The following is a 72,089-nucleotide window of genomic DNA, read 5'->3' as shown; positions in this document are numbered from 1 at the left end:
TTCAAAAACAACCACAGGGCCCTGAACACTAGATTGAATCTGCCATTTACCCAGAGGCCCTGATAGCCCTCATCTCAGGAAGGCCCAATGGTCACTGCACAACATTCTGAAGATGTTAAAATCCAACCATAAACACTCCAGCCGACAGGGCTCCAAAAGAGTTAAATGCATAGTTAGTAAGTATCAAAATTACTCTATTTATCCTCAAGCTTCCTCCCATATTAAAGTTCATATGCCAAAGTCCCAGTATAATAAAATCTGGATTAAGCTGTTATAGAGCTTAATGGGGCCAAGTCCCTATGCCAAGTCTCAGCTAATACATTTTAAATGAAAACACACCAGCAAGATTTAGAACAAGGGTCAGGAATCATAAAATAAATACCACAAAATAATTCCCCATTGTGAAATGGCGGGTGTCTTGCCCCTGGGAGGCTGAAATCTCTCCTGAATTAAACCATCTTTTCACTTGGACACAATTAGCAAGCAGTTTGCAGGCTGTTCTCTTACCTTTAGAGAGGGAAAAGAAGAAGAAAACTCAGAAAGAGAAGCCAGGACTTTGTCTACCTCCATATCTAAGCTTGGCTCTAAGCATTGTCTAAATATTATTGCTCTGGTTTGAGGGAAGAAACAGATCAACCTATGACCAGGAAGGAGTAGAGGCTTAGTGTCAGGGAATGAAGAGCGTGCCCGGCCAAGCAAAATCCAGAACCTTCTAGAAATGCAGATCTCTGGGGATGCCCTTATTCTCTGAGGGCCACAGGAGTAGATTAAGTTCCTTTCCCATCCATGTCCCCTAAAAACAGACTCATTATGAATCCTGCCAGAGAACTTGGTTCTCCTCTCAGGAAAGGCAGCCTCTGCTACAGATGTTTTTTGCTATGGTGAGAGTTAAGGCTGGTCCTGTTGTCACCTGTGGAGCTTGCCCTCTCTGCCCCCCTCGTCTTTTTCCAATCTCCACAGGCACTTGTATTCCTAGCTAATGCTAAGAGAGCACTAGCTCTAGAAAGGCTAAGCGTCTTGGTCTTCAGCTGCAGAGAGGCACTGCCCTGCAGCCAAGCACAGACAGGGGCAGGGGGCCATGATTAAACTCCAGAAGAGGACCTCGTTCAGAGTCTGTCCAGACTGGACAGGAGCCTCCTCAGGAAGGCCTTGAGTTCCATGTATTTCTCAAAGGGAGGAAGATGGGCATCAGGCAGGATAAGTCCTTGTTGAGAATGACTGTCCTGGATCTTGCCAACTTTTAGCCTCCCTGCTCAGCCCCCTCATGCTCGTCCCAGCAGTATGGTGACTAATGAAAATGCTGCCCTTACATTTCCAAAGACTCCCCTAAAGGGGATGGTACCACCCCCTGATGAAAACCACTACTTGGGCAATCTCCAAGATGGAAGGAGTTAGGAACCTGGGACTGTATCCATTCTCTACCTGAGTTATACCCAGACCTTGGACAATCAACACAAAGTGATGCTCTGCTGCATTACTAGCAATGTCATCTGGAAGCTATTTCCAGCCTCACTGGTCCCCAAATTAAACCAAGATGTTGTCTCCCATGGGTCATCTGGATCTCTTACAGCCCTCAAAGCTGACTCCCATGTTGTGCTTCCTACTCAGCTGTCTTTGGGGCTGGCCTGTGTTCCCAGGTGGACAGAGAAGAGGCCAGCAGTGTTGCCACCTTCATCCACTTCTTTGGACAGCACTTGTCACCCTCCCCCATGTTGAGGTTCCTTCTCCCCCTCCCAAAATGTTTGGTGGCACCAGTTTCTTTACACTGGGACCCAGGAAGAACCATTACCAATCAGTGCTCCAATGGCCTTTAATGTGTTTTGACTGTGGGAACATGTCAATGTGCAAACCATTTAATTCTGTCAGCAAAGCATCCAAGAATGTTTGTCGGGTTACACAGCTGGTGGCTCAACTAATTGTGACAGATATTTCGCTGCCGCTAGACTCAGGCTGGAATAAATGTGGCCACACATCTGAACTGAATGTTCCTGAGACCATGTTTCCCGACTCTTCTATGTCAAAAGCAGCATTATCTACCACGAAATGGGGGTTTTGACCTTGATAAACAGTGATGTCAAAGAGCGAAGTGATGGCTCAGCTTAAAAATATTGGTCTTAAAACCATAGGTGACCCCAAACAGTCAAGGCAGATGAGGAAAGAGAACACTTTCTTGAAGGTTTACCCACTGAAGCATTTATGAAATTCAAAGTTAACTGTAGGGGCACAAGAGCTGCAAGAGCACACTCATGGCCCAGCATGGGTGCCTCCCAACCTCGAAGTCAGGCAAATGGACCATCGCAGCCCCAGGCCAAAACATTAGTATCACTTACCCTAATTAAATCCACTCCAAAGGGGGGCCTGGGGCACAGCTGTAATGACTTGCAAGAACCTTTGGAAAGCCTGCCAGCTTGTAGCCACCATGTCTGGCTCAGAGAAAATAAACAGCAATCGACTTCTTGGCCCAGAATATAAACCTAAACGTTTAAGGGAGCTGTTTTCCAAGGTTGGATCTGTGTTTTTCTTCATTATAATATATAAAAATTTTTTTTCATTTTCATGCACATTGCTACTACTGGCCTCCAGGCAGCTCTGCTCTGCCAAGAGGAGGGAAACTATGAGAAAAGCTTTTTTTTAACAATTCCAAACTAACTTGAAACAGAAAGTACTAGAAATCTAGACAGTAGTTGGCCAAAAGAAAAGAAAAAGGGAGATGCGGGCTTTGGGAGCCTGAGTAGAGAGACACTGCAGAAGAAGAATATCTAGCACTCAAAAATTTAATCATAATGGGATGGGGATTAGGGAAATAGAAGCAACAGTAAAGGACAAGACCACATTTCAAGGTTGAGGTCTGGAAGAATGCTAGAACCTTCTATGGATTTGGGGTGTCTACACAGGCCGGCGCTTTTTAATGACCCCTTCCCTGCCCATGTCCAAGTTCAAAAGAGCATGATTTAATGTGTCACTTGGCTAAGTTATGTGTCCAGTTGTTGGGTTAAACACTTGCCTGGTTATTATTGTGGAGGTATTTTGTAGATGGGATTAGCTTCTAAAAAATCAATTGACTTGAAGTAAAGGAGACCATCATCAGCAATGCAGGTGGGCCTCATTCAATCATTTGGAGGCCTTAAAAAGTGAAGAAATGTGTCTTCTAGAATCAGAAGAAATTCTGCCTCAAGAGCATACTGCCTCTACTGCTCCCTGGCCTTCCCTACAGACCCAGATTGAGGACTTCAGTATCTCTCCTGAAATTTCCAGCCTCCAGTCTGATCTATAGATCCAGACTTGCCAGTCCCCACAAATGCATGAGCCAATTCCTATTCTCTTTATATATATAAATACATATATATATATATATATATCACATATGTCTTACTGGTTCTGTTTCTCTAGAGAACTCTAACTAACATACCATGAAAAGATGAAAAGGTATTATATCTGCCATTTCACCAATTCAGAGCTTCCTCCAAGCTGTTTCTTACCTTCCAAACTCTTCATTCTCCTCTAATCTCACAGAACTCCATCCTGTGGTTTTTCTACCTGGCTTCTCCTTGTTTTGCCTCTGCAAACAGTGACACTTTTGAGTAGCGTGGCTGACTTTGATTTGTCTTCATCCCCAAACTCATTTTCTATGATCCATTCCCCACCCCCTCCATACATATTGCCGGTCCAGCCCAGGCACTGAAACTCTCAGAAGGTGAAGCCCACTTTGCTCTTGACCTAAATTTAGGGTCCACTACATACTGAGCTGACCAAGGCCCCAGTTTCCTAAGCAAGGAGGGACAATGGGAAGACAGTAAGGACAAAAAGGGACCCAGCAATGGAGAATACGAAAGTTTACTTTCATACATGGTTAGTGTAAAGTGGTGGTAAACCAGAGTGGAGATGACCACAGGGCACTTAGAAATTAGGTGTGGAACTCAAGAGAGAAGTCAGGGCCAGAGATAAAGTTTAAGAGTTGAAAGTGTGAAGGTTAAAACTGAGACCATGGTGATGCTTTGTGTGAACTACTTAAATTTCCATTCCCACGTACAAATGTATCCACATTCACACCCCCCTTACCATCTTTACCTCTCATCTCTATTTTCAAGATGAATCCCTCCTCTAGTCTTAACTTCATTATTTTCCTTCTCCTTAGGAGTCTTGTTTCAACAAGTAGGTAACCCCTTTCCCGCATCTTCAACTGTCCTTTATTACTTAGCTCTTAACCTTTTGTCTGCAAACATGTTCAAATCTCCCTTATCTTTAAATGAACAACAAATTAGCTAACAAACTAAAAAATCCCCTCCTCTGACCCTGACTTTCCCTCCAGCTACTGCCTTGTCTCTATGTTCTTGGCTTTTCCAAGCTGCCAGGAAGAGGAATGGATACTGTCTTCACTTCCTCATTTCCCATCAACTGCTCTCTTGCCAGAGTCACCAGTAATCTCCATGTCTTCAAGTCCAATGGATATTTTTCAGTCCTTCTCTTATTTGATGCTTCTTATTGGATATAACTTTAATGTAGTTGTTCTTTGGAATTCTCTGCTCCCCTGACCTCCATGACTCCTCTTTCCTAGTAATCCTTATTCACTGACCTTTTCTCTTTGCCTTTCTTCAAGAGCTCTTCCTCTTCTGGCCCCATCACAAGGGTATTTGCCAAGATTTAGCATTGGACCACAGCTCCACTATCTCTGCATATGCCCCATGGCCAATCTCTGTCATAGACTTAATTAATTCTAATTGAATTCCATTATGACCAGAAAATATAATCCATACAGTCCTCTTTTAAATTATTGTGACATGTTTTTTGCCCAGCATATGATCTAGTATAGTAAATATTCCATATGCAAATGAAAAGAAAGCACATTCAGTGATTGTTGGGGAGTTTTCTATATTCATTAATTAGATCATATTTTCTTATCTGCTATTCAAATCTTCTATATTCTTACTAATTTTCTTGTTTTATCAATTATAGAGAAAGGAGTGTTGATGTCTCCAACTATAATTATGGATTCAGGGAAACGGACTTTGGCCCAGTGGTTAGGGTGTCCGTCTACCACATGGGAGGCCCGCGGTTCAAGCCCCGGGCCTCCTTGACCCGTGTGGAGCTGGCCATGCGCAGTGCTGATGCGCGCAAGGAGTGCCGCGCCACGCAGGGTGTCCCCCGCGTAGGGTGTCCCCCGCGTAGGGGAGCCTCACGCGCAAGGAGTGCACCCATAAGGAGAGCCGCCCAGCGCGAAGGAGGGAGCAGCCTGCCCAGGAATGGCGCCGCCCACACTTCCCGTGCCGCTGACGACAACAGAAGCGGACAAAGAAACAAGAAACAAGAAACAAGACGCAGCAAAAAGACACAGAAAACAGACAACCGGGGGAGGGGAGGGGAATTAAAGAAATAAAAATAAATCTTTAAAAAAATAATAATAATAATTATGGATTCGTCTATTTCTCCTTTCGCTTCTGTCAGTTTTTGCATCACATTATATATTTTGATGCTCTGTTACTGACGCAAACACATTTAGGATTATTATATCTTCTTAGTAAAAGGATCATGTTATCATTACAAATTGTCCCTGCCTATACTAGGTAATATTCCTTCTAAAATTTAATTGCCCAATATTATGGTAAATTTAATTATGTACCCTAATTTAGACAAATTCTTCATTTTGATCTGCATTCCTGTGGATGCGAAATCACTGTAAAGGACCTCTTGACTATGTTATTTTTAGTTTTGATACTGCTCAATGAATGAAGGCGGGTTTAACCTGGATTACTGGAGTCCTTTATAAGGAGAAAGAATTCATAGTCAGTGAAAATCACAGGAAGGAGCCAGAAGCCAGAAATCAACAGAACCCAGAAGAGAAAGAAAAGAAAGGAGAAGACAGTGTCAGGGAACGAGAGACAGAAATACAGGCAAAGAATCCCAAGGATTGCTGACAACCAGTACCAAAATATAACATAACAGACTTTGAGGAGAAAGCATCACCTGGCTGATGCCTCAGTTTTAGACTTCTCCTATCCTCAAACCATTAACCAATAAATTCCCATCGTTTAAGCCAATCCATTGTGTGGTATTTGTTATAGCAGCTTGGTGAACTAAAACAGATATAAATATAGCCATTCAACTTTCTTTCAAACAGTGTTAGCATAATTCCTTTTTTCATCCTTTAACTTTTAACTTCTCTGTATATTTATATATGAAGAGGGGTTTTTAAACTTTTTATTCTGAAATAATTTCAAACTAACATGAAATTTGAAAAAAATAATACTAACCCTGTACAGAGAACTCCAACCTAACTCCACTCCTTCCTCTGATACCCAGATCCACCAATTTTAACCTTTTGCGAACTTTGCTATATCATTCTCTCTATCCATCCACCTATCATCTACCTATCTATCTATTATCTATCTATTATATATTTTCTGAACATCTGAGAGCAGGTTGCATACATCAGAATCCTTGAACACATACTTCCACGTACATTTCCTATGAATAAGATATTCACTTAAGTAATCACCATAGGTGCAGTAATCAACATAAAGGACATAAATTTTACATTCTACATTCCACTTTTTTTTTTATGTCCCAAAAATGTTCTTTTGAACCTTTTCTCCTCTACTCTGATAGCCCACACAGTATCATGTATTGCATTTAATTGTCATTATCTTTTTAGTTTATCGTTCCTTTTTTAATTGTGGAAGCATATACAACATAAATAGTCCCACCCAACCCCTCCCAAGCACACCATTCAGTGGGATTCATCACATTCACAATGTTGCAGCACCCTCAGCACCATCCATTGCTAGAGCTTTCCCTTCACCCCAAACAGAAACTCTGCACTAGTTTTCCATTAACTCTCCATTATCCCTGCCTCTCACCCCTGGTAACCAACTTACTGTCTCTATGTATTAGCATATTCTCTGATATTTTATTTGTGATTACCATGGGGATTAAATTTAACATCTTAAATCAGAAACAATCTCATTGGCCTTAATAGCAACATAACTTCAATAGCACACATAAACCGTGTTTCTGTATCTCTGTCACTGACTTTAATGTAGTTCTTGTCACAAATTACGTATTTCTATATATTAGTCCAAACCGTTGATTTAGCCTTACATTTAATGCATTTGTCTTTCAGATACTGTAGGGGGGAAAAGTAGAGTTGCAAATCAAAAATATAATATTACTGGTATTAATAGTTACCCATGTCATTATCTTTACTGGAGAGCTTTATTTCTTCATGTAGCTTTAGTCAATTGTCAAGTGGTTTCACCCTGCAGACTTCCCTGTTACTAAAGAGAGTTCTGTTAGGGCCAGCCATATGGTAGCAAAGTCCCTCAATCTGAGCATGTCTTCAAGGCTCCCTCATTTTTGAAAGACCATTTTGCTTGATACAGAGTTCTTGCTTTGCAAATTTTTTGCTTTCAGCACTTTAAATATGTCTTTCCACTGTCTTAATGCCTTCATGGTTTCTGATAATAAATCAACATTTAATCTTATTGTGGCTCCCTTGTATGTGACATGTTGTTTCTCTCTTACAGCTTTCAGAATTCTCTCTTAATGTTTGGCATACACCAGTTTGATTGTAAAATGATGTCATATAGAGCTATTTGGGTATATTCTACTTGGAGTTAATTGAGTATCTTAGATGTGAATATTCTTGTCTTTCATTAAATTTGGGGAGTTTTGAGCCATTATTTCTTTGAATTTTCTCTCTGCCCCTTCTTTTTTCTTCTCCTTCTGGGATTCCCACAATGTATATATTGGTACACTTGATGGTACATCACAAGTTCCTCAGACTCTGATCACTTTTCTTCATTCTTTCCTCTTTCTGCTCATACACATGGATGACTTCTATTGTCTTATCTTCAAGCTCTCTGATTCTTTTTTTCTGCCAGCTCCATGCTGCTGTTGACCCCTTCTAGGGAATTTTTAATTTCTGTTACTACAGTCCTCTGTTCTGTTTGGTTCCTTTTCCTAATTTCCATCTCGCTACTGATAGTCTTTTTGGGTTCATCTACTGTTTTCCTTTAGCTCTTTGAACATATTTAGGACCATTGTTTAAAAAGTCTTTGTCTGGAATGTCCCATGTCGGATACTCTTCATTGACAGTTTCTAATACTTTAATCTCTTTGCCTGGGCCATAGCTTCCTGTTCCTTTGTATGTTTTGTACTCTTTTTTGAAACCTGCATATTTTGATATTTATTGTGTTATCAATGGAATTTAGACTCAGGTCTTAAGTTTGTGTCCAGCTAATATTATGTCAGAAGTTTCCTTGAATACCAGGACCTAACAAACAAAAGTTAAAAAAGGAAAAATAGAAAACACCTTTCCTAGTCTTTGCAGATGAATCTGTGCTGATACTCTCCTTCAGAGTTTATCTATATAATGAGTTTACAGAATAGTTCCAGGCCAATGTGTAGGGACCTCCCTGGTCCTTTCCACACATGAGTCTTTCTTGGGCATATGTGTTTGACCATAGGAATTCCCCTATTTACACCCTTCTAAATGTCCACTCTTCCCCAAGAAACAGTTTCCTCTTAGTCTCAGGCACTGCACAGTATGTCCTACAGGCATCAATCCCTTGCTCCAGGCAGCCACTTGGCTGCTCTCCCAGAGCCTTTCGAAGAGAGCTCTGTGAGCCACCTTCTACACACAAGGCAAGTTCTGGGATAGTGAATCCCTTGGGCCACCACCAGACATATTAGGCCAGACATATGTGCTCCAGGTATATGCTCCCTCTAGTACTGCGAGCAGGAATCTACACTGGGAGAGAGAGAGATGGCTCTGTGCCAGTATGACAATCTCTGCCTTTTTATTAGAGTTTTAGATCATTTATATTTAATTTAATTAGTCATAAGGTAGGACCTTAGTTTAGCATTCTCCTGTTTGCCTGCTTTTTATGCTTTTCTTCCCTCCTTTCCTGCCTTCTTATGAGAGGTTTTTTTTTATCCTTTTTATCTCCATTACTGTTGAGGACTCAAAAGTTAGAAATAAAATACAGCAAAAATATGTGGGAACAGACATCAGATTGGCTAGTTGCTTTTCAATGGGAAAAGGAGAGAATTCCTCTCAGATGGCACCTATTTTCACAAAGATGAATGAGTAGAGAACATCAGCAGAGGATGTGTGTGCATGCATGTAATAAGTATTGTAACAAAAAGAGTTATAGATCACAGCATTTGGAGTTAAAGGTTAATTCCAGATCAGGAAATCAGAGATATCTTCCTAGAATTAGAATCATTTGAAATGGGTCTTGAAAAATAGGTAGAATTTGAGAAAATAGACATGCATACATTGACAAATATCTATAGAGAGATTATGATCACCCATGACCTATGTTAAATGCTGAATATTGTGCCATGAACAGGTTCACTGCCCTCAGGGAGCTGCTAGTCAAAGTGGGAGAGAGTTTTCCAGACAGAAGGAAAGTGGGAGTTGGGGAGGGGGGTAATTAATGAAAAATTAGTGTAAATAGGCAGATGATAGCCAATTTATGAAGGGCTTTAGGAAGCCTAAGGAAAAAAAGAGTTGCTGAAGATTTTCAGGGCTTTAATGTAGACTATTCAACAGAGTTTATCTACCACAGGAGGCCAGGAGGCCAGACAACAGAGGGCAGGGTATCACATCCATAAAAGATTGTAAATGGAAACTTCTGATAGTATCTTCAAAGAGCTTATACAGCTAGTCATAATAATACACTTAGAGAATTGAGAGAAGACAAGTTTAAACTTATATCCTAATATAGGTCCATACAACCTATAGTGCCTATGAAATTATTTATTTTTAAATCCTGTCATTATCTTGTGAACAAGACAACTACGTTAAACTTAGATTATTGTGTTAAGACCAATAATTTGTTAAATGCCAAAATTTAAAGTATTCTATCATTTAAGGAACCCTCAATTGCATATTATACATACATTGAGTAGATATGTATGAGTGTGTTTGTGTATGTGCTTGTGTATGTGTAATATGTACCAGAATGCTTAAGAGAATGGAAGCAATAAAGACTCAAGCCCTGAGAGGCTCTGCTTGGAAACACAGCATTATTACCTTTCATGAACTGATAATAGCTTTCTTGTTTTTGACTGGCTTACAGTAATCCTTTCTGATATGTTAAGAAGCATCAGCTGATCAAACAGATGGTAAATTATACAGTTTTTTATTAATGTCAATTCTGGTCTTAACACATTAGCAATGGTCACATATTGTATCTCATTCTGCCTTTGCAGGCACTCTGTACCAATTAATAGAATTTATTTCCAGTCCATTGACATTTTAAAAGTCTTTCAAAGTAAACAACTTGATACAATTTAATTACAATGCTTTGAAATTCTGCTAAGATTAATAGAGTTAAGGAAGAACACACATAAAAGTCTTGACAGACACAAAGTGAGTACTAAATAAAACTGTCACAATGGAAATAAAAGGTACCTATCTGAATTTCAATTAGCACTGAGAAATAAACCCCATATGCAGACAAAATAAGAACACACATTAAACAATGTTGACATTAGAAACTAATGTCCCCAAAACACATGAATCCATATCCTTCATTGTCTGCCTTAGTCACAGGGCCAGGCTAACACATGAACAGAGTATTTGAGCATCTATATGGTATTTTGTGACAAAGTTACAAATGTTTCCTGATTAAGAAATTTCCATGGTTATTCTTCCATTAATGATTTATATTTTCAGCTAAATATTAACCTGTTGTGGAAACTGATGTAGCTCAGTGGTTGAGCACCAACTTCCCACATACAAGGTCCTGGGTTCAATCCCTGGTACTTCCTTAAAAAAATAAAATTAACCTGTTTATTCTTCTTTTATAAAATCCAAATTCCTCTGCGTAGGAATTTGCCCAACCATGAGCAGCCACACCCAAATCTGAAAGAGAACAAAATATATCACCTAGTGTGATGGTTAGGTTAATGTGTCAACTCCATCAGATAACGGTGCCCAGTTGTTTGATCAAGCAAGCACTGGGCTAATTGTAATGCAAGGGCATTTCATAGACTTTAATCATCAGTGAGTTGATTACACAGATGACAGTTTACATCTACACAAGCAACTGAGGAGATTACCATCAGCAATTAGTGACACCTCATCCAAGCAGTAGAAGGCCTTAAAAAGAGAAGTGATTTCAGCATTCACAGAGATAATTCCCATCTCTACTTCAGATAACCAGTGTCTCCTTGGGAACTCAGTGAGGATCTTCATCGGAGTCCCTGGCTTGTGCATACCCACAGTCACATGAGACAAGTTTATAAAATCTCATGCCAGTTACAGATATCTCCTGTTCATGCTGTTTCCCTAGAGAACCCTTAGCAATGCATCCAGAGGTTCTGGAGTTATAGTTGGATATAATAATTTGGACTTTAATGTGGACTGTCTCTTAATTCTCTATGGGGAGAGGAGATATGTTCTAACTTGAGTGTGATATATATAAATATTGTTAGGAAGAGATATATTTTGACTGTGTGGAAAGAAGGATTTGTGTGTGCTGTGGGACCAAGGGATGGAAAGCTGGTGTGCATCTCTTCTTTTCACCCGCCCAATATTCTCATTTCCTTTGGTGAACTGCTCCTCTTCCACACCGATCATGTGATTGTAGATGAATTGCTAATCCCAACATTCCAACACCATCTCTTGGCAGAGGAGTGGGTCACTGACATAGTCCCTGATGATCATCGTACTCCATTATTGCAAACATAGGGCTGGTCCCAGCGTGAGCCCTTCCCTGGTATTTTTTTTCAATTTAAGCTGGAGTAAACTTATTTAGGAGGTCAGGAGATCCCAGGATGGAACGTAGTAACTTTGGAGTCTGTAAGACTAGAGGCAAAAAGAAGTACTCATAAGCACAGCACTGTACTCAACCTGATAAAGCTCACCAGAGGGTGACTGCAGCAGAGGAAGATTTTCATAATCAAGTGGAGGAGATGACCCATTCTGTGGATACTGGCCATTCCTGTCATTGCCCAATGGGCTCATGAACAAAGTGTTCATGGTGGTAGGGATGGAGGTTATGTATGGGCTCAGTGACATGGCCTTCTCCTCACCAAGGCCAACCTGGCTTCAGCCACTGCTGAGTGCCCAATCTGCCAGTAGCGGAGACCCACACTCAGTCCCCAATATGGCACCATTTCCCAAGGGAATCAGCCTGCTACCTGGTGGCAGGATGATTACCTTGGACCACCTCCATCATGTTCTAACTGGAATAGCAACATTCTCCAGGTATGAGTTTGCCTTCCCTGCATGCAATGCTTCTGCCAAAACTACCATCCATAGATTTATAGAATTCCTTATCCACAGTCATGGTATTCCACACAGCATTGCTTCTGATCAAGGAACACACCTCACAGCAAATAATGTGTAGAATGAGCACATGCTCATGGAACCCACTGGTCTTACCACACCCATTAACCTGAAGTAGCTGGATTGATAGAATGATGGAATGGTCTTTTGAAGGCTCAATTACAGTGTCAAGTAGGTAGCAATACTTTGCAGGGCTGGGGCAATGTTCTCCAGGAGGCTGTGCATGCTCTGATTCATCATCCACTCAATGGTGCTGTTTCTCTCTTAGCCAGGATTCATGGGTCCAGGAATCAAGGGGTGGAGATGGGACTGGCACCACTCATTATTACCCCTAGTGATAAACTAGAAAAAAATTTTGCTTCCTGTCCCTGAAACCTTAAGCCTGCTGGTCTATAGGCCTTAGTTCTGAAAGGATGATACTTCCACCAGGAGACACAACAAAAATTCCATTGAACTGGAAGTTAAGACTGCCACCTAAATCAACAGGCAAAGAAGAAAATTACTATACTGGCTGGGGTGATGGATCCTGACTATCAAAGGGAAATAGGACTGCAACTACGCAATTGAGGTAAAGAAAAATTTGTGTGGACTACAGGAGATCCCCTAGAGTGTAACTTAGTACTACCATGACCCATGATGAAAGTCAATGGAAAATTGCAACATCCCAATCCAGGCAGGACTACCAATTGCCCGGAAACTTCAGGAATGAAGGCGTGGGTCACCCCACCAGACAAAGAGCCATGGCAGCTAAGTGATGGCTGAGGGTAAAGAGAACATGGAATGTTAATGGGATAAGGTAGTGATACAAAAAGGGGGACTGTAATGGTTATGAATATTTTTTCCTTGTTTTGTTATGAGTATATTTGTATATGTACATAAAATATTTTTGTTTTCTTCCTGTCTTATCCCCTTGTCATATAGGTTATATTAGTTTCATGTCATAATATTTAAGTTATAGGACATCAAGTTTAAGAATGAATATTACCAAAGAACTGGCACCCTATTTGGGAGAGATTTATTGCATTTCAAGTTGTACACAGGGCTGTTGAGTATTATTAGGCAAAAATATATATATCTTTTATTGTTGCTATTTAGAGATTAAATATGGCTGCCACATTGACAAGGGATGGACTATGATGGTTAGACTCATGTGTCTACTTGGCCAGATAATGGTGCCCAGTTCTTTAGTGAAGCAAACACTGGCCTAATTGTTATTGTGAGGACATTTTGTGGATTTGTATCATTAGTAAATTGATTGCATCTATGGCTAATTACATCTACAATCAACTGAGAAGATTGTCTTGAGCAAGGGGAAAGACATCTCATCCAATCCACTGAAGGACTTTAAAGGAGAAGTGATGATTTCAGCAGACAGAAGAGAGAATTTCCACCTCTACTTCAGCCAGCCAGCTTCTTCTAGAGAATTCATTGAAGACCCTCATCAGAATTTCTGGCTTGTAGGCTGCCCTACCGAATTTGGACTTACCCATCTCCACAATCACATGAAACAATTTTATAAAATTTCATGATATTTACAGATATCTCTTCCTGGTTCTGATTCCCTAGAGAACCCTAATACAACCCCAAAGCATCAACTTAGGGCTACATTGACTCCAGGAAAAATAAGTAATCGAGACATAATTCAGTGGCATGGGAAGAGGGATAAACTTGTGAAGAGGGAAAAGGTGTATTACTCCAAGAAGAATGGCAAAAATGAGCCAGAACACAACCAGAATCTTCTACAGAGCCACAGGTATGGATAGTCTCATGATGCTGCTGTGTACTAAGTGAGAGCAATGCTAGCATGTAGCTGTGTAGACAGGGTGTGCAGAAATCAGAAAAACTGTGAACTTCATTCCAGGACGAACAGTCAAGACACACTGGAAAAAAAAAAACAAAGAAAGGGGGAAAGAGAGTTTAATAGAGTGGTTTCCAGAAATTTCTTCTCTCACATTTCTGGAGGGCATATGTTTGAAATGAATGTAAGCTCTAGGAGGGGATCCTTCCTGACCTCTCCCAGTTTCTGGTGACTTCCAGTGTGTTGGCCTATGACTATATAAATCCAAGCTCTGCCTTCTTCTCCACACAGTCTTCTCTTTCCTGTGTCTGTGTCTTCCCCTCTCTCTCTCTCTTTTTTTAATTAGGCAAGTTATGGGTTTACAGAACAATTATGCATAAAATACAGGATTCCCATACACCACCCTATTATTTTTTTTAAAAGATTTATTTTTTATTTATTTCTCTCCCCTTCCCCTGGCCGCCCCCCCCCCCAGTTGTCTGTTCTCTGTATCCATTCGCTGTGTGTTCTTCTGTGTCTGCTTCTATCTTATCAGCGGCACCAGGAATCTGTCCTTTTTGTTGCGTCATTTTGCTGTGTCAGCTCTCCATGTGTGCGGCACCATTCTTGGGCAGGCTGCACTTTCTCTCACTCTGGGCGGCTCTCCTTACAGGGCCCACTCCTTGCTCATGGGGCTCCCCTACACAGGGGACACCCCTGCGTGGCAGGGCACTCCTTGTGCGCATCAGCACTGCACATGGGCCAGCTCCACACGGGTCAAGGAGGCCCGGGGTCTGAACCATGTGGTAAGCAGACGCCCTATCCATTGGGCCAAGTCCGCTTCCTGTCACCACCCTATTATTAACACCTTGCATTGATGTGGTACATTTGTTACAACTGATGAAAGCACATCTTTCTAATGGTACTACTAACTATAGCCTATGGTGTAACTTAGGTTTCACTGTGTTGCACAGTCCCATGGATTTTTAAGAAATGGTATTCTAGTACCATATATACAACCTAACATTCCCCCTTTTCTTCCTGCCTCTTATAAGGATACTTGTCATTGGATTTAGGCTCTGCCTGGGTAATCCAGGGTAATCCCGCCTCAAGTCTGCCTGCCTTAACGTATTTATGTCTTTGCAGATCCTTTTTTTCAAATAAGGTCATATTCACAGGGTCTGGGATGTGGATCTTTTTATTCCGGTGTGGGGGGTGGGGCATGATTATTCCATTCACTCCGTAAGACTTAGAAAAAAGGGATGAAATAACGACCGCTCATTAAGCATGCAAAACAAATCCCCCACGCAGTATGGCTTGACATTTGATGGTAAACAGGCTCTTGCACACGTTTGGCACAAGCTGGAGCGTGAAAACTTTGTTCTTCATGGATTTCAACTCTGGGCTGCGCATCTGAAAGAAACACAGGCCCAGGCACCACCCAGCCCCACTGATGCAAATCTCCAGGGGACGGGGCCTGGGGGTCAGTATTTTCAAAGATTTCCTGAGTATTTTCTCAGCCCTGGCTAGGTGAACGGAGGCCTTTCCAGACATTTTTTGATGAGCCCCAAGTCCAGCCCGGGAGCAAGCAGAAGAAAACCTTGGCCCTTTCCAAGGCCACTGGCCTAAACGGAAGTCCTCCGCCAGACGGCCAGGCATCTCCCAGCATTCAGGGCCAAGGCAGCTGCCCTCCCAGAGCAGGGGGCGTCAACAGCATAACGGAGTGGGCCATCGCTGTTGTCCCTGTCCTCACAGTCTCCCAGGCATGTGCACACTCGCTCCCACACATCATTTCCTGATGAAAAGTGGCTCACACCTCTTTCCGTATGTGAGATTCTCCTCCCCCAGGGGGATATCCAGGGGATAGCGAATCCCTGTTGGAAACAGCCTAGCTTTCCCGAAGGTTCTCTCCCCGGTGAAAAGCACATCTTTACTGAATCGAACTATTTCTCTTCTCATTTTTTTATACATGAAGAGCTAGGGCAGATGAGAAAGACGAGAACCAGCTAATTAGACTTATACCGAAAGGAAAGCAAGATCTGCACTTACCTCAAGGAAACATACACTTCCGGGCAGATCATGAAAAGTTGTAAAGCATGGAACACAATTATACTTCCGTTTTTAAAATAACTCTCTCTGTTGCACAGGTAGCATCAGAGGAAGGCCCAATTAAGCAGAAATGAAGCCAAACTGGCTTTGTCTTTGAAAGGGAACAAGTAACTCACTGTCCTGTGATGGCTCCTTGGGTGCATTGAAATGTTCATTCAAAATGACCACTCTGCCTCACATCCATTAGCCGAGAAGCTACAGGCAATAACTGAGAGGACAAAGCCCCATTGTTGAGAATAAGGAAAAGAGTATTGGATACTTTTCAAGGTTGTCATTCTGGCTTAGTGAAAAAGAAAAGTGAAGAGAAAGTCAAAACACTCCCAGGTTCCTGCCGAATTTGAGTCGGTGGAAGGAGAGGAGGACCACAGCAGAGTTCTGTCAGATGTGGTGATGTGAGACTAAAACGTTCCCAGATCATCACATAAAGAACATTATGCTCCTTTTTCTCCTCTCAGAATCACTGCCTACCGAAAGGTACTCAAAGAATAAATGATCCATTTCTGGAAGAAGAGAAAAAAAAGGGAAAACAGTACCAGCAAGCCACGCTGTGGTAGTCATTAGCTCTGCCTCCCAGATTTTTCTGGATCTTCTCTTGGCCCGACAGTAGAAGTGTGGGTCCCTTGCCCTTAAGGTAGGTTACGACCTTGTCAGAATTGAACTTGCCCCCTTACCCCACGCAGCACTGAGAACAGGCAGGGGGAAGTCTTAAAGAGATGAAAATATGTGTTCTAATAAAGAGGGTGAGGGCTTCTTTTTGTTTTATTACATATTTTTCTACATCGTTTCAACACTTTTTTGAGAACTCTCTGAAGGGGTGTTTAGCCCCTCAGTTCTCCTTCACCACACAATCCCTCCTGAGCACAGAAATGTTTCCTCTGTGGCACTCAAGAAACGGGGATCTGGGAGGTACACAGGGGCCCAGAAGCCAGGCGGGGAGCTTGAGGGGACTCTCTTAGGACCTTCTTTTGCTTGTGCAGGTCCCAGATCGGGAAGGTTCCTTCAATCCCTCTGAACCCAAACATAACTACGTTGATGGAATCCTTCAGATTGGCCAAGACTGGACCCATCCGAGAGCCTCAGGGAATACCTGTGGAAGGAGCTAGTGTCCCAGATGCTTCTTGTATTAGTTATCTATTGCTGTGTAACAAATGACCCCCAAACTTAGCAGGTGAAAACAACCAACATTTATTATCTCACAATTTCTGAGTTAGAAATCCAGATGTGGCTTAGATGAGTGCCTCTGGCTCAAGACCTCTAAGAGGTTGCAGCTGAGCTGTCAGCCTGGGCTATGGTTTGATCTGAAGGCTCGACCGAGGTGGGAAGGGCAGATTTCAAGCTCACTGATTTGGTTGTTAGCAAGCCTCACTGGCTCACATGTGCTCCACGGGGCTGTCTTACAACATGGCAAGGTGAGTGGTCCAAGAGAGAGTCTCTAGCTAACTTACATCCCATCACTTCTGCCCTCTTCTATTTGTTAAAGCGAGTCAATAAGTCCAGGCCACACTCAGGGAAAGGGAAGGACACCAGGAGGCAGGGATATCTGGGGGCCATGGCAGAGGCAGCCTATCCCACTCCACCCCCCATTCACCCCATAAATAAAGTGGTGCTGACACCCCATCCAGAGGCCAACCCCTCTGCCCCCCAGACTCACAAAAGACATTTTGTGATCAAATACTCCACAAGAAGAATCACCTGGGAACCTCCCATCAGAATCCACCCCCACTTCTAACACACACCAACTTGACATGATGGATTTGTTCAGGAAAAATAAAGTATAATGGTTAAGAGTGTGGGCCCTGGTGCCAATGACTCTGGATTTGAATCTTGATTCTGCCCCTTAATTATTGTGTGACCTTGGCCAAGTTACTTAACCTCTCTGTGCCTCAGTTTTCTCACCTGTAAAACGGGACCCATCTCACAGGATTATAATGAGGATTTAGAACAGTGTTTCCCACGTAGGAAACTCTCAATAAATGTTAGTAGTTTGTTCACATCGTTGCAAATAAAAACAGAAAATATACCTTGGAAAAGGGGTAGGGACTAATCATTTTGCCCAAACTCAAACCTCAGCAGCCATCGACTTTTTAAATATAGTGTTTAAGGATTTTTCAAAATGGAAAACATTTTTCCAAGGAAGGCCAAGTTCCATCTACTGCATGTTAACACTCAGCCATCACAGCTTTGCTTGGGCCATCACGACCCACAAAAGCGAAACACAATAATGTGCTTTGTGTGTGTGCCTCCTGATCTGCAAAACAGATGCAGCCTGGAGCGTCTCCACGCGAGGCCGCCTGCAGGAGGAATGAGCCTTACAGCTGGCATGGGGCTCTGCGTTCCCCATGGAAGGGATCCCCGTAAATCAGGCAGCGGATTCCAATCCCAAAACCCTCAGCAGAGGGGCTCTGGGCCAAAAGCTTCTAGTCTGATAATTCATGACTTTTCATCTATTTAGGCCTGTAAAAAAAAAAAACAACAGGACTATTGCTATTTATTATTTCATATAATAACACATTATATGAAACACAATTGGTTACAGCTAGAGTAATGATGATATTAAAAGTGATTTCTCATTCATGTCTGAGTATCTGTCTCCTGTTTCCATCGCTTGGTGATTTAGAAAACAAGAAGAATCGCAGATTAGGGCAAATGTCTCCCTGTGGACTGCACTCCTAGAGAGAAAGCCAAGCAAGGTAGAATAGCCAAGCCAAGAGCTGTTAGGAACTGGGATGGACAAGGAGACATCCACAGCTTCCCTGGCCCTCATTCGGCCACGCTGACCCTTTGAAAGCACCAAGAACCAGGAGCTGCCTCCTGGCAGACCCTCCCCCCTGCAGGGGTCATGAGCCCCATGAGTTCCGGATCACAGGCCCCACTGCACCCCAAAGCTTTGCCTCTTGGGGTCATAAACACATTCACTGTGCCTGCTTTTCATTCTGCCCCAGGAATATGTTCTCCTATTTGTCCTCTTGTTCCCTGCTTCCCAGACTTGGGTGTGTGCAAAACAGCTCGATGGCCTGAAAAAAAAAAAAAAAAAAGATATCAGATTGAGGCCCATTCCATCTGCTCACCATGGGAGCTGGACAAAATCATTTCCCGTCCTGGAACTCCAGGCTTCTTGTCTGTTCAGGGAGGAGGAAAGCTGAGCAGCTGGTGATCCTTGGGGATCGTTTTAGGTCCACGTTTTCCGGTTCTATGAGCAGACAGTGGTAAGTTAAAAAATAAAAGCTCCAGCTGCCCCCCAGTCATCAGAGAGTCAAGTGTCCGTGCAGGAGTTTGGGGGCCAGGTCCGATACTCCTATTGGAAGTCATCCTCTCCGGCTTGCCCACCCCACAGGCCCAGGCCCCCTGAGCCCCTCTTCCCAGCGGTTAGGAGTTCGAGCTTGGAGAGTTTTTAGAAGATCCCATGGGGAGTGGGGCAGGGGGGGGGCAGACAGCTGGTCAGCAAAAAATAAATGGGTAAATAAAAATCATCTTCCCCTGTGTCAAATAATAAATAGCAAACAGTAACTGATATTATACATAACAAATAAATAAAAGGATACATAGATAAAATGAAATCTTCTGGCAGGGAGTGTGCTCCACAGTGAAGCTTAAATCTGTGTGTGTGTGTGTGTATAGCTGGATCCACTTGTTTGACCATTGACGCCAAGGATAAAAGGTTTTTGTTTGGGGTCAAAAAAGACCATCACTATTAAAGGACATTTAGGGAACATTGGTGAAATTCAAATATGCACTATACATTCTATATCAGCATTGTGTCAGGGCTCACATTTCTGAATTGAATAATTGCCTTGTGAGTCTGAAAATGAGTGTGCTTATTCTTAGCATTCAGGTGATGAAGGATCATGATGTCAGCAACTTCGTCTCAACAAACACTATTCTTAAATAACAGTGTTGAACGTATATCATAACAGGCTATATACTAAATTTCTAAATTGGATGTAAAAGTAGTACATATAAACATGTATAAAATGAATTAAACAGGAGACAGCCCGCACGGGGGGCCCATCGGGGGCAATGTTAACCATCGGTGCATGGAGGAGAAGGGAAGACATCTGTCCGTTGCAATATTTTTGCAACTTTTGGGTAGGCTAGACAATTTTCAGAAGTTAAAAACAAAAGGAAACTTTCTTTTTTTTAATAAAGCGTCTAGAGATGTTTTTGCAGCGCTTGCAAAGACAGGTGGCGCCTGTTTCTAACTCAGCTCCAGGACCCTCTTGGGTTTCAGCACATTCCAGGGAGCGCCAAAAGGCTGAGCCCGCCCCGCAGCTGCGTTTCCCCAGGGACACCCAACCCGCTCTCCCAAAACCCACGGTCCGCGGGGAGCAAGGAGCCGGGGCGCCCTTACCGGGCAGGGCAGGAAGTCGCGGGCTGGCATCTAATCTGACGCCCTCAAGCTCCCACTCGGCCTGCTCCTCCCGCAAGCCTCCTTCCACTCTCCCTCCTTCCTCTCTCCCAGCCCCAGCGCTGGCCTACCTTCCTTACCTGCCTGAGGGGGAGGTGGCCGCAACAGGTGAGGCTGCCCATGGCCGTGGCCCCTCCCACCGTGGCTCGAGCCAGCGTGACCCGCAGGCCGCACCAGGTCCTGGTCAACGCTGCGCAGGTTTGGGGGGAAGGGAGGAGGGGTTAGGTCGCTGCAGGTATTTCTTTTTTTTTTTTTTAAAGATTTATTTTATTTATTTCTCTCCCCTCCACGCCCCCCCCCCCTTGTCTGTTTTCTTATGCCCATTTGCTGTGTGTTCTTCTGTGTCCGCTTGCATTCTTGTCAGCGGCACCAGGAATCTGTGTCCCTTTTTGTTGTGTCATCTTGCTGCATCAGCTCTCCGTGTGTGTGGGACCACTTTCTTTGCTCTGGGCGGCTCTCCTTACGGGGTGCACTCCTTGCGCGTGGGGCTCCCCTACGCGGGGGACACCCCTGTGTGGCAGGGCACTCCTTGTGTGCATCAGCACTGCGCATGGGCCAGCTCCACACGGGTCAAGGAGGCCCGGGGTTTGAACCCTGGACCTCCCATGTGGTAGGCGGACGCTCTATCAATTGAGCCAAATCCGCTTCCCCGCAGGTATTTCTAATGGCATTGCCTTCTCTCGGATTGTCACCATTGCCCCCATAAAGAAGCATCATTAGGGTCGTGAAGCCATGGGAACCGACTGCCATGCTTGCAAGGGGGAGGGTGTCCCCGCCACCTCGGATGGGGTGGGCGGTGGTGGGCTGCCCACAAGGGGAAGCCTGGGAAGGACAAGTCACCCCTGGCCTGGCTCTTTCCAAATATTTTTGCTCCCTTGGCCAAGGCAGCAGCCCTAGGGGGCTGCAGTCGGGCCCCCTGCCCCATCCGCAGCTGCTTGGCTTCCTTCTCCTCCACTTCCCCCGATTTGCAGGTGGCCTGTGAGTTCTTTTTGGTCTACACTAGCCAAGAAAGGGCCAAGCAAGGGCTCCACTTCCTAATCCGCCTGCGCCTCTTGCCCAGAGCAGCCTCCTCCCCAGAGCGCCGGGGCCTTCCCACGCACGCTTTTCTTTGGCCAGGGAGGACCAGTGGTTCCCCAGGAGCCCACAAGAGGGAGACGCTTTCTCTGCCAAAGCCAGCAGCGGGCAGCCCCGCGCCCCGACCCCCCCCCCCCCCCCAGACAATTGCTGGGAAAAGGGAGAAATCGTTTAAGAAGTCGTGAATGTGGGAAGTCAGCAGAGCACCCCTCCCTAGAACAGCACCAGGGAAAAAATCCTTTCCACTACCTTCTCTGCCGTTCTCCACCTAGAGATGAAGTTTCAAAGACAGCCAGCCCTTGAGGTTAATTACTGGATCCCTCCCAGATTTCAAAGTTCTCCCCTTTCCATTTTTGTGCCTCAAAATGTCCCTATTGGACCCGGCTTCTGGCTTCCTTTTCTGCTTCCCCCTCTCCCTTCATTTCCTCTCTTTACACAGAAGCATCCCACTGATGTGCTAATCAATGTCTGGAAGAGAATCGCCACCAACGCCTGTCACCACTCTGCCCCATTCTCCCTTTCTTGGACCTCAGCTTTTCTTCCCTACCTCCATCCAGCTTGCCTGGGTTGGAGCCCCAACGCCCCCATCCACCCTCCCACCCTGCCAGGGAGCCTTCTACTCCCCACCCCTACCCTAAGGAAAGGCATGCCCAGATGCCACTGCGGGGGTGGAGACGCTGCCTCTCGCCCCTTCCCCACCCCAGGCACTTGGCACGTGTGCTCTGTACACGGTAGGTGCCATCATCTTATACCCATGACCTTTCCTGTCCACCTCAGAGGCTGGCTGTGAAGCTTACAGGGGAAAGTGTTCATCAAGGCACCTTGAACTGAAGAAGCTGTCAATAAAGGTAGTGTGGTTATTAATTCCATCTTCCCACCCAAGGCTTGATGTCCCTAAACTCCAAGATCATCTGGGGTCCAGAGTCCTCTAAAAGCCCAGTCCTGCTGCCACTGCCCCTGCCTTTAGCATCAGCATTTGCTTAATTTTTAAAATAGTTTTCCAAAAAGCTTTTTATTTGGAGATAATTGTAGATTCACACACAGGCGTAAGATATAATACAGACAGATCCCTTCAACCAGTTTCCTCCAATGATAAAAAAAATCTTGCATAAATATAGTACAAAATCACAACCAGGAAATTGGCATTGATAAAACTCACCACTCTTCTCCCAGTTTCACCAGTTCCACATGGGCCCATTTGCGTGTGCATTTAGTTCTATGCAGTTGCGTCATATGTATAGACACACGTAACTTCCTCCATGGTCAAATGCACCACAGTTTTACCACAAAGATACTTTGTGTTACCCTCCTCTTTCCCTCCCCTTCCCTAATGGCTGGCACCACTAATTGGTTCTCTGTGTTTATAATTTTCTCAATTCAATAGCCTCAGATAAAGGGAATCACACAGTATCAAATTTTGGAGATTGGCTTTCTACACTCAGTATAATGTTCCTGAGATCCATCCAAAAAATAGATCAATAGTGCCTGTCTATTGCTTGAATGGTGGCCCTATGTCCATGTCCTAACTCCTGGAACCTATGAATGTGACCTTACCTGGAAAAAGGGTCTTTGCCAGTGTAATTAAGTCAAGGATCTCAGGATGACATCATCCTAGATTATCTGGGTGGACCCTAAATCCAGTGACAAGTGTCCTTAGAAGAGACACATACACAGGGGAGGAGGACATGTGAAGATGGAGGCAGAGTCTGGAGTGAGGCAGCCCCAAGCCACGGGACCCTGGAGCCACCGGACAGAAAGGCCTGGAAGGAGCCTCCCCCAGGGACTTGAGGGGACCCCTCCTGCCACACCTGGATTTCAGACTTCTGCTCTCTGAAACCCTGAGCGAATAAATTCCTGTTGTTTTAAGCCACCACTTTTGTGGTAATTTGTCACAGCAGTCCTAAGAAACCAGGACAAATGTCTAAGATGGTAATTTCAGAGCCAAATAATGAGTATGTTCAGTTTTGCAAGAAGCCACTGAACACTTTTCCAGAGTGGCTGCACCATTGTACATTCCCACCAGCAATGTGACTGTGATTCAGTTTCTCCACATCCTCTCCAGCATTTGGTGTTATTGATGTTTTTCACTTTTAACCATTTCAGTAGGTATGTAGTGATACCTCATTCTGGTCTCAATTTTCATTTTCCTAATAGCTAATGAGACTGAATTTCATTTCACAAGCTTACTTGCTATCTTATGTCTTCTTCAGTGAAATATCTGTTCATGTCCTTTTGCCCATTTTTTGACTTGGTTGTTTTGTGGTTTCTTTCACTGTTGAGTTTGGAGAGTTCTTTATAGATTTTGGATTCAAATCCTTTGTTGGATATGTGGTTTGCAAATATTTTCTCCTGGCTGAAGCTCACCTTCTTCATCATTTTCACAGGGTCTTCCATAGAGCAAAAGCTTTACTTTAATGAGGTCAAATATATCAATTTTCCTTTTTATGGATCATGCTTTTGTTATCAAGTCTAGGAACTCTCCATCTAACTCTAGTTCCTGAAGATTTTCTTCTGTGCTTTTTCCTAAAGGCTTTATAGTTTTACATTTTCCATTGAAGTCAATGATCCATTTTGAGTTAATTTTTATATAAAGTGCAAAATTTGGGTCAAGGTTCCATTTTTTTTGCCTATGGATGACCAACTGCTCCAGCATCGTCTGTTGAAAAGGCTATTCTTCGTCCCTTGAATTGTTTTTTTACCTTTGTCAAAAATCAGTTTGGGGTATTTGTATAAGTATTCACTTGACGTTTGTCTCATCTTTTTTTTTGTAATTTTAGAAACGCCACTGCCTGGTACAATGCAAAAGGCTGGCACATCTGGAGTCTCCGAGACCCCTGGGTAGATAGGGGGTCACTGGTATAAGGAGCTCAGCTAAAACTCCCACCCAGCTTCAAAACAACAGATTAAAGGTCTGTGGCAAATGGCATCTTTGCTTAAGGAAGTGAGAATTCAAGATGTTATGAAAGTGGGAAACAGCAGCAGAACAGGTCACTTTCCAAGGAAGTGGCAAAATGTGGGTAAATTTCATTTTCCCTCCCATACAGCGATGAGCTGCAGTGAAGCCAGGGAGGAGAAGGGCAAAGATGGCTAGTAAAACCACATGGATGTGAGATGCAGTTTTTCCCTGGTAACAGCCAGCATGGATTCTACACAGAATCTTGCAGCTCAGTAAGGCATTTCTTTTCTAACATACTGCCCTTCTTCATTTTGATTCTTCTGGGAAATGTCAGAATCTAGTTTCCCCTTGATAACCTCATTAGAGCTGAGTGTCCAGTGGAGCCAAGAACCAAGACTCTTGCTCTGAACCAAGAATTGAGACTCTTCACTTCTCTTCTGCTACCCCACTCTTACCAAGTCTGGCCTTCGGGACCCATGTCTGCCTAAAAATCCACAGAGTGGGGAAGGTGGAGGGAACATTATAATGGGAACCCCCAGAATGTGAGTGAATTTTTATTCCAGGTTTGCACCGAGGGGCCAGGCCTTTTAGACCAGAGCCTTCTCTTTGTACTGCAGGCACAAACTCGAGAATCAGAACTCAGGATTTTTTTAAATGTCAAAAATTAGAACAATTTCTCAAAAGCAGGATTTAGTTCTTTACAATTCCCTACCCGGGCCAGCTCTCTGAACCACCTTAAGAAACCCTGAGCTGCCATCTGCGTGCCTCAGAATCTCCTAGGAACAAAGGCTATTCAAGCGGTTGCACTTGGAGCAGCTTTGCAGCTTTCCAAGAGAAGATCTCACTGCCTCTTCCTGGACTCAAGCAGCAGGAGTGCCCAGTGACTGGCGTTCTTGGGGCAAAAGCTTTGAGAACGTTGCAGAACAAAAAAGAACACATGACAAAGCAATCAGTCCTTTTGACCCCCACCTTCCAGATGTGTGCAAGAAGAACATCTGGGGGAGGACTCTTGTCTCAAAGTCATCCCATCTTGCTGTTTGCCAGGCAGTCATAATGAGACGGCCACAAGCACACCACATAGTTAATAAGTGGCATAAATAACCATGTACATTTCAAGCTGTGAATCTGAACCTTGACAAGATTTTCTAATCCAGCAGAGGTTAGCATTCACTGACTCTGCACAGAATCTTCTTTTTGCAGATCTTTTGAGAAGGAGCTATGTACCCAGTAAGCATGTTTTTCTCCACCGGAGATTATAGTCATTCCATGTCAATTAACTGCATTCCAAAGAAAACAGGAGGAACTTTAAATAAAGATTCTGAGGTTTTGGCATGAGGCAGAGAAGATATGAAGGGGCCTTGTAAATTGGTGTTACTAATACGTCGACTTTGCCCTTGGATTCTGAACAGCAGACAGAAACAAGACGTGTGATTTTTTTAAAAAAGGAAGCCATAGCGTTGCTAGAGTTTTCACATGTCCAGCTTCATGGACGATGCCCAGGCTGATTTTAATGTCTTTGTTACACTGAGTAGCACTGGTTCAGCTGCCTCTTCAGGGACTGCTCCCTCTCAGCCCAACTCCTCATCACGGAACACGCCTGCACACTACAGCAAGCCATTCTGGTCACGGAGTCCTCAAGGCCTCTTGTCTTTTTTTAATTCAGGTTATTTTCACATGACATAAAACAACCATTTTAAGGTGACCATTTTAGTGGCATTAATTACATTCACAGTGTCACACAACCATCCTCTCTCTCTAATTCCAAAACATTTTCATCACCCCAAACACAAAACCCTGGACCCATTAGTTTTCACTCCCCATCACCCCCTCTCCCAAGTCCCCAGCAACCACCAGTCTGCTTTCTCTGGCTATAGATTTACCTATTCCGGATATCTTGTATAAATGGACTCCTCGGATATGTTACCTTTTTGTGCCTGGCTTTTTTCACTTAGCACTTCTTCAAGGTTCATCCATATTGTCGCATGTATCAGCACTTCATTCCATTTGAGGCTGAATAATATTGCTTTGTCCACCCATATTGTTTATCCATTCCTCTGCTGATGGACATTTGGATTGTTTCTGTCATTAGACTATTGTGGATAATGCTGCTATGGACATTTGTGGACAAGTTTTTGTTTGGACATATGTTTTCATTTCTCTTGGGTGTAAACCTAAGAGTGGACTTGCTGGGTCACATAGCAATTTGTATTTAACTTTTTGAGGACTCACCAAACTGGTTTCCCCCTTCTTGCTTTTGAGTGCAGTTATGACTTCACTTAAAACTATGTCTTCCCTACTACAAGGGAGAAAACCTGGCTGGTGGCCCATCTTCATATTGGAGTCCACTACACTCATCTTCTGCAGAACTCCAAGACTTCTCACCCTTCCCTGGTGCCTCCCAGGTGTGAATGGTGGTGGGGGAAGGGGAGGAAGGAAGCTCTATCAAGGCAGTGGTCTCTGGGAAAAAGTACATAGACATCTCCCCACACCCCAGTCCCTGCCCCCTTGGTGAGTCCCTCGGTGAGTGGGGACTCAGAGAAATTGTGCCACAGGGAAGGGAGGTTGCAGATTTGAAGCGCCAGGAAGTAAACACACAGGAGAAGACACAGAGGAATAGAGACAGCTCCACAGACACGGCAGAGGCCCCGAAAGAGAGAGAAGCCATTCCCTGGAGAGTATTCAGCTGGCCTTGTGGAGGGAGCAGAGCAGCTGAGCCCAGAGAGGAATGAACCCTGGGAGAGAGAAGAGACTTATCCCACCCTACGGCTGATATTGGAAGAAGCTGGAACCACAGAGCCTTAAGGGGAAGAGGAGGAAGCCTGAACCCTGGCAGACGTCGGCAGCCATCTTGCTCCAACACGTTGCCATAGACTTTGGTGAGGGAAATAACTTACACTTTATGACCTGGTAACTGTAAGCGTCTACCCCAAATAAATACCCTTTATAAACACCAACAGATTACTGTTATTTTGCATCAGCACCACTTTGGTTGACTAACACACCCACACACAGGATCTGAAGCCTCCTGAGGAGCTAAGGGAGTCCCACACCTAAGAATCATGGCCTCTTCTGGACAGCATGTGTTGAGGAGCAAACTGCCAGCACCCAGTTAAGTGGATTTATAGTAACCCAATCAATTCTCATAAAAATCAAAAAGGGAGTTTTAGGATGACTAGGGAAAAAACTGATTGGAAATAATACTGACCATACAAGCCTGGGGAGAAAAAGAAGAGGTGGAGCTGACATGTCTCCCAGCCCCCATACAAGCAAGATTTTCCTCAGTTTTGTTACAAAATAAACACACCAGTGAGTTGATCACATCTGACAAGAAGTCGGCCCCAAACTGTTCATGATGAACAAGAAATCTACTTGAAATGGGTATTTCTAGCCACTATTGTTACCAATGAACCTCAAATCTATAACTGTCTTATGTAGTGAGATATTAACTAATGTTAATACAAAGCCACCCCAATTAAGGACAGTTAAAATATTGTTTATTTCATCCTGTTCCTCCTTTTTAAGCTTAATTTTATGGATGTTTTATAATCTACATAGTGCATACTTTCTGGGGAGTATGTGCCCACCAACTTTTTACTAAGGGGGTCACACAATTGGAAGATTTTGGAAATACTGATTAAAAGCAGGGACTGCAGACAGATGCAGCACATCAGCCACCCCTAAAATAGGAGGTGCAGGAGCCCCTGTGTCTGGTCATCAGCTAGACACAGAGGCCATTGACATGAGAGACATTGTGGACAGGAAATGCCTTTAGGGACAAAGGAACAAAGTGGTCAGTCCATTAGTCAGTGTTCTCCAGAGAAACAGAACCAACAGAAGATATGTATATGTTAGTGTGCAAATACATTTTTTGCCCCATATATGTAAATATAAAGAGATTTATTATAGGAATTGGCTCATGCAACCATGGGAATTGGCAAATCCAAATTCCATATGGCAGGCCCCAAGCTGGAAACTCTAATGAAGGCAAAATTGAGTTCCCCGGAAAAAGCTGGCTGGCTAAAGTAGATACAGGAACTCTTCTTTCTGATGGCTGAAATCCTCAATTTTGGCTTAAAGACCCCCACCTGATCTTATGAGGGGAGCCCCTCATTGTTAAAGGCAGTTCTGTTGTTGATTGTAGATGCAATCAGCCTTTGATGCAGTCAACTATCTGTAGATTAGATGCAAATCCATCCTCAAAATTCCCTCACAGGAACCTGTGTAGCTCAGTGGTTGAGCACTGGCTTCCCACATACGAGGTCCTGGGTTCAATCCCTGCTTCAGTACCTAAAAAAAAAAAAAAAAAAAATTCCCTCTCAGTATCAGGCCAGAGCTTACTTGACCAAACAACTGGACACCATCACCTAGCCGAGTTGACACGTGAACTTAACCATCAACTCAGGCCAGGGAAAGGCCCCAGCTCCTACAAAGGTGCTGGAAGAGCAGTCCAATATGCCGAGTAAGAAATGGCAACACAGAGCCAGAGAGGAGTTCCCACATGAACAGATGTGCAGTTTGCTGCACAAGAAGAGGAAGGAGCCAGTTCTGGACTTTGCAGGGTAACAGAGATTTCCAGCAGGCAGAGAATTTGGCAGGATGGCTTCCGCCAACCTGTTGCAGTGAAGGGGAAAAAAAACAGACTCGGACAGGGGCAACAGAGGTGACTTTTTAATATTATTCAAGGTTTCTGAGGAGACACGTTATTTGAGCACCTTAGGCACCATAGGCACTACAAATCCCAGCACAGAATTAACCCTTGAAGTGCGGGAGTTTAAGCACCCAGGGTTGACAGGATAGGAAGACGGGGGCTGTAGGTAGTCAACCCCCTTCCAGAAACCACATCCCTTGATCATCTTCCTCTCCTCTGCCACCTTCTTATTCTGAAGCTCCCCAGCTTCCCCCAAAGCAGAAATGGGTGAGAAAGAGCCATCAAAACAGGACGTTCCAAATTAAGGAGGAGGTTAGATGAAGGTTCTTAGCCAAGGGATGTAGGAGAAATGAGGAATTTTCAGGAAGGGGGGTGGGATATTCATAGGACTGGGGGTAGTAGAGGAATGTGTGAGAAATGGGGGTGGGGGGGACACAGTGATACCCACATAGGACACCCAGAGGGTAAGCAGTGAACCCCACCCCCACCCTTCTTCTTGCATACAGGAATGAATCAGCAGGATGAGAAGCACAACCTCCAAGTTTATACGGCCACTTTGACGCAGAATATTTAAATATATTGACACTGTGAACCTAAAGTCAAGAGCAGGCAGAAGCTTCTTTGTGGCGTTCTAAAGTTTTGCTCAGCCAAGGAAGGAAGGGCCCATCCTGCCCAGTGGTGGAGAAAGGGCCCATCCTCTCCAACGGGGGCCTAAGTAAACTTGAGTAACACGGATGGGCAGCCAAAGGGCATCCCACGTGCCAAGTCCCCACCCAACCAACCAGCAAGACAGACTGTCCCGATCATTTTATCCCTGGTGGAGTTGAAATATGGGAGTCAGACTCCAGAACAGGCAGGCTTTTGCTGGTGACCCAAGAGGAACTTACAATTTTAGCACATTTCTGTGGAGCACGAACGTCCAAAGTGGCCTGAGTTCCCTGGAAGTTATGTCTACTGTTCCAACATGCCCCAGGCCTTCCCCGAGTGGCTGCCTGATCCTGCTGAGGAACCAGCAGGATAGGAGGAAGGTGGCGTGGGCTTTGCCCTGTGAGCACAGAGAGCTGCGTGCCAGGTGCACTCAGAGCTGAATCAGGCTTTACCTCGTAGAGGAACCACAAGTGCTCTTAGAACAGATTACCTGGGCCATGCGAGCAGGAGGGGCGAGGCTCATAAGAATGTACCGGAAGACTGGCCGCCTTTCTGCCCAGCTGCTCCTAAAACAGCAGGCCTTAGACTTTCCCTGGCTCAGTGTCCTGGGTTGGACAACCTTCTCCAACTTCTCCCTGCCATGCAGCTGTATTTGAGTTCGGAGGGGGTGGGGGCAGGGATGGTACCCGTGTCTGCTGCTCCCCTGACCATTGCCAACAGCACAATAGATGAGGCTTCCCTTGGATGGCATCTCCTTTGTCCTCAAGGAGACGTCCTTCCTGGGGGGACCACAGAAGCCTCAGATGCTGCAGGTTCAGCCCCACACATTCAGGGCCAGACTAGGACAAAGGAGCCTCTGGAGGTAGAGCAACGGGACCTGTATACCTGGCTTCTTCTCCAGGCCCAGCCCTGTCTGGGGTGATGTGGAAAGAAATATTTATACTAAAGGACTTGAGCTGAAGGAAGATTTCACCACCTCTTATCTCTCATGCTTTAGAAAAACCACCAGCCTCTAATTGACAAGGGACTCCATGGCGCCTTGTCTGTGGCTCATTCCTCTTGGGAGCCCCCTCTTCTCAGAGCTGTGTCTTGGTTTCTCGGGCACTTCTCACATCCTTTCAGTGTCCCAGAGGAAAACAAGGTTCTCATGGACATGCCATATCCCTAGTAAGGGTCTCTGAGCTTTCCAAGTGCTCAAAACTTGAAGCTGGCATCACTCCATGTTCCATCTAGGTGATGGACAGCTCTCAATTCTAGACCTTCAGTCAAACACCATGAGACCCTCAGCTTGGGGGAGCCCTGCAGACCTTCCCAACCATCCAATCCAGGGACTGAGCAGTCACACTGAGCCCCAGCCCAAAGTGGCTGTGCTCAATTTGCTAACACTGGTGGCCACATCATTATAAGACCTAAATTTTCAACTGCCCCATTGACATCTTTGAGCCTCCGGGGGCCTCAAATGCTTAGCCATGAGTTCCCCTGCTTTCCCCAGATATGCCCCCACCCAGTGGAAAAGGCTCCCCACTGGGCTAGTTCCTCCATCAGCTGGACTAGCTGTTCCCCACCCAGTTCTCAACCTAACAGGATGCAGATCCCTGCCAGCCTGCAGAATTATCCACACAAGCCAATTGCATCCTCCTGCAAGAGTCAGAGGGCACCCCATCCTCTTGTCACTACACAGCCTGCCTTCCACAGCCCCTGCAGGTTCACTCTACTCCCAAGCACAGTCTCCCGGGGCCTGCGTGGCATGCAGTGTCCTCCCCCAGGCTGTGAGTATCTGTGACCAACCAACTGCATCAGTGTCATCTGTCCTGAGTTGGGTTCTTGCGGATGGCCATCTTGTAGTATTGGGGGGGGGGGCGGATCCCTCCTTCGCCAGAGTGAACAGGGGGTGAGCAGACCACCCAGCCCTAGAAAGTCCTGCTCTTCTATTCATTGCCCCAGCACACCCTGGACTCCTGCACTCTCCAGAAGGAATTCCTTCAAGGGAAGGAATTCCCAGGCCCACACACCGAACCACGGCACAGTTCTATTAGGCCCAAGCACTCATCCGTCTCTGAGGAACCACTGTGGTGCATTCACCATTCGAACTCCTGCTTCCTAAGTGTAAACCTAGAGTGGGAGCCTCTGAGCCCCTCCAGCCTGCCCCTCACATTGTCCCACACTTTTTCCTAACCTCTTGCTTGTAACTGGCAAATTCCCTGTACTCTCAGTCATTTCTTTGAGTGTTCCTTCCAACTCGTTGCCTGAACTTTGTGAGTCTCAACACTGGCTATACATAAAGATTCCCCAAAGAGATTTACAAAGAAGATTCTACTGCTCAGGCAGGCCTGCCCATGGAATTTGCAGAGCCTACTACAAAATGAAAAGGCAAAGCTTTTGTTCAAAAATGACTAAGGATTTCAAGATAGCAACCTCAGAGCATTAAACCAAGGGTGGGGCCTTCGAGCACGAGGACATGTATGACTGCAAGGCCCTGTGTGACAGCACGGCCCTGTGTGATGGGCACTTTCCCCAAAGATTCAGATGTAAATAGCCTAATAAGTCCTTGAGAACCACGGCAACTTGCAGGCCCCTCAAATGGAAGCTGTTTACTTCTGGTGCTCTCTACCCTGTGAGTTGGGAGTGGGACTTCCCCACCTCCCTCCAGCTCCTGTCTTCTCTTACCCTTTTCTTCATGGTCACACATCTTGAAAAAATTGCTTTTCACTTCTCACTCACTCCTCATCCCATTCTCTACCCCACCCCTTCAATGAAACAGTTCTTGGTAAGGTCTCCAATTACCTCCATTTTAAACAAAATGGCCCCATTCGGTCCACGTCTCCCTTGACCTCTCAGTATCACTGGCGCTGGTTGGCCACCCCAGAGATGTCCTCACCCTGACATGCACTCACCCACTGGCTCTGTCACACCACCTTTGTTTCCTGTTTCTTTTTTTTTTTTTTTAAAGATTTATTTTTTATTTATTTAATTCCCCTCCCCTCCCCCGGTTGTCTGTTTTCTGTGTCTTATTGCTGCGTCTTGTTTCTTTGTCCGCTTCTGTTGTCGTCAGCGGCACGGGAAGTGTGGGCGGCGCCATTCCTGGGCAGGCTGCTCTTTCTTTCACGCTGGGCGGCTTCCTTACAGGGCGCACTCCTTGCGCGTGGGGCTCCCCTACATGGGGACACCCCTGTGTGACACGGCACTCCTTGCGCGCATCAGCACTGCGCATGGGCCAGCTCCACACGGGTCAAGGAGGCCCGGGGCTTGAACCGCGGACCTCCCATGTGGTAGATGGACGCCCTAACCACTGGGCCAAAGTCCGTTTCCCTGTTTCCTGTTTCTTCCCATCCTCAGTCGCCTATGTTTCTTCCTCCTCTACATAACTATGCCATGTTGCCATCTTTGAGGCTCTATTCTAGGCCTTCTTCTTTTCTCTCTCTACCCTCTATTCCTGGATAACATCACCTATTCCTGTCACTGAAAATATCCAATAAATGCTGGCCCACTTTACCTCCAACTGCCTGAAGTATCCATGGCTGATTTCTCTCTCATGTTAAACAAGTGTCCTGGGCTGATATAATCGTGCCATCACCTTGGGAACCAGGCTCCTTCTGTCTTGTTGCTCTGCTCAGATGAAGGGTATTGCCTTCATCTGCATGGACCAAGGTAACTCCCTACCATGTCTACAATCCAGACTGCAGGAAGAGGGAAAGTGGCAGGGAGAGGCTAGCCCCTTCCCTTTAAGGATGGGACCCAGGTGTTGCCTGCAGCACTTCCACATGCATCTCATTGACCAGATCTTGGAGAAATGGCCACACGTAGCTCCAAGAAAGACCGGAACACGTAAGCTTTATGCTGGATGGCCACATGCCCCTTGAAACAACTATGACTATGTGCGGTGGCTTGCTCGGTCGGTAGAGGTGGGGTCTGGCTGCGGACGAGGGGTCGGTCCAGCTCTGGACGAGGGGTCGGTCCCACTTGGGACGAGGGGTCGGTCCGGCAGCAGACGAGGGGTCGGTCTCACAGGGGTTGCGCGGTTCGGCTGACGGGGTCGCCCGGCGAAGCAGGCGACGAAGGGGTCGCCCAGAGAAGCAGGCGACGAACTGGGGACAAGGGAGGCCAGGCCCTTGTCGGGGGTTCTCAGGACTGGAGGGCGCACGGCAGAAGAACTACCGCGGAGACAAGGTAAACACGCAAGTCCACTTTATTGAGGGAGAGGCAACAGTTTTATAGGGGCTGGGGAAGGCTGATTGGTCGAAGCCACGCCCTGTTCTGATTGGTTGCCGGCGAAAGGTCAGTGGGCGGTACTGGACGGGGGAGGGGTGGTGGTTAGGGATTGGCTGTCGCTGTTGCTGGGGGAAGGGGCAGGGTTTAGGGATTGGTGGCTGCTCTTGCTGGGGTGGAGGGCAGACTTGAGTTTCCCGCCCACGCCCGGCTGTTGCTGCTGTCGGGGGGAGGGAAAAGGGCAGACTGGATTTTTCCGCCCACGCCTGGCTGTTGCTGCTGTCAGGGGAGGGGAAAAGGGCAGACTGGAATTTTCCGCCCTGCGCCTGCGCAGGGAGAAAAAAGGCATTGTGTGGCGCTATCTGGGAGGAGGGGCGGCCACGGAAGCATGGCTGCCGAGAAGGGGAGACCCGAGGGCACTCTGCGCCCATGCCGAGCTCCCTTCAGGGGTGGTGGTGAGTCCGACCAGCCACCCTATTATGGGGGCAGCGACTTGGCCTGCCGCGGCTGCTCCCCCACCAGGCCAGCAAACCACACTTCAGCCCGAGGGGTGACCGCAACTATGGGAGAAGGGGAAACTGAGAGACAAATAGCAGAACTGGCTACAGGGACCAGGTAGATTTGCCAACTTTTTATTCTTTCAAATAAGGAGAGTTTTTTAGCAACCTACCATCTATTGCCACCATTTCATAAAAGAAAAGACATTTCAAGCACCAAAACTGGAGAAAAATAACCTCAAAATAGAATACAGTCTTGTAAATTAGATAAATTTAGATTTATGGAAGGAAACACCAAAGCATCCTCATTTTTCTCATTTTCCTTGAAATAGCACAGTGGTTAGGCCTCTCTCTTCTGACCTGACTTAGCAGTCATGATTAAGAGGTGGTTTTTAGAGTGCTGCAAGCACCATCCTTATTTCCTTAAGCCTCTTGATTTAGGGGACAGCTATGATAGCCACCAGTGTCATTTGATTCCCAGCTCCCATCAGGTACTGGAAATCCAAGCCTTCAGTTCCTCAAGTCCCCCTGTCTCCTGTTCCCAAGGAGTTCTAGGTCTTGTGTAGTTAGAGTTTACTCCTCTGCCCTTTCCCCCTATTCCAGGGCAGGACCTAACAGGAAGCCTGGCCACACTGCCACTGCCACCTCCAAGAATGCTCCAGACAGGGCAGTCTTCCCAGCAAGATGATGCCCCTTTCTGGCCAGGCTTGAAGGGTCATATCTTCTCCCAACAGTGTTGCCTCTTTCCACCACACATCCTATGTCAGTTTGAAGCTTTTGTGACTCCCACAGATCATGTTCTTGGAGCTAATCCTTTCCTGTGAGTGTGGGAACTTTCATTGGATAAATTCAGGTGGGGGCCTTTGATAAGAAGACTTCAGTGAGGCGTGACCCAGGGAGGGTCTCAGCCTTCTTGCTGGAGTCCTTTATAAATGGGAGAAACATGCAGAGACACACAGAGAAAGAGAGCTGCCATTTGACCCTGCCATGGGTGAGAAGACTCCAGGACCACCTATGGCCACAGAAAGAGAGAGAAACCCCAAGGGGCTGAGAGAGAGGTTGGAGGCTGGACGCAGCAGAGCAGTCCAAAGTTCAAGAGACCTAGCCTGGGAATTGATGAGCCATATGCCTGATCACCCACAGTTGAGCTTGGGGAGAAAGTGAGTCTGGAGGAGAGAGAGAGACAGAGAGACCAGCCGCCATTGTGCCTTGCCACATGGCTGGAGTCCCAGATCTGCCAGCAGCTGACCTTTGGTGATGATGCCTTGATTGGATGTTTTCACAGCCTCAGAACTGTAAGGTTTTACCGTAATAAATTCCCATTATAAAAGCCAACCCATTTCTGGTATTTTTGCACTGGCAGTCTTTAGCAAACTAAAACCCATCCCTTCCATTTAGGAACGTGGAACATGCCCTCAGGAGACTAGCCCAGGACCCTTAAAGGCTGTTAGGCATCGCCACATCTATCTCTTGCTTGCTCCCATGGGACAAGTCAGCATTTTATCTCTGACTTCTTTTTTATCTTTTTTTTCAAAGATTTATTTTTTATTTATTTCTCCTTCCTCCCCCCCCCCCCCCCCCCCCGGTGTCTGTTCTTTGTGTCCATTCGCTGTGTGTTCTTCTGTGTCTGCTTGCATTCTTCTCAGCGGCACTGGGAATCTGTGTCTCTTTTTTTGTTGCATCATCTTGCTGTGTCAGCTCTCCACGTGTGCAGTGCCACTCCTGGGCAGTCTGCACTTTCTTTGCTCTGGGCGGCTCCCTTACAGGGTGCACTCCTTGCGCATGGGGCTTCCTTATGTGGAGGACACCCCTGCGTGGCACGGCACTCCTTGCGTGCATCAGCACTGCGCATGGGCCAGCTCACCACATGGGTCAGGAAGCCCTGGGTTTGAACCCTGGACCTGGCATGTGGCAGGCAGATGCTCTATCAGTTGAGCCAAATCTGCTTCACTCTGACTTACTTTAAACTGAGTCTCTCCCAAGATTTTTCTTCCTTTTTATGTCAGGAGAGTCATCCCCACACCCTCCTCCAGTCCCCTCAGCAATTCTCCAGGGAGGGAGGGGAGTCTTATGCAAAAAGGACTTCTGGTCACCTGCCCTGATATCCCAGAATCCCCCAGGAGGTCACACAGACCAGGTCACGAAATGGACATGGCTCAGGGCAGAGGAGACCTCTTTTCTGACCTTCCACTTGCAGGTTACGTTCTGGGGGCTCAGGGCACGTACCCAGCTGGGCTATAGGAAAGGAAACCCTGGGCGAGTTGGTTTCTGACCTACTTTTCTTGCATTCTGCCTTCTGAAAATGAAATGTTTTACTCACACATAAAAAGCCCTTCATTGCATATTCCCGAGTCCTAAAAACTAAGCTGTTATTGTTTAATCAAGAATTCCAACAACCTTCTTTTTTTTTTCATTTAGACATTGCTAGATTCAAATCCTAGAATCTCTGTGCAGTGGGGGGGGGGGGGGGGGGGGCGGGATTAGAGCTCCTATGATCCTATGATTCCTTTAAGGGTTCAGGAAGCCGAGGCCCAGAGAGGTGAAATGACTTCCTCTGTCACACAGCAGCCGGCCCCAGAGCCCAGGACACCCAACTCCACACACTCAGCCACAATGGGGGGCCGGGCCCGGGAAAGTGCAGCTGGGGCTTGAAGAAGGAGACTCTTGGATCACGCAGGCACTGTGGTCATCTCCCCTTTGCCCCACGCTCTGTAGTCTCGGTTTGCCCCCCCCCCCCCCACGTCAAATGGAGTTAATAAGCAGAAAGAAATTGCACCGGAAACCCTCGTGGGAGGGCTCTTGGCGATTCGTTCAGACAATTTTCCTGTGTTTACAGCAGAGTGCATCCTAGATGCAAAGCCAGCAGCGTTTGCTCTGCTTTGTTTATTTTAACCTAGAAGGGAAATTAGTGGCAAAGAAACGTTTTGATAATGAATGGAAAGTTAGTCATGACATTTTTGAGGGGGAAAAATATAAATAAACTCTTTTTAAATAAGAGCAGTCTCAATGGACAGCAGAAGGGTTCATGAGTCTCAGTCAGTTTTAAGAGATATTTGGGGCGCCTGGATTGGCTACTGTGGGTTTCTGTTTCTCCCAGGCACACAGTAAGAGCCTTCAGGGGCGGGCTGCACACGCTCATGCTCTCCTAAAGAGATCTTCATTGATGGGAAGGTTTTAAAATATTTGGGATCGAATCTCAGAACTTTACAGAACACGAACGTATCTATTTCAAAACAACCTGGGGTTTTTCGGTGTCAGCTTTGGCCTAGTAAATTTCCATTGCGGGCATTGCCATACAGCCTTTTCATTCCAGCCCAACTCACTTCAAGTGGCATGATTTGATTAAGCATTGCTTCACTTTTAATTGCATGCTAAGGCTCCAGGGCATCATTTGTTGGGTGGCCCTGAGTGAGCTGGACTGGAGGTAGAAAGGCATATAAATTTTAAAAGGTTTGTGCCTGACCTTGTCCTCCAATATAATTCCTAATGGTGCCCGGAAAGATTTCTCATTATTAGGAGCTGGCCTGCCTTTGCTAGTGGTGATTTGCTGGTGGAGGCGCAGCGCATGCTGGGAAGAGGTTATATCCAAGGAGCCACCGACGTCTCATAAAGGAGACGTGCTGAAAAGCAAGGAGGCTATCACGCTGCACCTGGCTAGACTCCACCTCACCGCCTGGGACAGTATATCCCTGAGCTGCCCATTGACCACGTCTATTACCACGGTCTTTTAGAAAAAAAGTTTGTTTAGCAATTGTAAAACATCTTGACGTCTAAGCGCCGTTTACTCCCCTGTAAAATGAAGTAATGATACAACCTCACCGAGTCTGGAGGGTTGAAGGTAGTAGAAACATCGTGGGTCAAGTCCTGGAATATGGTAGCAACTCCATGAATGGTATTTGTAGTTGGCGCCCTTGGTCGCCACTGGTTTATCATCCCCATCTTGCTTTGGAAAAGAAGCCCCGTTTTGTTCAGCTATCCACCCTGCTCCCACGCAGCTGTGGGCTCCAGGCAGGGCTTCCAGGAGAGACCGGAAGGGCCCAAGAGTCCTCCATTTGTAAGGGCCTGTGATTTCCTCAGTGTGAGCTTAAGACACAGTGATCTCACCAGACACCAATGGAAGCCTACAGTTTGAGGTCCAATGAGGTGGGCATAGGAAAGTCCTCTCTTCTGAAAGAAACCCACAGGAAGAGAGCATCTGCCTCATTCAGGATCTTGTGTCCCAACCTGACTCTCGAATTCCAGCCGCCATCTTGAAATAGCTGGAGGCTGAGATCCATGCCAGAGAGGGCAGAGCAGAGAAGGGGAAAGAGCCAGGGTCCTGGTTAAAATGGCAAATTTTTTGTTATATATTTTTTACCATAATAAGAAAAGAGAAGAAACAAAAAAAAATATTATTACCAACCAGCATGCAGAGTTGGAGCAGATATCCTCCAGTACATACCAGTATGGCCACAAGAGATGATAAAAGAGTGAAATATTGTACAATGAATAGTAATTAGGAACTTCCCCTAAGGTGCCTTTCTGCTGTCCCAGGCACCCAGTTCCTCTTCAGAACCTCCCAGACCTCTCAGAAACTAAAGGGTTAACACAGGTATGACCGAAGCCAGGCTCCTGGACTGGAGTCTTTCTGACAGGTCAGTGCCCCTGCCAAACCATTTGTTAAATTGATTATCATGTCTGTTTATAACGTGTGCACATATCCTTAATTTTACGATGTTTATCTCAGAGCTGATAATATTCTAACTACTTTGTGTGTTAATTTCAGACACACAAAGTAGTTTTACTTAATTATTTAATTAGCTTTATTTAATGAGCCACACATTTTAGTAACAATTTTCTATGTTTTCATAGTTTCTGCTTTTCTTTTTGCAAAAAAATAACGTACTACTTACTCATCAGAAACCAGCAATAGACAACCAGCAAGATGGTGGCAAAGTAAGGGGCTCCTAGAGTAGGCTCCTGCTACAGGGCAGTTAGTAAACACCCAGAGTTCTCTGGAGCTAGCTGAAACACCTTTTTGAGGGCTCCAGGAGACCAGAAGAGCATCCTGACACATCCTTGAAGGAATGGAAGGATGAGACTACCCATCTGCAGAGAAGACTCCTAAGTAGAGTGCTCCATGCCCCAGAGACAGGTGTTCATCCTCCACTGGAGGCACAAGCCACCTCAGGAGCTGTTCCGTGGAATTGGAAGCTCTACTTCCCAAAAACAGGAGGAAGAGACGGTTGGGCACCAATTTCAGCTACTGATGAGTAAATTCAGTGGGCTACAGTACAATCCTAAGAATAGCTAAAGTTTGAGTCTGTACAAGTCAGAAAGAGGCCAGTAGCCATCATCTTAACTCTGCGCCTGGCACGAGGGGAAGCAAGGTGGACTGAAAATCCCAGTGCTGATGGGGACCGGTTTCTTTCCATCCAGGTCAGATTGCAGCTCTAGCCTAAGCCCCAGCACCACCTCCAGCACGGAGGAAACTGTGGGGACCTGCGCCAGCCTCTCCAGAAAATTACCAGCCAAGCTGTGGAGGCCAGAGATTATCCTACTCTAGTGAGCCACCCCAGGAGCTATTCTATGGCTGGAATTGGAAGCTCCATTTCCCAAAAACAGGGGAGGAGGAGACAGCTGGCTGCCGATTTTGGCTACTGATTGGTAGACTCAGTGGCTAAGATATAACCCTGGGAACAGCTAGGGTGTGAATCAGCCCAAGTCAGAAAAAGGCCAGTGGCCACCATTTTGGTTCCACCCCCAGCCAGAGGGGAAGCCAGGACCAAAAATCACAGTGACGGAGGTAGGAACCGGTATCTTTTACCAGATTGGTCTGCAGCCCTAGCCTAGGCTTCAGCCCCATCTCTGGCAGGGAGGAGGCTGGCAGGCCCTGCACCAGCCTATCCAGGTAACTGCAGGTACCTTTGGCTGGCACAGACTGAAAATTGGATGTCTACCAGGGCAACTGTGGTCATCTGGGACTGGCACTGCATAGATTGCTGCCCATACCTGCAGCTCCATCCCGGCCCCAGGCAGGGGGAAAAGGGGTGTGAAAGCTTCATCAGTGTCTCTGGGCAATACAGTCTAAACCTGCCATGACTTGGATTATTCCACACAGCTGTGACTGTCCCTACCCCTGGCAAAGGAGAAAGTTGGGAGAAACTTCACTGGTCCCTGGCACAATGAGGGCAGTTTGAGCCTCCACAGCTTTAGCACTAATTACAACCCTGGCTCCTACTGCATAACCAGCAAGGGTAAAAGAGCAGGAAGCCCTAAACTAATGAGAAAAACTGCACCCAGAATAAATACTCTAGTAAGGCAGATGCCAAGACACCAACAAAAATTTACAATCCACACCAAGAAACAGGAAGCTATGGCCCAGTTAATGGAATAAGATAAGCCACCAGATGACATAAAAGTTGAGACAACTAATCATAGATGTTCAAACAAATCTCCTTAATAAATTCAATGAGATGACTAAAGAGATTAAGGATATTAAGAAGACACTGGATGAGCACAAAAAAGAATTTGAAAGCATACACAGAAAAATAGCAGATTTTATGGTGAAAGGTACAATCAATGAAATTAAAAAAACATTGGAATCATATAATACCAGATTTGAGGAGGCAGAAGAAAGGATTGGTGAGCTTGAAGAAATGGCCTCTGAAAGTGAAAATACAAAAGAAGAGATGAAGAAAAAAATGGAAAAATTGAACAAGGTCTCAGGGAACTAAATGACAGCAAAAGGCATGCAAACATGTGTTTCATGGGTGTTCCAGAAAGAGAAGAGAAGGGAAAAGGGGCAGAAGAAATATTTGAAGAAATAATGGTAGAAAATTTCCGAACCCTATTGAAGGACATAAATATCCATGTCCAAGAAGCACAACATACTACCATCTGAAAAAATCCAAATAGACCAATTCTGAGACACATACTCATCAGAATGTTAAATGCCAAAGACAAAGAGAATTCTGAGAACAGCAAGAGAAAAGCAGTGTATAATCTATAGGGGATACCAGTAAGATTAAGTGCTGATTTCTCACCAGAAGCAATGGAGGCAAGAAAACAGTGGTCTGATATATTTAAGATACTACAAGAGAAAAACTTCCAGCCAAGAATCTTATATCCAGCAAGACTGTCTTTCAAAAATGAGGGCAAGATTAGGATATTCACAGATAAACAGAAACTGAGAGAATTTCTAAGCAAGAGACTGGGTTTTCAGGATACAAAAGGGTGTGCTAGAGCCTAAAAAGAAAAGACAGTAGAGAGAGGCTTGGGAGAGAGTCTAGAAATGAAGATTATATCAGTAAAAGTAACTAAAAATGTCAAAAGAGTGGTGAAAATAAAATATGACAGATAAAACTCAAATAGGAAAAACTTAACCAACTATGTAAAGCCCTTGTATTCAGAAAACTGCAACTCAATTGTTAAAAGAAATCAAAAAAGGCCTAAATAACTGGAAAAACATGCTCATCGATTGGAAGACTAAATATCACTAAGATGTCAATGCTACGCAAATTGATATACAGATTTCAATGCAATCCTGATAAAAATTCCACCAGCATTAAAAAAAAAATTGAAAACACGATCCTCAGGTTTATTTGGAAGGGTTTATTTGGAATAGCCAAAAACATCATAAAAAGGAAATGCGAACCCTCATCTCCAGACTTTAATTCATATTACCTAGCTATTGTGGTAAAAACAGCATGGTACTGGCATAAAGCCAGACACATAGACCAATGGAACCAAATTGATGGTTCAGAAACAGGCCCTTACATGTATGGTCAAGTAATTTTTGACTAGCCTGTCAAACCCACCCAGCTCAGGCAGAACAGTCCATTCAACAAATGGTGATGAAAGAACTGGGTATTCTTCCCAAAAGAAGGAAAGAGGACCCTATCTCACGCCTTATCCAAAAATTAACTCAAAAATGGATCAAAAACTTAAAATCAAAAACAAGAACCATAAAACTTCTGGAAGAAATTGTAGGAAAATATCTTCAAGACTTGGTGGTAGGTCATGGATTCTTAAAGGAGATAAGAGGAAGACTGAGAAGGACTACTGATGTTTAATGTATCTAGAAGTTTTAATTAGATTTACTGTAAAAGTGTGGAAATGTGTAGAGTGAATAGTAACACATAGTGAGTAACAGCTAGCTTATAAATGGGGATGAGGCTGAAAATGGTAGTTTAGGTATGTAAATGCCAATTGACAGAATGCTAGAGAATATAGGAAATTAATAGCACAGTAAACCAAGAGATGGATGAGAATTGTGGCTGATGGTACAGATGCAAGAGCAAGGTGTGGGGAATGTGGAGAAGCATGGGAAAAATACAGCTGGAGTGACCTATGGACTGTGGTTAGCAGTAAAAATATAATATTCTTGCATCTATGCAAAAGATGTACTGTGTTGATAAAGAGGCAGGATGGAAAATGTGGGTCAAACGTCCACTATGGACATGGTAATAATCAGATGATATTATCTTATCTGTAGAAAATGTTCCACCACAGTGTGGTGTGTTGATGGAGGGGTGTTGTTCTGCCAAACTGTTCTATAAGTTTACAACTTCTGTCATAAAAAACATATATTTAAAAAATAATAATAGGGTGGGTTGAGGGAAAAACACACCAAATGCAAGATAAGGACTATGATTAGTAGTAAGATTTTGACAATATTCTTTCATAATTTGTAACAGACATCTCACAACAATGCAAGGTGTTGGTGGATGTTGATGTATGAGGCCCCTGCATGATGTTATGCATGTTTGCTTTATAAGTTCACAACTTTTACTATACACTTAATTGTTTACATATGTTCATAGAAAAATGATATAAAGATAATAATAATAGGATTAGTTGGGGGGAAAATACTTTGGTTAGTAGTCATATGTTGACAGTGCTCTTTAATCATTAGTTAAAAATGTTTAACAGCAATGCAAGTTATTGGTGGTAGGGTGACTTATGAGAGTCCTGTATGATGTTATATATGTTTGTTTTGTAAGCTCACAACTATTATTATACACTTATGGTTTACATATGTTTATTATGTATGAGCGATATACTTCAATAAATTAATAAAAAACAACAATAAATGTTAAATCAAGAAGAGTTCAGTGTAGGTACTTTGCATCAAGCAGTAGGGCAGTACCCACTGTCCTTTATTTCCCCCTCCCCAACCTCTGACCCCTGCCTGGTTTCCACTTAGAATCCCCAAAGCCACTCAAGCACCACATTCCTCAAAAGCAAGCAGCATCTGACCTGAATATCAATACCAAATTGTTGGCCTTGACCTTTAGCGGTACTTGAGGAGGAAGGGTGGCAGATAGCAGCATATCTGTCTCTGGGGATGCCAGGCAGAGAGAATAGATTTGGGGGCTCCTTAGTTTTGTTCACCACATGGTACTTCCACTGCTGCTAAGACTAGAATTGCTGCAGCAGTTTTGGAGAGAGGTTCAACTTTGTCCATCAAAGGTTTAATTGCACAAACATTTGGCCCAGCATTTATCCTATAGACTTCCTCACTCACTACCAAAGAAGGTTTCTGGGGGAGCGGATGTAAGTTGAGCACCTACTTCCCATGTATGAGGTCCCAGATTTAATCCCCGGTAACTCCTGAAAAAAAAAAAAAAAGATGGGGGGTCTTAAGAGAAGCCAATAATTTATAGGAAATCCACAAACAGCGGCAGGAAACATGAGTTTGAATACAGAAAGATAGTCAAGATGTATTGATAAGTGGAAAAAAAATCTGCAGAATGGATATACTATGGTCTCTTTGTGCTAAAAAAGAAAAAAAAATTTCCGTTTCTATGCAGATAACCTTTCTGGAAAGGGTAGATAAGAAACTGTGGGCAGTGGTGATTATGAGAGTGGATAGTACAGTAGGAAGGGTTGACTGGTTGAGGTATTTTTTCTTCCCACTTTACAGCCTTCTGTAGTGTTTTAACTTTTTACCGTGAGTAATAATAATTTTTAAAGCTCTTTTTTCTGATATTTTATGCCAGGTCTAGGCAAAACAATAGATACAGATCACTGAGCCAGTCAAGTGCCCTCAAGCTTTGGGTGGGTAATTTACATGTCAGGGACTTGCCCACAGAATGATTTCCACTTTAGCAGTCAAGGTCACTTCTGGGCAATCTCCAACTTTTCCACAGAAGTACAGAACAAACATGTAACCTGGAGGAAGAAGGAAATTGGTCTAAACCTCAGCCTCAAGCAAAATATGTTGAATGTCTATACCATCTTAAAAATTCAGCAAATTCTGAATTTTACTCCATAATATAGTTCTGTTTGATTTATAGTAATAATAATAAAAATAATAATTCACTCCAGATTTTATTCAGGTCACAATATTGGTAAATAAATCCCTCACTCTCAGTTCAAACATAAAAATTCTGGATAAAATATAGCAAGAAATAAACTTCATTCATAGACACATTCAAAGGCAAGAAAAGCTGGAGTGATGATGGGCACTCAAGATAAAGGACTCATGGGAAAATAGGATTTGATCTAGGCCAGAAGGTGCAGATTTAATGTCCACATGGAAGCAGAGTCTGTGCTGGATCCAGTGCACAGAGCAAGAACTGGGCCACAACCTAGGGCTAGGATTCACAAAAGGTTTTCCTAGACTTGAAATAAGAAACAAAGACTAGAAACATTCTGCCCAGCAGCCTGAAAAGCAGCAGGGAAGCTTGCAATCTACATGGACTAGGAGGAGGAAAAAGAGGAAAACACTAGAAACACCCAGGCCAACACTGGGAGTATTGTGAATTCACACCACCTGCTAATCAGAGTGGCCCCAAACAACAAGATCAATATAAGCAAAGCAGGTGTAGCTCAGTGACTGAGCACCTGCTTTGCAGGTATGAGGTCCCAGGTTCAATCCCCGGTACCTCTTAAACAAATACCACCATCCCAGGGCCCACAGGTTCGAGGAATAAAATAGGGATTAGAGTAGACTTACAGGTATTCTACTATAGAACTATTGTGACTCTAGCAATGAAAGAAATTGTATCATTGATATGGAGACAGTGGCCAACAGGAGTTGCTGAGGGCAGGGAGAGGGAAGAAGGGATGTGATGTGGGGGCATGTAAGGGACTCGGAGTTGTCCTGAGTGATATTGCAGGGACAGATGCAGGACATTATATATCCTGCCATAAGCCACTGAATGGACTGGGGGAGAGTGTAAAATGTAAACTATAATCCATGTGGTGCAGCAGTGCTCCACAATGTATTCACCAAATGCAACGAATGTGCCACGATGATGCAAAAGGTTGTTGATGTGGAGGGTGGGTGGGGCAAGGGTAGTGTGGGGTATATGGGATCCTCTTATATTTTTTAATGTGATTTTTGTGATCTATGTATCTTTTTTAAAAAAAGACAATTAAAAATAAATAAATAAAACCAAAAAAACAAAATCAATATAAATAATAGTTTGGCACCAAAGAAATCCCTAAGTGCCCTGGAAAAGGAAAATATAAAACTGTTTTCTAGAGTTGGTCTCCAAATTCAGGGTATAGGGACCTCCCATAAAAATATGAAGAGAAACAGAAAGAGCAAATTCCCTAACGAAATGAATCACCATGAGGGAGAATCCGAAGATGCGATAAATGGGGAAAATTGCATATAAAAATCCAAAGATAATAGGACAGCATAAAAGACATGCGTAAGTTAAAAAAGATAAAGGAAGAAATAAAAACTGTAAGAACAGAGTGAAAACAGAACAGGGATATTTGCCAACGGGCCAGATGGAAATTTCAGAAAGGAAACATAAACTTTTCATTGGAAATGCAAATGTGTATTGAATAGTCTATTTGCCGTTGATGAGAAGAATATTAATGAACTGGAAGATTAGAGGAAATTACTCAACATGCAACTCAGAAGAACAAAGAGATGGAAAATATGAGAGAGAAGAAACATGAACAGTTGAATGGGAAGAACCAACATATATCTAAGAGGAGGTCCAATACAGTGAAGAAGGAATTGAGCATGATTCAGAGGTAATGACTGAGAATGATTCAATACTGAAGTAGGATATGAACCCTCAATCAAAGAATACCAAAACCTGAGAAGGATAATTAAAAATAAAGTTAGCAAGGCTAAAGGAGAATTAAATGAAATAATAAACTACTGAAAATAGAGAGCATCTTCTTTTCAAATTACCACAGAAGAAATCTCAAAAATCCCCAAAGATAATAATAGAACAGAAAACATTCTTTATCACAATGTAGAAATTAATGTCAAAAACCAGAAAACGAGAAGCCCTTACTATCTGTTTAAACACTCTTTTAAACAACTGCTGAGTCAAAGAGAAAAAAAACAAACTGATATCCCTGAATAACAGAAGGTGGTAAACAGGAAGACGCTGCCATCAGTACCTATGGCAACAAAGCTAACGCAGTGCTTGGTGAAAATGTGTAGCCTTGTATACTTTTATTAGTAAACAGAAAGTATAAAAATAAGATAATTAAGCAACATAAGAAGGGAATTAGGAAAAACAATATAATACGTGGATGGTAAGATAGCTGAAGAAATAAATTAGTTTATTAATACATGGTAATAATATATTATTCAAAAGCTCTTTCTTTGAAAAACAGTAAAATATATTAACTTCTGGCTAGTCAAAGCAAGAGGAAGGAAAAAACGCAAATATGTAAAATGAGATATAATAAATCCAAACAGCAGAGAAACTATGGAAACTAAATAATTCACGTAGAATTCCTTTTTCCAATACTATAAAATAAATTTTCAAATAAATTTGGAAACACAGATGAAAAGGACAATATTCTGGAACTGAGCTTGCCAGTACAGCAGCTATTAGTGACACGATTATTGAGCACTTGACACTTGCTAGTCTAAAGTGAGATGGGCCTAAGTGAAAATGCACACCAGATTATGAAGACTTCCAAAGGAAAAAAAAAAATAGCTCATTAATATTTTAATTGATTACCCATTGTAATTTTTTGCCTAAATAAAATATTGTTAAAATTGATTTTACCAGGAAGCGGATGTGGCTCAACCAATTGGGCTCCCATCTACCATATGGGATGCCCTGGGTTCGCTTTCCAGGGCCTCCTTGTGAAGGTAAGCTGGCCCGTACCCGTGGAGAGCTGACGGTCTGCGCCCGGGCAGAGCTAACAGCCACACCCAAAGAGAGCTGGCACAGCAAGATGATGCAACAAAGAGAGACAAGCAGACACAGAAGAACATGCAGCGAATGGACACAGAGCAGACAGCAAGCAAGCAGCAAGGGGGGCATAAATAAATAAATTTTTAAAAGTAATTTTACTTATTTTTTTAAACTCAAATATAGCTATTAGAAATTTTTAAATTATGTATGTGGTTTATATTAGTTGATTCTGGATATTGCTTCAAAAGAAAACATAATTTGTTGAAATTGACTCCAGAAGAAATAGAAAATATAATAGAAAATATTCATAGAAAAATAAAAGTCTGTCCAAAAGCTTCTCTCTGCCGATAAAAGCACCAGACCAAGACAAATGCCCATGAAAAAGCAGTAATTCCAATGGCATTTAAACTGTGCCATAGAACTTTTAAGAGAAAAGTTTTCAAATGCCTGTTATGAAGTAAACATAATACTAAACCTGTTTAAAAATTGCACCTAAAACACCTACCAGAAATTCATTTCAGTTACAGACATTGAAGCAAAAAACAAAACAACAGTGTAGTAAACTAAATAAAATATCAGCAAACCAGGGGACTTGGGCTTCCAGGTAGAATCCAGTAGTAGGTTAGGAAGATCAACACTCTCTGTAACAACAACCAAAATCACTTAAATTTGAAATAATCATATTTTAAAGACAGTGGAGAATTATGGAATCAACAAGGACTAGATAAAAAGTCCAGAGAAGTCATAGTGCTTCCTAGATGAGCTGATAACCACCAGCTGGATGGGGGGCTAATGATCAGTTTGACTCAGAGTGTCTCTACATGGGGAGGAAAACTAGCAGAGTTGTTAGCTATTATAATGATTGGAAATTAGAAAAGACCAAAACGCCAGGCTAATTTTCCCCCATGAGATATTTGCTATGTTCTAAGGTGGTGCAGAATGCTGGAGGGTGGGCCAGAAAGGAAGAGTGAAATAAATATCCTGCAGGTTTGTAGGCACTTAGGAAACAAAGTCCCATAAGAGGAAGAGGGCCCTCAAGAAACCTTACTGGTAGAAGATACCCAGAAGATATCTTCTGAAGCCTTTATGGGAAAAAACAAACAAACAAACAAACAACGGACAAATGTGTCAAAAAAATAATTAGAATCCATGAAGATAAGCAAATGGACATTCTAAAACTGAAATACAATATCTGATATTCAGAGCTCATTGGTTTTTTTTTTTTTATTTTTTTTATTTTTTATTGACTTTGTAATAATATTACATTAAAAATATATATGTGAGGTCCCATTCAACCCCACCCCCCCACCCCCCCTCTCCCCCCCCCCCAACAACACTCGCTCCCATCATCATGACACATCCATTGGATTTGGTAAGTACATCTTTGGGCACCTCTGCACCTCATATACATTGGTTCACATCACAGAGCTCATTGGTTTTGACAAAATAAAACTGTATAGAGCAGAAGATTAGTAAACTCCAAAATATAATAGATCAATAGAAATATCCAATAAAGCACAGAGAGAAAAATGAATAGAAAGAAAAGAATATCTCATAAATGATAATGTGTGATACAGTCAAAAGATCCAATATATGTATAGTTGGAGTTGCAGAAAGAGAAGATACAGAAATAAGGGCAGAGCAATGTTTGAAGAGATAATTGCCAAGAATATTCTAATATTAATGTAAAATATCAATTTACTGATGTGGAGTCTAAGTGAACCCCAAGGCAGATAAATAAAAAGTAAACTATGTAAGACACATCCTACTTAAACACGTGAAGATCTAAAACAAAGAGAAAATCTTAAAGGCAGCTAGAGAAAAAAAAAATGTGCATTACCTTCATGGGAGCAATAGTAAAACTGATGGTCAACTTTTCAACAGAAACCATGGAAGCCAGAACACAACAGGATGATATCTTTAAAGTGCTGAAAGGAAGAGAAAAAAAAATCAAACTAGAATTCCATATCCAGCAACAAGATTTTTCAAATATGAAGGCAAAGTAATATTTTCTGGGGCAAAACGGCTGAGTGAATTCATCCTCAGTGCTTACCTGAAATACTAAAGATATTTTTTCAAGCTGAAGGAAAATGTTCCCAGGTGGAAACACAGAACTTTAAAACAAAGAGCACCAGAAAGAATAAATAAATGGGAAAAGAGAAAATAATATTTTCTGTTTGAAAGGGAAAAAAACTATAATCTTTTGTGAGCTTTATAACACATATAGAAGTAAAATGATATGACAACAATAACCCAAAGTGTGGGAGAGAGGAAATAAATGGACTTAAACTGTTGCAAGGTTATTGCATTATTAATTAAGAGGTAAAAACACCAATTTAAGTTGGAAGGTTATCAGTTAGGGATGAATTTGAAATCTTCAGGACAACCACACAATAAAGTATAATTTAAAAGCTAATAGAAAAGAAAAGGCATAGAAAGACATGATTAACCCTCAAAAAGGCAGGAAATGAGGAACAAAGGAACAGAACAGATGGGACAAATAGAAAATAAATAGCAAGATAGGAGGACTTAATGTAATTATGTCGGTAATTACTTAATAGTTAAATACAAAGCACTCCAATTAAAAGAAAAAGTTGTCAGACTAAATAAAGATTTGAGTCCCAAGTGTATGATGTTTGCAATAAATAAAAAGAAAAACCACAGGCCAATTCTCTCATGAACAAAGACATAAAAATGCTAAACAAAAAGTTAGCAAATTGAATCCAACATTATAAAAAAGAATAATACACTATGATCAAATGGAGTTCATTCCAGGTTTGCAATGGGCCTTTTCATCCTGCTTACAGAATAAAGGAGAAAACCAATACGATTATCTCAACAGATAAAGATCTTGGTAAAATGCAACAACCATTCATTAAAAATAGCAACGCCCTCAGCAAACTAGAAATAAAAGGCGTGATGGTTAGTTTTACATGTCAGCTTGGCTAGATTTTGGTGCTCAGTTGCTTGGTCAAACACTAAATGTTATATGTTTTATAGGTGTTTTGTAGGTGTAATTACAGTCATATAACCAGTTAACTTCAAATAAAGGAGATTACCCTTAATAATATGGATGGGACTTATCCAAGCAATTAGAGGTCTTACGAGTGAAAACTGAGAAGGAATTTTGCCTCAAGACAACAACATCAACTCCTGTCTGAACGTCCATATGCTGGTCAGCCTTGCAGATTTCAGACTCGAGAGTACATCAGCTCTTGCCTGAGTTTCTATCCTACCAGCATGCCCTATAGATTTCAGACTTGCCAGCCCCCACAATTGTATTGGCAAGCCCATACATATATGTTATTAGTTATGTTTCTCTGGAGAATTCTGACTGATACAGAAAGAAACTTCTTAAATCTGATAAATAGTATTTTAAAATATATAACTAACATCATTAATGGTGAAATAATGCTTTTCTCCATAGGTGAGAAATAAAGGCAGTATTGCCACTTAGTTTCAACATTTTGAATATAACAGAAAGTCCCAAAACAGATTTTATATATAGACATGGTCAACTGATTTAAAGTGAAGGTGCCACTGTAATTCAGTGAGGAGAAGATATTATTGTGCATCGAAACACATCCCACAAAAAGATATGTCCAAGTCCTAACCCCTTGTCCAGAAATGTGAACTCATTTGTAAACAGACCCTCTGAAGATCCTATTAAGGTGAGGTAAAAACTGATGCAGGGTGCCTGGGCCTTAATCCAATGTCTGGAGACCTTATAAGTAAGGAGTGAGGAAGAGAAAGGAGGAGGCAGGTGGCCATGTGACCGAGGCAGAGATTGAGTTATGGACAACCAGCAAGCCACCACTTAAACCTACAACTTCAGAGAAAGCATGGCCAGCTGATACCTTCGTTTTGGACTTTACCTTCCAAAACTGGGAGATAACAAATTCCTATTGTTTAAGCCAATCAGTCTATGGTATTTTTTATAGCAGATCTGGCAAACTAAAACAATGATCTTTTCAATCAGGGGTGTTGGGGCAACTAGATATCCACACAGAAAGAAATGAACCCTGACCCTTATCTCACACCACGCACAAAAGTTAATTAAAAATGAATCATAGGCCTAAATGAGAAAGATAAAACAAGAAGAAAACATGTCTTTATGATTGTGAGGTGGTCAAAAATTTCTCAAACAGGACACGAAGGCATTAAGCACAAAAGGAAAAATCGCCAAATTGGGCTTCATTAAAATTAAGACCCAGGTGTCCATCAACAGAAGAATGGATAATCAAACTGTGGTTTGTCCACATGATGGAATATTATGCAGCTGTAAGAAGGAATGAAATCGTAAAGCATATGACAACGTGGATGAACCTGGAGGATGTTATGTTGAGCGAAGAAGCCAGACACAAAAGGGCAAAGACTGTATGATTGCATTACTATGAACCAAATATATGGTGTAACATATTGTATGATTCAAAACAAAATTGATAGGTATCCAGTACATTTAATTGAGAAATGTATGTTTCTATTCAACTGTGTTTTCTTTTTAGTTTTTAATTATTTATATTTTCAATTAGTAAATGTGCAAAGTAAAGTTTAAAAAAAATTAAGAGTCTCAGGTCATCCAAAGATACAATTAAGAAAATGAAAAGGCAAACCACAAATGTTTATCTGACATAGCGCTTGTACTCACCATACACACACACACATACACAAACACATTTATTTTAAAGATTTTTTTAAAAAATTTCTCTCCCCTTCCCCGCCCTCCCCCCCCACCCATTGTCTGCTCTCTGTGTCCATTCACTGTACATTCCCCTGTGTCTGCCTATACTCTTGCTAATGGCACTGGGAATCTGTGTCTCTTTTTGTTGCATCATCTTGCTGCATCACCTCTCCGTGTGTGCAGTGCCACTCCTGGGCAGGCTGCACTTTTTTTGCACTGGGCAGTTTTCCTTATGGGGCGCACTTCTTGTGCGTGGGGCTCCCCTATTCGGGGGACACCACTGCATGGCACGGCACTCCTTGCGCGCATCAGCACTGTGTGTGGGCCAGCTCATCACATGGGTCAGGAGGCCCTGGGTTTGAACCCTGGACCTCCCATGTGGTAGGTGGACACTCTATCCGTTGAGCCAAATCCACTTCCTTATATATATTTAAATTGCTAAATTCAATAAGAAAAAGATAAGCAACCCAATTAAAAATTGTGCAAAATACATGAACAGAATTTCACAAAAAAGGATATCCAAAAGGAAAGATACATGAGAAGTTGCTTTATATTATTAAATCATAGGAAAATGCTAATTAAAGTTACAATGGGACACCACTACCCGTCTACCAGAGAGGTGAATCTACAATACCACGTGTTTTTGAGAATGTAGAATTCTCATACAGTGTTGATAAGAATATGAAATGGTAGAACCACTGCTGGAAAACTGTTCAGCAGTTTCTTATAAAATCAAACATTCTCCTACTCTCTAACCCAGCACTTTCACTCCTAGTTTATGTTGTAGAGAAATGAAGCATATGAACACCAAATATTTATACAAGAATGTTCAGAGCAGCTTTATTCATAATAGCCAAAAACTGGAAACAATTCAAATGTCCAAAAACAGGTATACAAGGTAAACAAACTGTGGTATAGTCATAAAATGCAAAATTATTAAAAAAAGAAACTACTGGTGCACGCAGCAACCTGAACTAATCGAATAACAGTGAACAAAAGAATCTAAAAAAAGAGAGAACAATAATATGATTCTATTTACATAAGTGAGATAAACAAACCAACCACAGATAAATATACAGTTACAGAAGTCAGATGGTGGGAAATGACTGGAAAAGGTCATAAGAGAGTCCTTGGGGAGTTGAAAATATATCTTTATCTTGTTGGTTGTTACATATATATGTTCACACAGCCATATGTATTATGTATATATTCATCAAGTTGTACGCTTCATATTCATTCACTTTGTATATACTTAAGATTCATGGCAGCGGACTTGGCCCAGTCGTTAGAGCATCTGCCTATCACATGGGAGGTCCACGGCTCAAACTCTGAGCCTCCTTGACCCGTGTGGAGCTGGCCCATGCGCAGTGCTGATGCGCACAAGGAGTGCCCTGCCACGCAGGGGTGTCCCCCACATAGAGGAGCCCCACGCACAAGGAGTGCGCCCCGTAAGGAGAGCCCCCCAGTGCGAAAGAAAGTGCAGCCTGCCCAGGAATGGTGCTGCACACACGGAGAGCTGACACAACAAGATGACACAACAAAAAGAAACACAGATTCCTGTGCCACTGACAACAACAGAAGCAGACAAAGAAGACGCAGCAAATAGACACAGAGAACAGACAACCGGGGTGGGGGGAAGGGGAGAGAAATAAATAAATCTTAAAAAAAAAAAAAAGATTCATGCAATTTGTTACCAGTTAAAAAGTTGGCAAATATATTAGCAAACAGAATTCATCACCAGGTGAAAACAATAATATATATTATGATAAAAGGATTTTTTTTCAGGAATGCAAGTATAGTTCTTAATTAGGAAATCTATTAGCATAATTCAGAATATTAATATTTCAAAGAAGGAAATTCTGTAATTATGTCCATACATGTTCAAAATAAATCAACACATTTGACATTCATTCTTGATTTTTCAAAACCAATAACATAGGAATAGACAGAAACCTCCTAAACATAATAAAATATATATATGAAATTTCATCCTCAAAAGCAGCAAAATACTTAATGGAGAAATACTAGAAAGTCTTACCCATAAAGCAGGAATGAGACCAATTTGCACACTGTCATGCTATTACTTCATTTTGTACAAGAGCCACAATTTTGTATAAGCCAACACAATTAGAAAAAGAGTAGAATTGAAGGTATATCAATTGGGTAAAAATAGGTAAAATTATCACTATTTGGAAGTGATTTGGTATACTTGGAAACCCCAAGAAAATGACTACAATCAATGAGATAATTCAGTAGCATGGTAGGAAATATAAATTTAATATAAAGAAATCAATAGTATTTTTTTATAAAAGCAAAATCAGTTAGGTGACAAAATAGAAGAAAAGATCTCATTGCAGGACAAGAGCAATAAAAAGACAAAATATTCAAAAAGAAGCTTAACAAGAAACATTCAAGACTTTTATAAAGTAAATTTTAAACATTCCTGAGAGACACAAAATGATCTTGAATAAATGAAGAGACATACCATATTCTTAGATAGGAAGACTTAATCTCATAGAATTGACAATTCTCCTTATCTTAAATTATAAATGTTAATTCATAAACATTATTCCAATGAAAATACCAAAAGAAATTTTTATCTATACAAGGTGATTCTTAATTTCATATGGAAAAATAATCAAGAATAGCCTGAGTGATTCTTTGAGAAGATTAACAGAAAATACGCAAATGTATGCATGGACCATAATTAGTGGCCATAGTCTGATGATATTATCTCATAATCTGTAATAAATATCCCACAACGGCATGGTGTGTTGGTGAAGGGGTGTTGTAAGGTAATTCCAAACATGTACATGATTGTTTTGTATGTTCACAACTTTTCTAATAAAAATAAATTTTAAAAAAACTAGTAGCCTGGCTAATTCAATAAAGAAGATGAATGAGAAGGAATAGCCATACCATATATTAAAATATATTTTACATATTAATTTAAACATTGTATACTAGAGCATGATTGATCAGACTGACAAATGGAATACAATTTGAAAATTCAGAAAAATAACCAAATACATGCAGAAATTCTGTTCTTGATGAAGATGGCATCTCAATATATGGGGAAAAGATGGACTATCCAATAAGCAGTAGTAATAAAAAAACATTTTGTATATACACTTCACATCTATGGTAGAAGAAATTATAACTCTATCAAAGATTTTGAGAGTAAAAAGGTCAAAGCACAACGTAAGACGGCGGCCGTGGGCGGGAGTGGCTACACAGTGGTAGGTACTGCGTGGTGCCGCTGAGGAACAAATGAAGATCAGCCTGACAAGAGCTCTTCTGACAGAAGAGAAGAAAGGAGAAGAAAACATAGGTGGTGTAGAGTGCTTTCAAATCAAAGATAATGATTTCTCCTATAGACCCAACATGATTTCATTTTTCTACATGAAAATGAAGTTAAAGTAGCAGTTCCAGCCCCTGATAAAACTTTAGAGTTGGAAGAGTTAAGAGAATCAAATAAAAGACAATTCAAACCTGAATTACAAGCAGGGGAAATCACTGTACCTGGGTATAAGGATTCTGGGCCTCTTGGTGATATCCCTTCTTCTGAGACAAAAGTTCTGTTTTCATGGAAATTCAAGACGCTGGCTTAGAAGCCGCTCCTAGAGGAAATGTTTTACCTAAAAACTAGTCATGACGTTTTTAGAGTTTTCATATAAACCATTCGCTCTGTTTCTTTAAAATATTTATATATCATATCATTTTTGTTGGCTCCATATCTGTCCAGTTATAGCAGACCTTAATAGAGCAGATTCATTCAGGACCAGACATGAATTGAATTAAAAACAAAAGCAGTTTAAGCAACCATAGAGACTAGACCCTTCTCTGATGAGTCCTTTAAATCGGAGGCGACTAAGGTAAATGTATTCGTTTCCTATTGAAGCTGTCACAAATTACCACAAATTTAGTGGCGTAAAACATTACGATTGTATTGTCTTACATTTTGTAGGTCAGAAATCCGACATGAGTCTGACCTAAGCTAAACTCACAACATTTGCAGGACTGTACCCCTTTCTGGAGGCTCAAGGGAGAAATCCATTTCTTGCTCATTCATTTGTTGGCAGAATTCAGTAGGACTGAGGCTCCTATTTCCTTGCTGTCACCCGAAGGACATGCCTACCTCCTAGAAGGCGCCACATTCCTTGGTTTATGGCGCCTTTCCTTCATCTTCAAACCAACAACAGCCGGTCAACAGCAGGTCTCTTGCTTTGACTCTCCTGAATCTTGCATCATCCTATCTCTCTGCCTGATCCTTTACATTGTACTTCTGCTTTTAAGGGCCCATTTGATTACACTGAGCCGACATAGATAATCTAGGATAATCTTGCTATTGTAAGGTCTTTAAACTTGATTCCATCTATAAAGTTCATTTTGCCATATAACTTAATGTATACAGGAGTAACATTAGGGATTAGGGGATGGACATCTTTGGGGGGCCATTTTTCTCTCTACCAAAGTAAATCATGTTTCTAGGAGGAGAACAAGAATTTTGAAATGCTTAAGACTAAAGGTGGGAAGCAGACGTGGCTCAACGAATAGAGTGTCCGTCTACCATATGGAGGGTCCAGGGTTCGATCCCCAGGGCCTCCTGACCCATGTGATGAGCTGGCCCATGTGCAGTGCTGATGTGCGCAAGGAGTGCCGTGCCATGCAGGGGTGTCCCCCACGTAGGGGTGCCCCATGTGCAAGGAGTGCACCCCGCACGGAGAGCTGCCCTGTGTGTAAAAAGCACAGCCCACCCAGGAGTGGCGCCACACATGTGGAGAGCTGACGCAGCAAGATGACACACCAAAAAAGAGACGCAGATTCCCAGTGCCACCTGATAATGCAAGTGGACACAGAAGAATACACAGCAAATGGACACAGAGAGCAGACAATGGGGCAAAGGGGAGAGAAATAAATAAAATAAAATCTTTAAAAAAATAAAAAGACCAAAGGTTTAGTCTTAACTAAGAGACTAAAGGTTCAATTCTTTGTTCAATTCCAGCTTTAATTCCCCTCCTTTCCCAATTGGGAAAGATGGCTGGAATCCAAGTGTAAGAGTTATTTTATTATAGTGATAACTCAGATGTGCTGTAATTTATATTTTTTTGTCGTTGTTGTTGTTGTTGTTTTTTATTTATTTATTTAATTTCCCCCCCCTCCCCTGGTTGTCTGTTCTTGGTGTCTATTTGCTGCGTCTTGTTTCTTTGTCCGCTTCTGTTGTCGTCAGCGGCATGGGAAGTGTGGGCGGCGCCATTCCTGGGCAGGCTGCTCTTTCTTTTCACGCTGGGCGGCTTTCCTCACGGGCGCACTCCTTGCACGTGGGGCTCCCCCACGCGGGGGACACCCTTGCGTGGCACGGCACTCCTTGCGCGCATCAGCACTGCGCACGGCCAGCTCCACACGGGTCAAGGAGGCCTGGGGTTTGAACCGCAGACCTCCCATATGGTAGATGGATGCCCTAACCACTGGGCCAAAATTCGTTTCCGTAATTTATATTTTGTAAATAAATTATTCACAAGCTTTGATACTTTGATGTAAGTTGTGTTTACAAAATTGCCAATATTTGAGTGTTTTTAACTACCAAAAACACAGTAATTTTGTACAGTTTAACTTAATAACCATAATTTAAAATACACCTTACATTAACTATACCTCATAATTGATGGGTATATAACTGGTTCTTTTAACATATTAGAGATCTAATGTTTAGGATGAAGAATTTTTGTCAACAATACATTATATAACTTTATTATTTAAAATAACTTATCTTGTGTTGTAGTTTCCTCATTGCTCAAGAAAACACCATCCAATGGGTTGCCTTAAACAATGGAAATTTATTGGTTCACGGTTTTAAAACTAGGAGACAGTTAAATCAAGTCTTCATCAAGGTGATGCTTTCTTCCCAAAGAGTAGCATCCCGGGGTTAGCTATGGGCGACGCTTGGTCCTTGGCTCTCTTGTCACATGGCAATGCACATGGCGATCTTTCCTGGCCTCTTCCTTCTCTTGCGGCTTCTGTTGGCTTTCAGCTTCTGGTTGCTCCCTCTGTGCTTTTCTCTGTCTGAATTCTATTTTTAAAGGGCTCCAGTAATCCCATTAAGGCCCATCCTAATTGAGGTGGGTCATATCTTAGGTGAAGTAGCCTCATCAAAAAGTCCTACTTAGAATGGCTTATGCCCACAAGAATGGATTAACTTTTCCTGGGGTACCTAGCTCCAAACCGCCATGCCTTGATTAAGAGCATTTCCAAATCATAAGTATTTGGGTCTTTCCCCATTTTTGTATGACTTTCTCAGTCTCAGCTTTTGTTGAATAATAAAAGCACATTTTCCCCACTATATGTATATATAGGAGAGACTACTAATTTCCCAACCCAATGTCTTTCTCTGATTATTTGTAACAGAATCTCAGAATTCAATAATGGTCCCAGCTTTCTTGCAGATACATTGGCCATAGGATGAAATTCTGGCCAGTGAATGGAGTTAGAAGTGTTGAGTGATGCTTCTGAGAAGTTTCCTTAAACGGAAGGTGTAAAAGGAAGTGGGCAAGTTCATTTCTTTCTTCCTGTTGCAAACATGGAAAGTGGATGTGATGACTAGAGCAGCAGTAGGCTTTTTGGACCATAAAATAACCTTGGAAACAGAAGCCAAGAATAGCAGAGTAAAAAGAAAGAAGATTGGGTCCTGATATTATGACAGTGCCATATCAGCCCTGGACTGCTGTGAATAAATGGTTAATCTTTCTTTTTCTCCCTGGTAAAATGACCTTTTAACACTCTTTCTCTGAGAGACTATCCAGACAAGATAATTATGGAATGGCAGCTGTGATACCAGATAATGTTGTGTATGATTAAAAACAAGGGCACAGGTATAGCTCAGTGGTTGAGCACCTGCCTCCCACATATGAGGTCCCGATTTCAACCCCTGGTACCTCCAAAAAAAAAAAATAAATGACCCCTTATTGGTGATCTGTATCTGGACTGGGGAGACTGTGAAAACAACCATAAACGTTCTTTGGAAAGAATAGGCTTTGGGCTTCCCTAAGTGCAGAGTTCCTTATTGCAAAGGTCCCTGGCAGCTATGCACATGAGCTGTTTCAAGAGATCAAGTTCCTACAAAACATGCAGCTTCTAAATCAGAGTGGCTTCTGCACCCAAATCATCTCATTCCCTTACACCTGAGGTGACACTTGGGAGACCAGAGAAAAGATACCTTCCTCTGAAAACAAACCTCAGGCTGCCACGCTGTGTTTCCTGTTGTGTGTGCTACAGTGTTATGTGAGCCTGGCGCCAGTGGGTCCCACAAGGCTCACTGGGTCCTGTGAGCCTGAATGTCATCAAATCTATGGCCACTGCCGCTATGAAGGCAGAGAGGCCATCACAACTGCCTGTCTCCGACCTTCTTTTACATGAGAAAGAAATAAACATCTACATTTTTAAAACCACTCTGTAGAAGTCTAACTTAATCCTCACTGGTAAATTATGCATCTTAGAAAACAGGAAAAATATAGAAAAGTATAAAGAAGTAAAGTGGAAAATCCTTGAGATGTGTAATTTTGCAAAAGAAACTGATCTGGCCAATAGCATAGTTTTACCTTAAATTGAAGAGGAAAATAGTCTTAAATTCCGAAGAGAGCACGATGTGTCTTAGCTCCCTACCTGTTAATAAGAAAAAATGCCTGGAATTTAGTTTCTTTTTAAAAAGGCGAAACCTTTTTAAACTTTTATAAAAATACTATAACAAAAATGGGAGAATGAGGAAGCCCTTGCTAACTATGACTCAAAATCCAAAAGTCACAAGATAAATGATTGACAATTTCATCTACATGAAAATCAAAACTTTTGCCTGGCAAAATCACCAAACAAAATTTTTTAAACAGCCTAAGTAAAGTAAATGACAAAATGAGAAACAATATTTGTGACTCATATTACCAAGGGCTAATTTCCCTCATCTACAAAAAATTCATGCAAATTGATCAAATAAAAGACAAACAAAATGACAGAAAAATGGGCAGTGGATACGGATAGTTTACAGGAAACATAAGAAAATATGCTCAAAATCAATCATAAGAAAAATGTAAATTAAATCCATATTGATCTTTTTTTTTAATCTGAGTGACAAAAACCCCGAAGTTTGAGAATAAATTCTATTGGCGAGCTCTGTCTCTCATACAGTGCTAGTGGGAGCATAAATCAGTACAGCCCCTGCAGAAGGGGATTTGGCAACATCTGTCCACTGTAGAGAAGCATTTACCCTTTGACTCAGCAATTCCACTTCTGGGAATTTACCTTCTACATAAACATAATCATGTGTTAAAGGAAGAATTGCAAATATATCCATGACAGCACAGTTTGAAAGCAAAAAAAAACAAAAACAAAAAACAAAAACAACCAAAATCAACTTAAATATCCATTTATAGGGATTCTTCAGGCACAATTTTTATTTCAGTGATATTAAGCATCGGTAAAGAAGAATAGAGAAATGCTTTTTGTTCCATTATGAGAAGATCTCCAAGCTACATTACCTGAAAACAGTGGAACACTGTATTGTACACTACCAATCATGCAGAAAAAGAATTGGGAGTGGGGAAGAGTCTATACTCAATTTGCCTACAGGTATCTCTAGAAGGATCTGCAGTAAATGAATAACTGTGGCTACTTCTATGGAGCAGCAGGTGAGAGCTGAGCAGAAGGGAAAAGGACACCTTTCACTACGTAACATTTTATACTTTTTGTTTTATTAACCAATGTATGTATTGCTTATTCAAAATGTAAAATAAAACGTTTAACTCTGAGAAGGCGCGCTACTAGAGCACAAGGTCTTCTCTCTCTCCGTCTTGCCCCCCAAGCAGCCTGGCTCCTGCTGAGCTGAGCGGCGAGCATATGTGGTTGTCTTGGTTTCCCAGAGCCCGGGGTGGCCTCAGCCAAGTCCCGGCGGGTTAGAGGACTTGCCCAGGCCTGTCCAGCCAGGCGAAAGGCAGCTCTAGAGCTGGAAGCCCAGGACTGAGACTGAGTGACTAAGTCCTGTGCTTTCAGAACGGAGCCCGGGGCCCCAGGTGAGGAGGCAGGTGCCCAGGTGAGGAGGCATCACCCTTCTGGATGCCTCTGAAGAGACCCACCATCTCCACACTCTTGAGCAGATGACAGGGAGCTCAGAGCTGGCAGCCGATTGTTCTAAAGATGCTGAATGGCAAGACACAGTGGGATTTTCTGAACTGACTCCCGCAAATTTATCAAACATAGCGGGGATCCCGAGGTCTCAGGCAGGATGACAAAACCGGGGAAGGAAACTGGCCTCCTGAGCGTCGCACACCTGCCCTGGTCCCAGGACCCTTGTCTGGCCCATTAAAGAAGCAGAGGCCAAGGTCTGCACACAGAGTCCATTTATTACTTTTCTGGGGGGGGGGGGGAAACAGTTCATACAGAGCAGGTGAGAGCCATTTACTTCTTCAGGAGGCCTTTCATCACCACGTGGCTGGAGGACGCACCTGACCAGCCACGGGGCGCTCTGGGCTTACTCAGCTTCCCGCACGCTCTCTGTCCACAAACGACTGGGCACCTGCTACGACCCAGGCGCAATCCCCGGCGCCCCTCAGCTTCCAAAGCCCCCAGCCCCTCCTTCCTCCAGGCCCCTCCGGGCAATTCCGCAATCGTTGCAAACTGCCTGGTCCTGGTCCCTAATCGCTTGTTTATTTATTCATTTGTCTGTTTCCTTCCTATGGTGGTAACACACATACAACCCACCCTTTCTCACTTCAACCACGGTCAGGTCTACCATCCAGCCATGCTAATCACATCCACAATGTTGCGCTACCCTCACGCCAGCCTCACAGCAACTTTTCCATCCCCCCAAACGGGAGCTTGGTATTCGTTCCGCATCAGCTCCGCCTTGCTCATTGCCTCTCGCAGCTCCATTTTCTTCACACCGAGATCATGGCCTCCTGGAAACCACGGCTGGGTTGTACTTCCTTTTGCTCTCCGGAGCCTCCAGTGCGGGGTCGCACGCAGAGCCAGGCTTTCCGTACGTGCTTGCTGGTGGCTTGCCCGTATCCAGGCCACAAAGGAAGCTCCTTTCCAACCAGGTCAGACCCAGATGGACCCTTGTGCCTCCCGCCGGCTGTCCTCGCCATTCACCATAAAAGCCAGCCCTCTCAGTCACCTTCCAGCCCCCGAGACCTACCCATTCCCTGCTCTCCCCCCAACCCCGGGCCTCCAAGGTTCTTCCCCCAGAAATCCATAGGGCTCAAGCCTTACCCTCCTTCAGATTTCTGCTCCTACACTGCCTTCTCTTTGAGGCCTTCCATTGCTACCTTTTAAAAATCACCCACCTCCCCCCAAGCCCTTTCCTGCTTTATTTTTCTCCATCGTACTTACCACCTAAAATACTTGATATTTTTCTCATTTACTTGGCTAATTATCTGCCTCTTCCAATGAGTACATAAATCTAGAAGAGCTGGGGTTTTGTGTGTTGCTCAGCGCTTTATCTGCAGGCATGGAACAGGCCTGGGCTGGTACTAAGTAAGTGCTCAGTAAATATTTAGCTGACTACAGGAATAAATATATGGCTTCATTTAGCTGTGGCCGATGGTCGATGTTAATTCAGCTATCAAGACATCGCTTAGATATTGTTCATTTATGTGGATAAAAAAAACCACTTCCTTAATTTCTTTGCAAACAGCTTCACAGACAACCTTTCATTTTTGTTTTCGTCTCACAAATGACTGTCCTTGGTAGCTGGGGCCGGCTTTCATATTTTCTGCATTTTCCCGAGGTGAAAACTAAGACTCTGAGAAGTCAGGAGATTTCCCCAGGACCTTCTGCAGGCCACTAACCTATCCCGGGTGCTTGTCTTTTTCCACGTTTTCCTCCGGAAACCTCCAGCTTTTTGACCGGTGGTGGCGCCCTCTGCCCCTTCTGTTCCACGGGGAAACAAGCTCGTTCTTTCTGAAGCTTCATTCTTGGCTCTAAAAAGAAAACCCTGTATTTTTCCCTTTCCTTCTCTCCCTCCCCTCCCCCGAGAGCTCCCGGGCTCCTTTCCCTCTACCTCCAACCTCGGAGAGAGACGTTGTATTTCTCTCGGGGCAGCGGTGGTCAAGGTCGCAGCCTCCATTTGGGGCCGTGTTCCCCTTGCAAGGAACAGCAAAAGACTGGCTTCTTGAAGGAAGGGGCAGGCGTTGTTAAGAATCAGGAGGAATGAAAAGGGAGAACGATCTTAGCACAAGCGCGCCCCGCAGTCCTCGCCTCGGGCTGGCAGCCAGGCCCGGGCGCCCCGTCTCGGCCCGGCCCTCGCCTCCCCACCGCCTCGCCCCCCGCGCGCCCTCGAGGCCGAGCAAGTGGCCCGGCGCGGCGGCCGCGTGCGGGTGTACCCGCTCGTTGGATCTGCCCAGGGTCTTCCACAGCGCTGCTTCATTATCCACCTCTGCTAGCTCACAACCCTTTGCTCTCCAGGACCCACTGGCGACTTCTAAAATGGGCTCCCTTGGTCATCGGTGGAGGGATCTGGAAAGGTGACCCATTCCTTAATTCCCCAGCACCCACTGAGCTGCAAAAAAAAAGCCCCGTGAAGGAACTTGAGGGGAGCGGGGGGTCCATTCCAGGCAGGATCCACAGCCTGGGCGGGGGTCCATGCCACGCGCGCGTACAAGGGGGAAATGCCACCCCCTCCCCAGGTCGCTGCCATCGCCTGCTCCTCTTTGCTTTGCTGCAAGACCTTTTCTCTCCCACTGGGGGAGAGGACGAGGCAAAACAAACACTTCTCGCGCAGGGACTCCCAGAAAGTCGCGGAGGCAGCGGGGTGGTTTTGATGGACCCCCTCCCCGCCTCCGACGAGCCCGGGCCCCCGGCTTGGCCCACCTGGGGCGGCGGGGTTCGGGGCGCGGGATCGCGCGGGGGCCGCCGCCGAGGGCGCCGCGGCCGAGCGCATGGAATTTTCCACCGCGCGCAGAGGCAGGAAACCCGCCTGCCACTGGCCGAGCGGGGGTGTCTGGGCCCGCGTGGGTGCGGAGATGAGATTAGCCGAGGCAGCCTCCTCGGTGGGCTTTGCAGCATTCTGCTTAACCAGGGCGGCGGGTGGGGGGGGGGGGTGGGGAGAGGGGGGCCGCGGAGGGAGGGGCGAGCTGGAGGAACCCGCCTCTGTTTCCTACCCCAGCTCGACTTGAAACGCCTTTGGAAGGGACCTTCCTCCCAGCCCCCTGCCCAGAAAATGCTCCAGGGGATGGCCAGAGGGTAGACTTCAGGATTTACAGCTTCATAGTAAGACTGTGCCTGGAGAGAAGAGAAGACCAAAAGAGAAACAGATACAGGAGAGCACAGTGAATGGACACAGACCGCAAAAACAAACAAACAAACAAAAAAACCAGCAGGGCAGGGGAGGGGGAAGGGAAGAGAAAAAAAAAACCTCCTAGAAACCGCTGGAAAATAAGCTTCCCAATGCTAAAGCTCTGCCCCTCCTCCACCTGCCAATGCCACCCCCTCCCCATCAAGCCAGGAGCGGAGGCCAGGCTTGTTCTCTCCCCTGCTGGCCCAGTGTTTCGCCCTTGGAGATGCACCTGCCACCAGCAGAGTCTTGCCTGACAGCGACTTTCACAGAGTCTCCAATCAAATCGCAACCTCAGAACAAAACGGGCGTTTCCCCAGAGGTCAATCAAGAAAGGCAGACCTGGAAGGACAATTAGAAATAGGAAGAGGGGATCTTTCAGGTCTGTAGGGACATCGGCATGAAATCCCCCCACCGACATTAAAATGCGAGGCAAGGCAGAGACCCAGGAAGTTAAAGAAGGGACCTGGGCTGAAATGGTTGACTCCCCGGGATGTATGGGGGAGCTAGGCCTGGTGGTTTATGATTGCAAAGAGTCCCCTTGTTTTGGTTTCTCCTGAAGCTTCTAGCATCGAGAAGCTCCTTTCTGAGTCTATCGTAAACTCTGCCACCGAGGCCGGCTCTGGGCCTCCATGGATGTTTGATGAATGAACGGGGCACCGGGAAAGTCCAGCTCCGGAGGCAGAACCCGCCAGACCCAGGGGACGGCCCCAGAGCTCAGGAGCTCAGCTCACAGGCCAGGCTGGAGGTGCGTCCTGAACGGCCCATCTTGTTCCCGCAGGAGTTGAAAGTCCTGTCAAACAGGGACCCCTGAGAGGGAACCTTTTGGCAAATTGCAGCAAAAGGGAGGGCTGTGTGGTGCCAAGTTTAAAGCGAATTAGGACATGCCGTGCTGGTCTGCGGCGACCCCGACTCGACTTATGTCACAACAACCATGGTGGGACCATGCTCACCAGAGACAGCCTCTGGGGGCCTTCACCTGTTGCGGTGTGCCCGGGTGAGGCCCGGGTCTGTGGACGGTCCCCCGTGCAGCCAGGTCTGTGACAGCTTCATGGGGATCAGCGGGCACCCCTGAAGCCCAGCTCCCAGCAGCCTCGGGACTCCAGGGGGAGCAGGTCACCGAGCCCCAGGAAAGATGAAGGACTGGAGGCGGGCTCCACTGGAATGCCCAAGGCGCGTTCCTTTTCCCCTCCCTTCCAGGATTGCTGAAATTTTTTGCCTTGGATAACAGCCAACTTCGTTAAATGTATTAAGCAATTAGGTGCATTTAGCAACTAGAGTTAATAACTGATATCAGGTGTTTCTTGATTTTTAAATATAAGCAATACCTGTTCATCGCAGAAAATGTTTAAACACCATTAGGCAAAGGAAAAAAATTGTTTTTCAATTTTAAGCACCCCAACATTCAGAGCTACTGCCCTTAAATTGTTTAATTTCGATTTACATTGCTTTCATAAGACGCGCACACATACGGGCCCCTGTGAGCTCCTTAGGGGTGGAGGGAGACAGGGAGGTTGACACCAAATGCAAGGATGCAGGTGGCCAGGGCAGACAGTGGACAACGAGGAGGGAAGCCCGGCCGCCGGCAGCCCCAGCCTGTCCCTGGGCCACCGCTCCACCCCGTGGAAGGATGTCAGCCTCCTCTTCTCTCTGGAAAGCCACAGGACTGAGGTGTAGGTAGGACGGGTCTTCCCAGCCAGACTAGCACAGGGAGGTGGCCTTGTGGGCTGGTGGCGTCCTCTCAGCGGGCACCTGCAGCAGAGATGGGCCGGGCACTGTCTGCAAGCACCTCTCCTGGTGATGGGAACCCAGAGCTTGAGGGATCCTACCGCTGACCCATGGCAAACACCCTAAAGACCCTCAGAGAGAACTGGGAGAAACTGAGGAAGAAGGTGCTGCCATTGCATAAATGAGGCCCACCACGCAGGGACCTTTGAGTAATTACGGTGAATGTGCCTTCATTTGTTCCAAAGATTGGTGAAGCCTGGGGACATTAGATTTTAGATATTTTTTAATATAAAATTGGATCGTATCATAATTCAAGGAGTAAACTTGTCTTTGCTCAACAAGATCTTGCGAGCATTTTTTTCTGTAGACAAGGAAGGGACGACAGTGTTCATTTTCAAACTGCATTCTATAGTTTTAAGGAATTCCAGAGTCCTTTGAAGATGTCTATGGGGCCCCCAAAGAGGGGAGAACAGATATGGCAGGCGGAAGTCTCCCTCCAAATTAAGAGTCCTCACCCGTGGTTGACACAGAATAGCTCTGAACAGTTCTATACACTGGGATTCCGTGCCAGCCAGACCACACACACAAAAAAAAGGTGGGGGAGGGCTCCTCTACTAGAAATCGTTTGAAACCATAGTACTACATGATTTTTTTATGCAGCATAGCATTTCATGGTGCAGATAAATGATAATTTATTCATCAAGCCTCTATTTTTGGACATTTAGGTTGTATTGATGTTAGGAGTTCTGTTCAATTCAGCTGCAAAATATCCAGCTTCTGAAAGACAGGGGCTTAAAAGCAAATTAGGATTTTGTTTTTCTCATGGACTGAAAAGTCAGGAGGGAAGCAGAGCTGAACTTCGTTTGTGGGTCATCTCTAAGACCTCATCAGCGGTCCAGGCGGGTAAAGGGTGAAGGGCAGAGGTCAGAGGGCACAGGCAATTTTCCCGGAGATGCCTCCCAGTGACTTCTGCTTACATCTCATTGGCCGTCCCTACCTGCAAAGAGTCTAGAAAATGTTTTTAGCTGGGAAGATTGCTTCCTTCTCCATCCCCAAATGGGATTCTGTTAGTAAAGGGAGAAAGGAAGTTTAGAGAAACATATGAACTGGTGTCATCAACATCCATTTTGCCACATCACAACCTAAATTTTTCTTTAAGATAAAATAGTAGAAATGAAATTATTTTAAAGAAGGTGGATTGTTGTAAGATTTCTGCCCTTTAGAAACATTGTACTAATTTGTACTCCCACCAGCAGTGGCTAAAGTCTCTATTAATCAACAATATTGGTATAATCTCTTTATTTTTCATCTTTGCTAATTCAGGAAGTGAGAAAAGATTTTCATGATTGTTTTCCTTGTTTTAAAAATATGTTTTTAAATGTAGGATTGTCCTGTTTTGATTCACATGGCTGTGACGTGAACACTCTAGCAGGGAGCCTCTTAAATTTTAATGTGCACACAAATGACCTGGGATCTTATTAAAATGCAGATTCTGCCGCAGTCAGTCTGGGGCGCCTGACAACCTGCAATTCTAACAAGCTCCCAGATGAGGCAGGTGCTGCTGGTCCAGGGATCACACTCTGCCCAGCCAACTCCTAGGGACCCCACTGGTGAAAGTTCATTCAAAGACAGAATGTGCCTGTACCGTTGAATGGAAACTGCCCTCTTTCCTGGAGAAGATCAGCCTGCACACAGAGGCAGGAAAGGCTAGAAAACCAGCGTGGATTTGACCCTGAACCCAAACCACTCCACATATGCTGCTGCAGATGATTCATTTAGTCCTGCTCAGTTCAACACGAGAGTTCTAGGTGACCTGGGAGGCCCCTGCAGAAACTGAGGGCCGCCTTCAACAGGTTAAAATCAGCAGGGAAAGAGAGCCATGCAGCTCCACAGTGACGGTCCAAACTCTAAGTGTGGGTGCCTGGGGGCCTCAGAGGGTCTGGGGGGGAGGGAGGGGTGCCCGGCAGGGGGGACCCCAGGCACCCAGTTCTTATCCTGCCAGAATCCAGCCCCACCGATGTGGCCAGGTCTGATGGACCCCATGCTAAGGGGATTTTCTCTTATCTCCAAATCCGCTTGGTCTGCTCTGCAGAGCTCTGAAGCTTTGAGATTGCCCACTTCATCTGTGCCCAGCCTCCGCCTTCTAACTTCTCTGGGTCTTTCTTTTTAAAGCGTGTCTCCCATAAACATTATGGTAGTGTTGAGACAGGGCCCTGGCCTGCCAAGGAGGATTGGTTTGGTTGCGTAGAGAAGGGACATGGCATTTCTGGGGATTAGGAAGTCCCTAAGGATTACAAGATGAAAGAGTTTTTTTTACCACCACTCAAGGAGCTGTTTAATCAGCGGGAAAATGGAATAGGGAAGAAAACAAGTCCACAGATTAGAAGTTGAGATCTGGGGACAGCTCCTGTGGCGCTGTGTTTCCCACCCCTCCTCCACCCCCACCCCTCACCCACGCGCCCAGGTCAGCAGGGCCCAGGCCCTTTCAGCCTGGGGAGGGTGTTTGAGCTGGGCCAGGGAGTGGGTGAATATGTGTGTGTGTGTGTGTGTGTCCACCTTCCGGGCAGCGCTTGTTTCCCTCACAGCAGGGCAGCAACCGTGAAACACCCTCTCAGGGCCACAGACACTCTCCTTTGGCCCCCAGCCTCATGGGAATATCACAGCACTGCCTAAGGAGAACGACCTGGGGACCAGAAAGCCCCACGTACACAGACAGGAAACAGCTTTTGTCTCTCTAGTTCAGTGGTTCTTAACTCTGGCTGTACATTCGAAGCACCCAGCTGGGAGGTTTTTGGTTTGGTTTGGTTTTAAATGCCCAGGTACCACCCCAAGGCAATTCTATTTCATGCATCTTGAGGGGAGCTGGGCATTGGTATTTTTTTTTTAAGGAGATTTTTATCTGTGTCAATATTTTTAAATAAGTCTAATGTGCAATCAGGGTTCAGAGCCCCTTGGAGGCTGGAAAGGCCCTGGGCAGGGGAGGACCAGGCAGAGAGCCACCTGTTGGTACAGTCAGGGAGGTTATCGTGCTGCATGCCCCCATGACAGCAGGGCTGGGGGGCTGCTAAGAGCAAAGCTGACCAGCAGTGCCAGGACCCATCGGCCGCTGGCGAATGGCGCGGGGCCTGCGGATCCTGCAGCTCCCTGGGGGAGTGGACTGTGGCTACAAAGCCCCGACCCGGGCCCTGTTGCCCCTCTGCAAAGAATTAGGCCCAAACTGCAACATGACTTGATACCTGTCTCCAAGGTCAATGTGAATGAATAGGGCCCTTTGCTTGGTTTCCTCCCCCAGTGCAATGCTTCTGTCATCTCCATGTTCCTCCTCGACTCAGAGTACATTGTCCAGCACTATGGAAACCAGCCTGTCCGTGGGTTTAATGGAAATATACCATTTTCATGAGAAATGAAGTTTCTGGTTCAGCCTTCCTTGCAGCAGTTACTCAACCAGCAGAGACAAAAGAGTGCTTTTCAGAGTATGGGAAAACTACCTATTATTCATTAGAGAGAAGCCAGTGGGAGCTGGGAGCTCTGGACGGTAGGCAGAACTGGAGAGTGCCTGCCTCGTTTTTTAAGTGGAAAATGTTCCTTTCTTCTTTGTGACTCCCAGCACTTAGCTCACAGTGTGGCGCCTCAAAACCGGACCTCCGGGAAGTGACACTGTTCTGGGACGAAGAGGTTGGAAGAGACAGAGGTTTTCATTCAAAGTATGAGAACTTTTTAAAATAAATCCCATCCAGTTGTCTGATCCAAGGACCCTTTCCCTATCTTCCCTGTCTCCAGGTAGGAATCTGCTAGATTTCTTTAATTACAAACAAGGCTCCCTTCTTGCAAGGACCAATCCTGCAGGCTCCCCATCTTTGCAGTATCAGTCCCAGCCCCTCCTTCCTATCCATCCTTCCCTGCCCCCGGCTTCTTGGCTCCTGCAGAAGCACAGGTAGGTGGGTGGTGTGAGCTGCATGCCTCAAGTGGAAAAGACCTAACTAAAGGCAAATGCACATTTCCTCCTTCCATTTTCTGCCAACACTTAAACCCAAGAATGCTTGCGAGTGGCTGGTTGGAGAACAGGGAAGATCAGAGGATGGTGTAGGTTCTTGTGGCTCCTGAAATCCAGAGTGTAAATTCCTCCCTGCTGCTTGTAAACAGCAGAAAGCCACAGCGGCCTCCTTCTAAACTTCTGACAGCTTGATAAGAGAAGTAAAAGAGCTGTAAGCATTGCTCAACCCATCTTCCCTTCACTTTCAATGAACAAAACTTATTTATAGAGGAGCGGATGTGGCTCAAGCAGTTGAGCTCCTCTCCCCACACAGGAGATCCCCATGCCTCCTAAAAAACAAAGAAACAACAAGCCAAACAAAGGAAGAAACCAACTCAAGGGAGCCGATGTGGTTGAGCGCTGGCTTCCCACATACGAGGTTGTGGGTTTGATTCCCAGTCCCCAGTACCTAAAAAACAATAACAACAAAAAATGTATACACAGTCAGGACACATCTTTAATTTTAAGAGCTCAATCACCACCCTGAACTGCATTAATGGACATTGGAAAGACAACAGTGGATGGGAGAGGACACTTTCTTCATTAGCCCTGAGTCCAAATCCCCAAGGTCAATTCCAGACCTGTTTCTTATAAGCTGTGATTTTTAGGTTATTCATTCTCTCTGCGGCTGCTTCTGTTGCCAGTTTGGTAAAACAAGGATAACAAAAGAGACAGCATATGCAAGTACACGACACATAGCAAGCACCAAAATATTAGTTTTGAAAGCAAAAATCACTTTCAAAAATTTTAATTTGCCATTTGCATTTAATGTCCTGTATTATTTTAGGCAAAAGGGAATGTTGCACATAAAGCACAGGAGGAAAAAAGATGTGCAATAGTATCAAGAAAATAAGGGACCAAAGGGTGACACAGACCATGTTAGCATAACCTTTGTCTTAAATGAGTAGACCCAGGATCTGCAGGCCTTCAAGAGATGGCAGAACTACTACATTGCGGCCCATCCCCTCCAAGTGAAACTGCTCTTTTATTTTTCTCAGGAGGTTTGTGAGCCCATATTGACTTTGGAACCTAACAGTGGGGTGGCTGTGGACTTTGAGATTATGGCCATGTTTCACATTATATGCATGAGTGTTGGATGATAGCGAAACCTAATACAATTGGGACCTGATACCATCATCCACCAAAAAAAAAAAAAACAAAACCCAACTCTTTCCCCATTTACAAACCAAGTTGGAAAACCTCTCTAACAGTTGGTTTTGGTTTTTAAGGCACAAAAATGGCTGAAAAGCTGGTTTGTTGGTCCAGATAAGTCCTGAGCCAATCTGGCACCTCATTGCAGTCTTGGTCCCTCTTCCAGCAGGTGGGTGGGGTTAACAGTGTCCTCCTGGCAGCTGAAATGGACAAGAAAGTGGCATAATGGCTAAAGAAAACTTGGATGGTACAGCAAGCAACAGGGGGGCTGGGCCAGACGAGACGGCTGGGGACCAGCATAAAATTCTGACAGAGTGTCAGATATTTGGGGTTTGGCAAACCCTAAGAGGACTGCTGCCAAGCCCCATTTCCCCCTGCCTCCCTGGCATATTTCAAGGGAAATTAAATCCACATGTTTCTGATTTGCTGATACTTAAAGCTCATCCAAAGGTGGTTTTGCAAGAGTGGTTTGGACAGGAGGAGCCTAGAGAAACTTTAATTGTTATTGTAAT

The 72,089-nt window shown here is 44.2% G+C and overlaps 1 long non-coding RNA gene across 1 annotated transcript; it reads right to left on the bottom strand.

Moving 5' to 3' along the window:
* Positions 1-22,656: 22,656 nt before the first annotated feature.
* LOC131278301 (uncharacterized) lies at positions 22,657-55,992 on the bottom strand. The gene is made up of 3 exons (XR_009185626.2): positions 55,871-55,992; positions 49,508-49,595; positions 22,657-28,846 (listed from the first exon to the last, which is right to left on the bottom strand). It is a non-coding gene; the product is annotated as an uncharacterized lncRNA (long non-coding RNA).
* Positions 55,993-72,089: the final 16,097 nt, after the last annotated feature.

This window comes from Dasypus novemcinctus, chromosome 4 (assembly GCF_030445035.2).
Source record: "Dasypus novemcinctus isolate mDasNov1 chromosome 4, mDasNov1.1.hap2, whole genome shotgun sequence".
Classification (NCBI taxonomy): Eukaryota; Metazoa; Chordata; class Mammalia; order Cingulata; family Dasypodidae; genus Dasypus; species Dasypus novemcinctus.
The sequence above is the reverse complement of the archived record's forward strand: the minus strand, read 5'-3'. Positions and strand labels throughout refer to the sequence as shown.